Genomic DNA, 72,089 nt, shown 5'->3' on the forward strand with positions numbered 1-72,089 from the left:
CGGAAGAATAATAATAATAAATATAGCTGCAAGCAGCCATTACCGGGGCCAAGCACAATCAGATGACAAGACATGCCAACATGGCTGAAAGTGTCAGACCAACTGCAACAATGAGCAATTAAAGACATTAAAGAGTATTTTAGGCCAAATGCCTGAAAAATCATAGAAACAGTAAATAAAAATATGATTTAATGGATTATCACTTTCAACCAATAGGTGGCGCAGTTACAAACCTGATGTGATGCGGTCAGAGTGAAGTGACAATGACACATACAAAGTTTGGTGTCAATATGTCAAGGCATTGCAGAGATAAAGCCTGAATAGTGCCTTTGGCATCATGCCTCAACTTTGCTGCTGCGGTATACGACAACGGTTTCGTCAATCGACACGAAATCAATAACTTTTAGTCGGCACGGTCTGGAGATGATACGATTCGATTTTGGTGAAAATCGGACAAACGGTCTAGGAGGAGTTCGAAAAAGTAGGTTTTGACTGAACATCAAGATGGCGGACAGGAAGTTCGGCCAAATAAGGAAAACTTGGTATCTATGTTCTCGGCTTGACCCAAGGAATCTATTAAGACCAGTGGCATTTCAATAGACAGATTTATTCAAAAGTTATTAGCCTTTTTGGAAATTTTGTTATAACTTTTGACCACTAGGTGGCGCTGTTTCGAAATATTTTGAGTACCTTCAGGGGATGGTGCTGAAGGCACATTCTGAGTTTCGTAATATTACACCAATGCATTTGTTTAGTATAGCATTTTATTTCACAAAACTCTATTGAAATCAATGGGAATTTCATGTTTTGTTCTATTATAGCGCCACCAAGAGGCTCAGTCCCACCATTTTTTTTATGTGTCATCAGAGTGAGCCCGTACATATATGTGTCGATTTTGGTGCAAAAATCTCAATTTGCTTCGGAGTTATAGACATTTATATGAAAAAACACGTAAAAAATGACTGACACATGACTTTGATTGAATATTACTACCCCTAAACATCAATATTTTCGCATTTGGGCATTGGCGTATAGCTATCGACCTATGTTTCCAAACTTCTGACGGTGGTTTCGTCTCAATCGGACAAACGGTTTCGAAGATATAGCCTAATGTTTTTTAAGCGCTAAATCACAATGCTACACAAACCGTTAGGCGAAACCTAACATGTTTGGTATCGTTGGACTCGGCAACGATTCAGGAGTCCAATGAGATGAGTTTCGTGAAAATAAGTCGATCACACCCAAAGTTATAAGCATTTGAAAAAAAAAATTCACCACTAGGTGGCGCTGTTTCGAAACTTCTCAGACTCCTTCAGGACATCGTGCTGATGACCCATACCAAGTTTCGTAACAATCCGTTCATGCGTTGTTAAAATACAGCATTTTAGCACAAAATTCAAAATGGCCGACAGTCAAATTGGCCGATATGGCAAAATTGGATATCAGTCGACTCGGCATGACGCCCTGAATCTATCAAGACCAATTTTATGATTTTTGGACAAACTGTTCAGAAGTTATAAGCAAAAATTGCCATTTTTCATATCTCCGGACCTGTAGGTGGCGCTGTGCCGAAACGCAGCATGTAGCCTCAGGTCATGCTTGTGAGTACATGTACCAAGTTTGGTCTGAATACGATAAACCGTTGCGGAGATACAGCCTTACGACTGTTTTTGCAAGCGCTACGTAAAATTTGTTCGAGCGTTTATCGAAAACGGTTTGACGAATCAACAAGATTTTAATAACTTTTTGTCACCACTGCCTGAAGATGATCCGATTCAATTTTCGTGCAAATCGGACAAACCGTCTAGGACGAGTTCGAAAAAGTACCTTTTTAGGAAAATTCAAAATGGCGGCCATGTTTTTATGACGGAAAATGACGATATAGGGTGCAATCGAATCGTCATGAGCTCAGGAATCAGAGGAAAAAAGGATTTTGCTGATTGGCCTTACGGTTCAAAAGTTATTAGCAAAGTAAAAGTGAAACTTTGGACAGGTGGTGGCGCTAGAGGGAATGACTTAGACACACCAAAATTGGTGTACTTAATGTTGGAACTGTCCTCTATCAGAATGTCAAACCAAAACAACTTTCCCGCAATCGGTTCTATGGGCTGCCATAGACTCCCAGAGCGGAAGAAGAAGAAGAAGAATAATAATAAATATAGCTGCAAGCAGCAATTACCGGGGCCAAGCAGAATAAGACGACAAGACATTTCGACATGTTTGAAAGTGTCAGACCAACTGCAACAATGAGCAATTAAAGACATTTAAAGAGGATTTTAGGCAAAATGGCTGAAAAATCATAGAAACAATAATTAAAAATATGATGTAATGGATTATCACTTTCGACCAATAGGTGGTGCAGTTACAAAACTGATGTGATGTGGTCAGAGTGAAGTGACAATGACACATGCAAAGTTTGGTGTCAATATGTCAAGGCATTGCAGACATAAAGCCTGAATAATGCTTTTAGCATCATGCCTCAAATTTGCTGCTGCGCTATACGAAAACGGTTTCGTCAATCGACACGAAATCCATAACTTTCAGTCGGCACGGTCTGGAGATGATATGATTCGATTTTGGTGAAAATCGGACAAACGGTGTAGGAGGAGTTCGAAAAAGTAGGTTTTTAATGAAAATAGCATTTTATTTCACAAAACTGTATTGAAGTCAATGGGAATTTTATGTTTTGTTCTATTATAGCGCCACCAAGAGGCTCAGTCTCACAATTTTTTTTACGTGTCCTCAGAGTGAGCCCATACATATGTGTGTCAGTTTTGGTGAAAAAATCTCAATTTGCTTCAGAGTTATAGGCATTTATATGAAAAAACACGTAAAAAATGACTGACACATGACTTTGTTTGGAATTTACTACCCCTAAACATCAATATTTTCGCATTTGGGCATTTGCGTGTCGCTATCGACCTATGTTTCCAAACTTCTGACGGTGGTTTCGTCTCGATCGGACTAGCGGTTTCGAAGATATAGCCAAATGTTTTTTAAGCGCTAAATCACAACGCTACACAAACCGTAAGGCAAAACCTAGCATGTTTGGTATCGTAGGACTCGGCAAGGTTTCAGGAGTCTAATTAGATGAGTCTCGTGAAAATAAGTTGACCACACCCAAAGTTATAAGCATTTGAAAAAAAAAATTCACCACTAGGTGGCGCTGTTTCGAAACTTCTCACGCTCCTTCAGGACAACGTGCTGATGACCCATACCAAGTTTCGTAACAATTCGTTCATGCATTCTTAAAATACAGTATTTTAGCACAAAATTCAAAATGGCCGACAGTCAAAAGGGCCGATATGGTAAAACTGGATATCATACGAATCGGCATATTGCCCTGAATGTAACGATACCAATTTTATGATTTTTGGACAAACTGTTCATAAGTTATAAGCAAAAATAGCCATTTTTCATATCTCCGGACCAGTAGGTGGCGCTGCGCCGAAACGCAGCATGTAGCCTCAGGTCATGCTTGTGAGTACATGTACCAAGTTTGGTCTGAATACGATAAACCGTTGCGGAGATACAGCCTTACGACTGTTTTTGCTAGAGCTACGTAAAATGTATTCGTGCGTTTATCGAAAACGGTTTGACGAATCAATTTGAATTCCATAACTTTTGGTCAACACTGCCTGAAGATGATCTGGTTCAATTTTCGTGCAAATCGGACAAACCGTCTAGGACGAGTTCGAAAAAGTAGCTTTTTCAGAAAATTAAAAATGGCGGCCATATTTATATGACGGAAAATGACATCATAGGGTGCAATCGAATCGGCATGAGCTCAGAAATAAGAGGAAAAAAGAATTTTGTTGATTGGCCTTACGGTTCAAAAGTTATTAGCAAAATAAAAGTGAAACTTTGGACAGGTGGTGGCGCTAGAGGGAATGACTTAGAAACACAAAAATTGGTGTATTTAATGTTGGGACTGTCCTCTATCAGAATGTCAAACCAAAACAACTTTCCCGCAATCGGTTCTATGGGCTGCCATAGACGCCCAGTCGGAAGAAGAATAATAATAATAATAATAAGAACCGGAACAAACACAATAGGTGCCTCCGCACCTTCGGTGCTTGGCCCCTAAATATAGCTGCAAGCAGCCATTACCGGGGCCAAGCAGAATAAGACGACAAGACATGGCTGAAGGTGTCAGATCAACTGCAACAATGAGCAATTACAGACATTTAAAGAGGATTTTAGACGAAATGGCTGAAAAATCATAGAAACAGTAATTAAAAATATAATTTAATTGATTATCACTTTCGACAAGTAGGTGGCGCAGTTACAAAACTGATGTGGTCAGAGTGAAGTGACACTGTCACATACAAAGTTTGTTGTCAATATGTCAAGGCATTGCAGAGATAAAGCCTGAATAGTGCTATTGGCATCATGCCTCAACTTTGCTGCTGCGCTATACGAAAATGGTTTCGTCTATCGACAAGAAATCCATAACTTTTAGTCGGCACGGTCTGGAGATGATACGATTAGATTTTGGTGAAAATCGGACAAACGGTCTAGGAGGAGTTTGAAAAAGTAGGTTTTGACTGAAAATCAAGATGGCGGACAGGAAGTTTGGCCAAATAAGGAATACTTGGTATCTATGTTCTCGGCTTGACCCAAGGAATCTATTAAGCATTTCAATAGCCAGATGTATTCAAAAGTTATTAGCCTTTTTGGAAATGTATTATAAGTTTTGACCACTAGGTGGCGCTGTTTCGAAATATTTTGAATACCTTTAGGGGATGGTGCTGATGGCACATTCTGAGTTTTGTAATATTACACCAATGCATTTGTTTAGTATAGCATTTTATTTCACAAAACTGTATTGAAGTCAATGGGAATTTCATGTTTTGTTCTATTATAGCGCCACCAAGAGGCTCAGTCCCACCATTTTTTTTATGTGTCCTCAGAGTGAGCCCATACATATGTGTGTCGATTTTGGTGAAAATATCTCAATTCGCTTCAGAGTTATAGACATTTATATGAAAAAACACGTAAAAAATGACTGACACATGACTTTGATTGGAATTTACTACCCCTAAACATCAATATTTTCGCATTTGGGCATTGGTGTATAGCTATCGACCTATGTTTCCAAACTTCTGACGGTGGTTTCGTCTCGATCGGACAAACGGTTTCGAAGATATAGCCAAATGTTTTTTAAGCGCTAAATCACAACGCTACACAAACCATAAGGCGAAACCTAGCATGTTTGGTATCGTTGGACTCGGCAAGGATTCAGGAGTCTAATGAGATGAGTTTGGTGAAAATAAGTCGACCACACCCAAAGTTATAAGCATTTGAAAAAAAAAAATCAACACTAGGTGGCGCTGTTTCGAAACTTCTCACGCTCCTTCAGAACATCGTGCTGATGACCCATACCAAGTTTCGTAACAATCCGTTCATGCGTTCTTAAAATACAGTATTTTAGCACAAAATTCAAAATGGCCGACAGTCAAAATGGCCGATATGGTAAAATTTGATATCAGTCGACTCGGCATGTTGCCCTGAATCTAACGAGACCAATTTTATGATTTTTGGACAAACTGTTCAGAAGTTATAAGCAAAAATAGCCATTTTTCATATCTCCGGACCAGTAGGTGGCGCTGCGCCGAAACGCAGCATGTTGCCTCAGGTCATGCTTGTGATGACATGTACCAAGTTTGGTCTGAATCCGATAAAGCGTTGCGGAGATACAGCCCTACGACTGTTTTCGCAAGCGCTACGTAAAATTTGTTCGTGCGCTTATTGAAAACGGTTTGACGAATCAATTTGAATTCCATAACTTTTTGTCAGCACTGCCTGAAGATGATCTGGTTCAATTTTCGTGCAAATCGGACAAACCGTCTAGGACGAGTTCGAAAAAGTAGCTTTTTCAGCACATTCAAAATGTCGGCCATATTTTTAAGCCGGAAAATGACGTCATAGGGTGCAATCGAATCGGCATGAGCTCAGGAATCAGAGGAAAAAAGAATTTTGTTGATTGGCCTTACGCTTCAAAAGTTATTAGCAAAATAAAAGTGAAACTTTGGACAGGTGGTGGCGCTAGAGGGAATGACTTAGAAACACAAAAATTGGTGTATTTAATGTTGGGACTGTCCTCTATCAGAATGTCAAACCAAAACAACTTTCCCGCAATCGGTTCTATGGGCTGCCATAGACGCCCAGTCGGAAGAAGAATAATAATAATAAATATAGCTGCAAGCAGCAATTATCGGGGCCAAGCGCAAGCAGATGACAGGATATGCCAACATGGCTGAAGGTGTCAGACCAACTGCAACAATGAGCAATAAAAGACATTTAGAGAGGATTTTAGGCGAAATGGCTGAAAAATCATATAAAAAGTAATTCAGAATATGATTTAATGGATTATCACTTTCGACCAATAGGTGGAGCAGTTACAAAACTGATGTGATGTGGTCAGAGTGAAGTGACAATGACATATACAAAGTTTGGTGTCAATATTTCAAGGGATTTCAGAGATAAAGCCTGAATAGTGATTTTGGCATCATGCCTCAACTTTGCTGCTGCGCTATACAAAAACGGTTTCGTCTATCGACACGAAATCCATAACTTTTAGTCGGCACAGTCTGGAGATGATACGATTCGATTTTGGTGAAAATCGGACAAACGGTCTAGGAGGAGTTCGAAAAAGTAGGTTTTGAATGAAAATCAAGATGGCGGACAGGAAGTTTGGCCAAATAAGGAAAACTTGGTATCTATGTTCTCGGCTTGACCCAGGGAATCTATTAAGACCAGTGGCATTTCAATAGCCAGATTTATTCAAAAGTTATTAGCCTTTTTGGAAATTTTGTTATAACTTTTGACCACTAGGTGGCGCTGTCTCGAAATATTTTGGGTACCTTCAGGGGATGGAGCTGATGGCACATTCTGAGTTTCGTAATATTACACCAATGCATTTGTTTAGTATAGCATTTTATTTCACAAAACTGTATTGAAGTCAATGGGAATTTCATGTTTTGTTCTGTTATAGCGCCACCAAGAGGCTCAGTCACACCATTTTTTTTTATGTGCCCTCAGAGTGAGCCCATACATATGTGTGTCAATTTTGGTGAAGATATCTCAATTCGCTTCGGAGTTATAGACATTTATATGAAAAAACACGTAAAAAATGACTGACACATGACTTTGATTGGAATTTACTACCCCTAAACATCAATATTTTTGCATTTGGGCATTGGCGTATAGCTATCGACCTATGTTTCCAAACTTCTGACGGTGGTTTCGTCTCGATCGGACTAGCGGTTTCGAAGATATAGCCAAATGTTTTTTAAGCGCTAAATCACAACGCTACACAAACCGTAAGACGAAACCTAGCATGTTTGGTATCGTGGGACTCGGCAACGATTCAGGACTCTAATGAGATGAGTCTCGTGAAAATAAGTCGACCACACCCAAAGTTATAAGCATTTGGGGAAAAAAATTCACCACTAGGTGGCGCTGTTTCGAAACTTCTCAGGTTCCTTCAGGACATCGTGATGATGACCAATACCAAGTTTCGTAACAATTCGTTCATGCGTTCATAAAATACAGCATTTTAGCACAAAATTCAAAATGGCTGACAGTCAAAATGGCCGATATGGTCAAATTGGATATCAGTCGAATCGGCATGTTGCCCTGAATCTAACGAGACCAATTTTATGATTTTTGGACAAACTGTTCAAAAGCTATAAGCAAAAATAGCCATTTTCCATATCTCCGGATCAGTAGGTGGCGCTACGCCGAAACACAGCATGTAGCCTCAGGTCATGCCTGTGATGACATGTACCAAGTTTGGTCTGAATACGATAAACTGTTGCGGAGATAGAGCCCTACGACTGTTTTTGCAGGCGCTACGTAAAATTAGTTTGAGTGTTTTTCGAAAACGGTTTAACGAATCAATTTGAATTCCATAACTTTTGGTCAGCACTGCCTGAAGATGATCTGGTTCAATTTTCGTGCAAATCGGACAAACCATCTAGGACGAGTTCGAAAAAGTAGCTTTTAAGGACAATTCAAAATGGCGGCCATATTGTAATGACGAAAATGACGTCATAGGGTGCAATCGAATTGGCATGAGCTCAGGAATAAGAGAAAAAAAGAATTTTGTTGATTGGACTTACGGGTCAAAAGTTATTAGCAAAATAAAAGTGAAACTTTGGACAGGTGGTGGCGCTAGAGGGAATGACTTAGACACACCAAAATTGGTGTATTTAATGTTGGGACTGTCCTCTATCAGAATGTCAAACCATTACAACTTTCCCGCAATCGGTTCTATGGGCTGCCATAGACTCCCAGTCGGAAGAAACGGAAGAATAATAATAATAATAGGAACGGGAACAGATACAATAGGTGCCTACGCACCTTCGGTGCTTGGCCCCTAAATATAGCTGCAAGCAGCAATTATCGGGGCCAAGCGCAAGCAGATGACAGGATATGCCAACATGGCTGAAGTTGTCAGACCAACTGGAACAATGAGCAGTTAAAGACATTTAAAGAGGATTTTAGATGAAATGGCTGAAAAATCATATAAAAAGTCATTTAAAATATGATTTAATGGATTATCACTTTCGACCAATAGGTGGCGCAGTTACAAAACTGATGTGATGTGGTCAGAGTGAAGTGACAATGACACATACAAAGTTTGGTGTCAATATGTCAAGGCATTGCAGAGATAAAGCCTGAATAGTGCTTTTAGCATCATGCCTCAACTTTGCTGCTACGCTATACGAAAACGGTTTCGTCTATTGACACGAAATCCATAACTTTTATTCAGCATAGTCTGGAGATGATACGATTCGATTTTGGTGAAAATTGGACAAACGGTCTAGGAGGAGTTCGAAAAAGTAGGTTTTGACTGAAAATCAAGATGGCGGACAGGAAGTTTGGCCAAATAAGGAAAACTTGGTATCTATGTTCTCGGCTTGACCGAAGGAATCTATTAAGACCAGTGGCATTTCAAAAGCCAGATTTATTCAAAATTTATTAGCCTTTTTGGAAATTTTGTCATAACATTTGATCACTAGGTGGCGCTCTCTCGAAATATTTTGGGTACCTTCAGGGGATGGTGCTGATGGCACATTCTGAGTTTCGTAATATTACACCAATGCATTTGTTTACTATAGCATTTTAATTCACAAAACTGTATTGAAGTCAATGGGAATTTCATGTTTTGTTCTGTTATATCGCCACCAAGAGGCTCAGTCCCACCATTTTTTTAATGTGTCCTCAGAGTGAGCCCATGCATATTTGTGTCAATTTTGGTGAAAATATCTCAATTCGCTTCGGAGTTATAGACATTTTTATGAAAAAACACGTAAAAAATGACTGACACATGACTTTGATTGGATTTTACTACCCCTAAACATCAATATTTTCGCATTTGGGCATTAGCGTATAGCTATCGACCTATGTTTCCAAACTTGTGAAGGTGGTTTCGTCTCGATCGGACAAGCGGTTTCAAAGATATAGCCAAATGTTTTTTAAGCGCTAAATCACAACGCTACACAAACCATAAGGCGAAACCTAACATGTTTGGTATCGTTGGACTCGGCAACGATTCAGGAGTCTAAAGAGATGAGTCCTGTGAAAATAAGTTGACCACACCCAAAGTTAGAAGCATTTGGAAGTATTTGGGGAAAAAAATTCACCACTAGATGGCACTGTTTCGAAACTTCTCAGGCTCCTTCAGGACATCATGCTGATGACCCATACCGAGTTTCGTAACGATACGTTCATGCATTCCTAAAATACAGCATTTTAGCACATAATTCAAAATGGCCGACAGCCAAAATGGCTGATCGGGGAAAATTGGATATCAGTCGACTCAGCATGACGCCCTGAATCTAACGAGACCACTTTTATGATTTTTGGACAAACTGTTCAGAAGTTATAAGCAAAAATAGCAATTTTTCATATCTCCGGACCAGTAGGTGGCGCTGCGCCGAAACGCAGCATGTAGCCTCAGGTCATGCTTGTGATGACATGTACCAAGTTTGGTCTGAATATGATAAAGTGTTGAGGAGATACTGGCTTGTGTCTATTTTCGCAAGCGCTACATAAAATTTGTTTGCGCGGTATTCGAGAACGGTTCGACGAATCAACACGAATTCCATAACTTTTTGTCGGCATGGTCTGAAGATGATCTGATTCAATTTTCGTGGAAATTGGAGCAACGGCCTAGGAGGAGTTCGAAAAAGTAGCTTTTTCGGAAAATTCAAAATGGCGGAAAAATTTTAATGACGGAAAATGACGTCATAGGGTGCAATCGAATCGACATGAGCTCAGGAATCAGAGGAAAAAAGAATTTTGTTTCTAGCCCTTGTGGTTCAAAAGTTATTAGCAGAAACATGAGTGAAACTTTGGACAGTTGGTGGCGCTAGAGGGAATGACTTAGACACACCAAAATTGGTGTATTTAATGTTGGGACTGTCCTCTATCAGAATGTCAAACCATTACAACTTTCCCGCAATCGGTTCTATGGGCTGCCATAGACTCCCAGTCGGAACAATGAAGAATAATAATAATAAATATAGCTGCAAGCAGCAATTATCGGGGCCAAGCGCAAGCAGATGACAGGATATGCCAACATGGCTGAAGGTGTCAGACCAACTGCAACAATGAGCAATTAAAGACATTTAGAGAGGATTTTAGGCGAAATGGCTGAAAAATCATATAAAAAGTAATTCAGAATATGATTTAATGGATTATCACTTTCGACCAATAGGTGGAGCAGTTACAAAACTGATGTGATGTGGTCAGAGTGAAGTGACAATGACACATACAAAGTTTGGTGTCAATATTTCAAGGGATTGCAGAGATAAAGCCTGAATAGTGCTTTTGGCATCATGCCTCAACTTTGCTGCTGCGCTATACGAAAACGGTTTCGTCTATCGACACGAAATCCATAACTTTTAGTCGGCACAGTCTGGAGATGATACGATTCGATTTTGGTGAAAATCGGACAAACGGTCTAGGAGGAGTTCGAAAAAGTAGGTTTTGAATGAAAATCAAGATGGCGGACAGGAAGTTTGGCCAAATAAGGAAAACTTGGTATCTATGTTCTCAGCTTGACCCAGGGAATCTATTAAGACCAGTGGTATTTCAATAGCCAGATTTATTCAAAAGTTATTAGCCTTTTTGGAAATTTTGTTATAACTTTTGACCACTAGGTGGCGCTGTCTCGAAATATTTTGGGTACCTTTAGGGGATGGAGCTGATGGCACATTCTGAGTTTCGTAATATTACACCAATGCATTTGTTTAGTATAGCATTTTATTTCACAAAACTGTATTGAAGTCAATGGGAATTTCATGTTTTGTTCTGTTATAGCGCCACCAAGAGGCTCAGTCACCCCATTTTTTTAATGTGTCCTCAGAGTGAGCCCATGCATATTTGTGTCAATTTTGGTGAAAATATCTCAATTCGCTTCGGAGTTATAGACATTTATATGAAAAAACACGTAAAAAATGACTGACACATGACTTTGTTTGGAATTTACTACCCCTAAACATCAATATTTTCGCATTTGGGCATTGGTGTATAGCTATCGACCTATGTTTCCAAACTTCTGAAGGTGGTTTCGTCTCGATCGGACAAGCGGTTTCAAAGATATAGCCAAATGTTTTTTAAGCGCTAAATCACAACGCTACACAAACCATAAGGCGAAACCTAGCATGTTTGGTATCTTGGGACTCGGCAATGATTCAGGAGTCTAATGAGATGAGTTTCGTGAAAATAAGTCGATCACAACCAAAGTTATAAGCATTTGGAAAAAAAATGTCACCACTAGGTGGCGCTGTTTCGAAACTTCTCACGCTTCTTCAGGACATCGTGCTGATGACCCATACCAAGTTTCGTAACAATTCGTTCATGCGTTCTTAAAATACAGCATTTTAGCACATAATTCAAAATGGCCGACAGTCAAAATGGCCGAAATGGTAAAATTGGATATCAGTCGACTCGGCATGTTGCCCTGAATCTAACAAGACCAATTTTATGATTTTTGGACAAACTGTTCAGAAGTTATAAGCAAAAATAGCCATTTTTCATATCTCTGGACCAGTAGGTGGCGCTGCGCCGAAACACAGCATGTAGCCTCAGTTCATGCTTGTGATGACATGTACCAATTTTGGTCTGAATCCGATAAAGCGTTGCGGAGATACAGCCCTACGACTGTTTTCGCAAGCGCTACGTAAAATTTGTTCGAGCGTTATTCGAAAACGGTTTGACGAATCAATTTGAATTCCATAACTTTTTATCAGCACTACCTGAAGATGATCTGGTTCAATTTTCGTGCAAATCGGACAAACCGTCTAGGACGAGTTCGAAAAAGTAGCTTTTTCAGGTCATTCAAAATGGCGGCCATATTTATATGCCGGAAAATGACATCATAGGGTGCACTCGAATCGACAAGAGCTCAGGAATCAGAGGAAAAAAGAATTTTGTTGATTGGCCTTACTGTTCAAAAGTTATTAGCAAAATAAAAGTGAAATTTTGGACAGGTGGTGGCGCTAGAGGGAATGACTTAGAAACACCAAAATTGGTGTATTTAATGTTGGGACTGTCCTCTATCAGAATGTCAAATCAAAACAACTTTCCCGCAATCGGTTCTATGGGCTGCCATAGACGCCCAGTCGGAAGAAACGGAAGAATAATAATAATAAGAACGGGAACAGATACAATAGGTGCCTACGCACCTTCGGTGCTTGGCCCCTAATAATAAGAACGCGAACGAAAACAATAGGTGCCTCCGCACCTTCGGTGCTTGGCCCCTAATAATAATAATAAGAACCGGAACAAACACAATAGGTGCCTCCGCACCTTCGGTGCTTGGCCCCTAATAAGAACCGGAACAAACACAATAGGTGCCTCCGCACCTTCGGTGCTTGGCCCCTAAATATAGCTGCAAGCAGCAATTATCGGGGCCAAGCACAATCAGACGACAAGACATGCCAACATGTCTGAAAGTGTCAGACCAACTGCAACAATGAGCAATTAAAGACATTTAAAGAGGATTTTAGACAAAATGGCTGAAAAATCATAGAAACAGTCAATAAAAATATGATTTAATGCATTATCACTTTCGACCAATAGGTGGCGCAGTTACAAAACTGATGTGATGTGGTCAGAGTGAAGTGACAATGACACATACAAAGTTTGGTGTCAATATGTCAAGGCATTGCAGAGATAAAGCCTGAATAGTGCTATTAGCATCATGCCTCAACTTTGCTGCTGCGCTATACGAAAACGGTTTGGTCTATCCACACGAAATCCATAACTTTTAGTCGGCACGGTCTGGAGATGATACGATTCGATTTTGGTGAAAATCGGACAAACGGTCTAGGAGGAGTTCGAAAAAGTAGGTTTTGAATGAAAATCAAGATGGCGGACAGTAAGTTTGGCCAAATAAGGTAAACTTGGTATCTATGTTCTCGGCTTGACCCAAGGAATCTATTAAGACCAGTGGCATTTCAGTAGCCAGATGTATTCAAAAGTTATTAGCCTTTTTGGAAATATATTATAAGTTTTGACCACTAGGTGGCGCTGTTTCGAAATATTTTGAATACCTTTAGGGGATGGTGCTGATGGCACATTCTGAGTTTTGTAATATTACACCAATGCATTTGTTTAGTATAGCATTTTATTTCACAAAACTGTATTGAAGTCAATGGGAATTTCATGTTTTGTTCTATTATAGCGCCACCAAGAGGCTCAGTCCCACCATTTTTTTTATGTGTCCTCAGAGTGAGCCCATACATATGTGTGTCGATTTTGGTGAAAATATCTCAATTCGCTTCAGAGTTATAGACATTTATATGAAAAAACACGTAAAAAATGACTGACACATGACTTTGATTGGAAATTACTACCCCTAAACATCAATATTTTCGCATTTGGGCATTGGCGTATAGCTATCGACCTATGTTTTCAAACTTCTGACGGTGGTTTCGTCTCGATCGGACAAACGGTTTCGAAGATATAGCCAAATGTTTTTTAAGCGCTAAATCACAACGCTACACAAACCATAAGGCGAAACCTAGCATGTTTGGTATCGTTGGACTCGGCAAGGATTCAGGAGTCTAATGAGACGAGTTTGGTGAAAATAAGTCGACCACACCCAAAGTTATAAGCATTTGAAAAAAAAAAATCACCACTAGGTGGCGCTGTTTCGAAACTTCTCACGCTCCTTCAGAACATCGTGCTGATGACCCATACCAAGTTTCGTAACAATCCGTTCATGCGTTCTTAAAATACAGTATTTTAGCACAAAATTCAAAATGGCCGACAGTCAAAATGGCCGATATGGTAAAATTTGATATCAGTCGACTCGGCATGTTGCCCTGAATCTAACGAGACCAATTTTATGATTTTTGGACAAACTGTTCAGAAGTTATAAGCAAAAATAGCCATTTTTCATATCTCCGGACCAGTAGGTGGCGCTGCGCCGAAACGCAGCATGTTGCCTCAGGTCATGCTTGTGATGACATGTACCAAGTTTGGTCTGAATCCGATAAAGCGTTGCGGAGATATAGCCCTACGACTGTTTTCGCAAGCGCTACGTAAAATTTGTTCGTGCGCTTATTGAAAACGGTTTGACGAATCAATTTGAATTCCATAACTTTTTGTCAGCACTGCCTGAAGATGATCTGGTTCAATTTTCGTGCAAATCGGACAAACCGTCTAGGACGAGTTCGAAAAAGTAGCTTTTTCAGCACATTCAAAATGGCGGCCATATTTTTAAGCCGGAAAATGACGTCATAGGGTGCAATCGAATCGGCATGAGCTCAGGAATCGGAGGAAAAAAGAATTTTGTTGATTGGCCTTACGCTTCAAAAGTTATTAGCAAAATAAAAGTGAAACTTTGGACAGGTGGTGGCGCTAGAGGGAATGACTTAGAAACACAAAAATTGGTGTATTTAATGTTGGGACTGTCCTCTATCAGAATGTCAAATCAAAACAACTTTCCCGCAATCGGTTCTATGGGCTGCCATAGACGCCCAGTCGGAAGAAACGGAAGAATAATAATAATAAGAACGGGAACAGATACAATAGGTGCCTACGCACCTTCGGTGCTTGGCCCCTAATAATAAGAACGCGAACGAAAACAATAGGTGCCTCCGCACCTTCGGTGCTTGGCCCCTAATAATAATAATAAGAACCGGAACAAACACAATAGGTGCCTCCGCACCTTCGGTGCTTGGCCCCTAATAAGAACCGGAACAAACACAATAGGTGCCTCCGCACCTTCGGTGCTTGGCCCCTAAATATAGCTGCAAGCAGCAATTATCGGGGCCAAGCACAATCAGACGACAAGACATGCCAACATGTCTGAAAGTGTCAGACCAACTGCAACAATGAGCAATTAAAGACATTTAAAGAGGATTTTAGACAAAATGGCTGAAAAATCATAGAAACAGTCAATAAAAATATGATTTAATGCATTATCACTTTCGACCAATAGGTGGCGCAGTTACAAAACTGATGTGATGTGGTCAGAGTGAAGTGACAATGACACATACAAAGTTTGGTGTCAATATGTCAAGGCATTGCAGAGATAAAGCCTGAATAGTGCTATTAGCATCATGCCTCAACTTTGCTGCTGCGCTATACGAAAACGGTTTGGTCTATCCACACGAAATCCATAACTTTTAGTCGGCACGGTCTGGAGATGATACGATTCGATTTTGGTGAAAATCGGACAAACGGTCTAGGAGGAGTTCGAAAAAGTAGGTTTTGAATGAAAATCAAGATGGCGGACAGGAAGTTTGGCCAAATAAGGTAAACTTGGTATCTATGTTCTCGGCTTGACCCAAGGAATCTATTAAGACCAGTGGCATTTCAGTAGCCAGATGTATTCAAAAGTTATTAGCCTTTTTGGAAATATATTATAAGTTTTGACCACTAGGTGGCGCTGTTTCGAAATATTTTGAATACCTTTAGGGGATGGTGCTGATGGCACATTCTGAGTTTTGTAATATTACACCAATGCATTTGTTTAGTATAGCATTTTATTTCACAAAACTGTATTGAAGTCAATGGGAATTTCATGTTTTGTTCTATTATAGCGCCACCAAGAGGCTCAGTCCCACCATTTTTTTTATGTGTCCTCAGAGTGAGCCCATACATATGTGTGTCGATTTTGGTGAAAATATCTCAATTCGCTTCAGAGTTATAGACATTTATATGAAAAAACACGTAAAAAATGACTGACACATGACTTTGATTGGAAATTACTACCCCTAAACATCAATATTTTCGCATTTGGGCATTGGCGTATAGCTATCGACCTATGTTTTCAAACTTCTGACGGTGGTTTCGTCTCGATCGGACAAACGGTTTCGAAGATATAGCCAAATGTTTTTTAAGCGCTAAATCACAACGCTACACAAACCATAAGGCGAAACCTAGCATGTTTGGTATCGTTGGACTCGGCAAGGATTCAGGAGTCTAATGAGACGAGTTTGGTGAAAATAAGTCGACCACACCCAAAGTTATAAGCATTTGAAAAAAAAAAATCACCACTAGGTGGCGCTGTTTCGAAACTTCTCACGCTCCTTCAGAACATCGTGCTGATGACCCATACCAAGTTTCGTAACAATCCGTTCATGCGTTCTTAAAATACAGTATTTTAGCACAAAATTCAAAATGGCCGACAGTCAAAATGGCCGATATGGTAAAATTTGATATCAGTCGACTCGGCATGTTGCCCTGAATCTAACGAGACCAATTTTATGATTTTTGGACAAACTGTTCAGAAGTTATAAGCAAAAATAGCCATTTTTCATATCTCCGGACCAGTAGGTGGCGCTGCGCCGAAACGCAGCATGTTGCCTCAGGTCATGCTTGTGATGACATGTACCAAGTTTGGTCTGAATCCGATAAAGCGTTGCGGAGATATAGCCCTACGACTGTTTTCGCAAGCGCTACGTAAAATTTGTTCGTGCGCTTATTGAAAACGGTTTGACGAATCAATTTGAATTCCATAACTTTTTGTCAGCACTGCCTGAAGATGATCTGGTTCAATTTTCGTGCAAATCGGACAAACCGTCTAGGACGAGTTCGAAAAAGTAGCTTTTTCAGCACATTCAAAATGGCGGCCATATTTTTAAGCCGGAAAATGACGTCATAGGGTGCAATCGAATCGGCATGAGCTCAGGAATCGGAGGAAAAAAGAATTTTGTTGATTGGCCTTACGCTTCAAAAGTTATTAGCAAAATAAAAGTGAAACTTTGGACAGGTGGTGGCGCTAGAGGGAATGACTTAGAAACACAAAAATTGGTGTATTTAATGTTGGGACTGTCCTCTATCAGAATGTCAAACCAAAACAACTTTCCCGCAATCGGTTCTATGGGCTGCCATAGACGCCCAGTCGGAAGAATAATAATAATAATAAATATAGCTGCAAGCAGCCATTACCGGGGCCAAGCAGAATAAGACGACAAGACAAGCCAACATGTCTGAAAGTGTCAGACCAACTGCAACAATGAGCAATTAAAGACATTTAAAGAGGATTTTAGGCAAAATGCCTGAAAAATCATAGAAACAATAATTAAAAATATGATTTGATGGATTATCACTTTCGACCAATAGGTGGCGCAGTTACAAAACTGATGTGATGTGGTCAGAGTGAAGTGACAATGACACATACAAAGATTGGTGTCAATATATCAAAGCATTGCAGAGATAAAGCCTTAATTATTGCTATTAGCATCATGCCTCAACTTTGCTGCTGCGCTATACGAAAACGGTTTCGTCTATCGACACGAAATCCATAACTTTTAGTCGGCACGGTCTGGAGATGATACGATTCGATTTTGGTGAAAATCGGACAAACGGTCTAGGAGGAGTTCGAAAAAGTAGGTTTTGACTGAAAATCAAGATGGCGGACAGGAAGTTTGGCCAAATAAGGAAAACTTGGTATCTATGTTCTCGGCTTGACCCAAGGAATCTATTAAGACCCGTGGCATTTCAATAGCCAGATTTATTCAAACGTTATTAGCCTTTTTGGAAATTTTGTTATAACTTTTGACCACTAGGTGGCGCTGTCTTGAAATATTTTGGTTGCCTTCAGGGGATGGTGCTGATGACACAATCTGAGTTTCGTAATATTACACCAATGCATTTGTTTAGTATAGCATTTTATTTCAAAAAACTGTATTGAAGTCAATGGGAATTTCATATTTTGTTCAATTATAGCGCCACCAAGAGGCTCAGTCCCACAATTTTTTTTACGTGTCCTCAGAGTGAGCCCATACATATGTGTGTCAATTTTGGTGAAAATATCTCAATTCACTTCGGAGTTATAGACATTTATATGAAAAAACACGAAAAAAATGACTGACACATGACTTTGATTGGAAATTAGTACCCCTAAACATCAATATTTTCGCATTTGGGCATTGGCGTATAGCTATCGACCTATGTTTCCAAACTTCTGACGGTGGTTTCGTCTCGATCGGACTAGCGGTTTCAAAGATATAGCCAAATGTTTTTTAAGCGCTAAATCACAACGCTACACAAACCGTAAGGCGAAACCTAGCATGTTTGGTATCGTAGGACTCGGCAACGATTCAGGAGTCTAAAAAGATGAGTTTCGTGAAAATAAGTTGACCACACCCAAAGTTATAAGCATTTGAAAAAAAAAATTCACCACTAGGTGGCGCTGTTTCGAAACTTCTCAGGCTCATTCAGGGCATTGTGCTGATGACCCATACCACGTTTCGTAACAATCCGTTCATGCGGTCATAAAATACAGAATTTTAGCACAAAATTCAAAATGGCCGACAGCCAAAATGACCGATATGGTCAAATTGGACATCAGTCGACTCGGCATGTTGCCCTGAATCTAACGAGACCAATTTTATGATTTTTGGACAAACTGTTCAGAAGTTATAAGCAAAAATAGCCATTTTTCATATCTCCGGACCAGTAGGTGGCGCTGCGCCGAAACGCAGCATGTAGCCTCAGGTCATGCTTGTGAGTACATGTACCAAGTTTGGTCTGAATACGATAAACCTTTGCGGAGATACAGCCTTACGACTGTTTTTGCTAGCGCTACGTAAAATGTATTCGTGCGTTTATCGAAAACGGTTTGACGAATCAATTTGAATTCCATAACTTTTGGTCAACACTGCCTGAAGATGATCTGGTTCAATTTTCGTGCAAATCGGACAAACCGTCTAGGACGAGTTCGAAAAAGTAGCTTTTTCAGAAAATTAAAAATGGCGGCCATATTTATATGACGGAAAATGACGTCATACGGTGCAATCGAATCGGCATGAGCTCAGAAATAAGAGGAAAAAAGAATTTTGTTGATTGGCCTTACGGTTCAAAAGTTATTAGCAAAATAAAAGTGAAACTTTGGACAGGTGGTGGCGCTAGAGGGAATGACTTAGAAACACAAAAATTGGTGTATTTAATGTTGGGACTGTCCTCTATCAGAATGTCAAACCAAAACAACTTTCCCGCAATCGGTTCTATGGGCTGCCATAGACGCCCAGTCGGAAGAAGAATAATAATAAATATAGCTGCAAGCAGCAATTATCGGGGCCAAGCGCAAGCAGATGACAGGATATGCCAACATGGCTGAAGGTGTCAGACCAACTGCAACAATGAGCAATTAAAGACATTTAGAGAGGATTTTAGGCGAAATGGCTGAAAAATCATATAAAAAGTAATTCAGAATATGATTTAATGGATTATCACTTTCGACCAATAGGTGGAACAGTTACAAAACTGATGTGATGTGGTCAGAGTGAAGTGACAATGACACATTCAAATTTTGGTGTCAATATTTCAAGGGATTGCAGAGATAACGCCTGAATAGTGCTTTTGGCATCATGCCTCAACTTTACTGCTGCGCTATACGAAAACGGTTTCGTCAATCGACACGAAATCCATAACTTTTAGTTGGCACCGTCTGGAGATGATACGATTTGATTTTGGTGAAAATCGGACAAACGGTCTAGGAGGAGTTCGAAAAAGTAGGTTTTGAATGAAAATCAAGATGGCGGACAGGAAGTTTGGCCAAATAAGGAAAACTTGGTATCTATGTTCTCGGCTTGACCCAGGGAATCTATTAAGACCAGTGGCATTTCAATAGCCTGATGTATTCAAAAGTTAATAGCCTTTTTGTAAATTTTGTTATAACTTTTGACCACTAGGTGGCGCTGTTTCGAAATATTTTGAATACCTTTAGGGGATGGTGCTGATGGCACATTCTGAGTTTTGTAATATTACACCAATGCATTTGTTTAGTATAGCATTTTATTTCACAAAACTGTATTGAAGTCAATGGGAATTTCATGTTTTGTTCTATTATAGCGCCACCAAGAGGCTCAGTCCCACCATTTTTTTTATGTGTCCTCAGAGTGAGCCCATACATATGTGTGTCGATTTTGGTGAAAATATCTCAATTGGCTTCAGAGTTATAGACATTTATATGAAAAAACACGTAAAAAATGACTGACACATGACTTTGATTGGAATTTACTACCCCTAAACATCAATATTTTCGCATTTGGGCATTGGCGTAAAGCTATCGACCTATGTTTCCAAACTTCTGACGGTGGTTTCGTCTCGATCGGACAAACGGTTTCGAAGATATAGCCAAATGTTTTTTAAGCGCTAAATCACAACGCTACACAAACCATAAGGCGAAACCTAGCATGTTTGGTATCGTTGGACTCGGCAAGGATTCAGGAGTCTAATGAGATGAGTTTGGTGAAAATAAGTCGACCACACCCAAAGTTATAAGCATTTGAAAAAAAAAAATCACCACTAGGTGGCGCTGTTTCGAAACTTCTCACGCTCCTTCAGAACATCGTGCTGATGACCCATACCAAGTTTCGTAACAATCCGTTCATGCGTTCTTAAAATACAGTATTTTAGCACAAAATTCAAAATGGCCGACAGTCAAAATGGCCGATATGGTAAAATTTGATATCAGTCGACTCGGCATGTTGCCCTGAATCGAACGAGACCAATTTTATGATTTTTGGACAAACTGTTCAGAAGTTATAAGCAAAAATAGCCATTTTTCATATCTCCGGACCAGTAGGTGGCGCTGCGCCGAAACGCAGCATGTTGCCTCAGGTCATGCTTGTGATGACATGTCCCAAGTTTGGTCTGAATCCGATAAAGCGTTGCGGAGATACAGCCCTACGACTGTTTTCGCAAGCGCTACGTAAAATTTGTTCGTGCGCTTATTGAAAACGGTTTGACGAATCAATTTGAATTCCATAACTTTTTGTCAGCACTGCCTGAAGATGATCTGGTTCAATTTTCGCGCAAATCGGACAAACCGTCTAGGACGAGTTCGAAAAAGTAGCTTTTTCAGCACATTCAAAATGGCGGCCATATTTTTAAGCCGGAAAATGACGTCATAGGGTGCAATCGAATCGGCATGAGCTCAGGAATCAGAGGAAAAAAGAATTTTGTTGATTGGCCTTACGGTTCAAAAGTTATTAGCAAAATAAAAGTGAAACTTTGGACAGGTGGTGGCGCTAGAGGGAATGACTTAGAAACACAAAAATTGGTGTATTTAATGTTGGGACTGTCCTCTATCAGAATGTCAAACCAAAACAACTTTCCCGCAATCGGTTCTATGGGCTGCCATAGACGCCCAGTCGGAAGAATAATAATAATAATAATAATAAATATAGCTGCAAGCAGCAATTATCGGGGCCAAGCGCAAGCAGATGACAGGATATGCCAACATGGCTGAAGGTGTCAGACCAACTGCAACAATGAGCAATTAAAGACATTTAGAGAGGATTTTTGGCGAAATGGCTGAAAAATCATATAAAAAGTAATTCAGAATATGATTTAATGGATTATCACTTTCGACCAATAGGTGGAGCAATTACAAAACTGATGTGATGTGGTCAGAGTGAAGTGACAATGACACATACAAAGTTTGGTGTCAATATTTCAAGGGATTGCAGAGATAAAGCCTGAATAGTGCTTTTGGCATCATGCCTCAACTTTGCTGCTGCGCTATACGAAAACGGTTTCGTCTATCGACACGAAATCCATAACTTTTAGTCGGCACAGTCTGGAGATGATACGATTCGATTTTGGTGAAAATCGGACAAACAGTCTACGAGGAGTTCGAAAAAGTAAGTTTTGAATGAAAATCAAGATGGCGGACAGGAAGTTTGGCCAAATAAGGAAAACTTGGTATCTATGTTCTCGGCTTGACCCAGGGAATCTATTAAGACCAGTGGCATTTCAATAGCCAGATTTATTCAAAAGTTATTAGCCTTTTTGGAAATTTTGTTATAACTTTTGACCACTAGGTGGCGCTGTCTCGAAATATTTTGGGTACCTTTAGGGGATGGAGCTGATGGCACATTCTGAGTTTCGTAATATTACACCAATGCATTTGTTTAGTATAGCATTTTATTTCACAAAACTGTATTGAAGTCAATGGGAATTTCATGTTTTGTTCTGTTATAGCGCCACCAAGAGGCTCAGTCACACCATTTTTTTAATGTGTCCTCAGAGTGAGCCCATGCATATTTGTGTCAATTTTGGTGAAAATATCTCAATTCGCTTCGGAGTTATAGACATTTATATGAAAAAACACGTAAAAATTGACTGACACATGACTTTGATTGGATTTTACTACCCCTAAACATCAATATTTTCGCATTTGGGCATTGGCGTATAGCTATCGACCTATGTTTCCAAACTTCTGAAGGTGGTTTCGTCTCGATCGGACAAGCGGTTTCAAAGATATAGCCAAATGTTTTTTAAGCGCTAAATCACAACGCTACACAAACCATAAGGCGAAACCTAACATGTTTGGTATCGTTGGACTCGGCAACGATTCAGGACTCTAATGAGATGAGTCTCGTGAAAATAAGTCGACCACACCCAAAGTTATAAGCATTTGGGGAAAAAAATTCACCACTAGGTGGCGCTGTTTCGAAACTTCTCAGGTTCCTTCAGGACATCGTGATGATGACCAATACCAAGTTTCGTAACAATTCGTTCATGCGTTCATAAAATACAGCATTTTAGCACAAAATTCAAAATGGCTGACAGTCAAAATGGCCGATATGGTCAAATTGGATATCAGTCGAATCGACATGTTGCCCTGAATCTAACGAGACCAATTTTATGATTTTTGGACAAACTGTTCAAAAGCTATAAGCAAAAATAGCCATTTTCCATATCTCCGGACCAGTAGGTGGCGCTGCGCCGAAACACAGCATGTAGCCTCAGGTCATGCCTGTGATGACATGTACCAAGTTTGGTCTGAATACAATAAACCGTTGCGGAGATAGAGCCCTACGACTGTTTTTGCAGGCGCTACGTAAAATTAGTTCGAGCGTTTTTCGAAAACGGTTTAACGAATCAATTTGAATTCCATAACTTTTGGTCAGCACTGCCTGTAGATGATCTGGTTCAATTTTCGTGCAAATCGGACAAACCATCTAGGACGAGTTCGAAAAAGTAGCTTTTACGGACAATTCAAAATGGCGGCCATATTGTTATGACGAAAATGACGTCATAGGGTGCAATCGAATTGGCATGAGCTCGGGAATAAGAGAAAAAAAGAATTTTGTTGATTGGACTTACGGTTCAAAAGTTATTAGCAAAATAAAAGTGAAATTTTGGACAGGTGGTGGCGCTAGAGGGAATGACTTAGACACACCAAAATTGGTGTATTTAATGTTGGGACTGTCCTCTACCAGAATGTCAAACCATTACAACTTTCCCGCAATCGGTTCTATGGGCTGCCATAGACTCCCAGTCGGAAGAAACGGAAGAATAATAATAATAATAGGAACGGGAACAGATACAATAGGTGCCTACGCACCTTCGGTGCTTGGCCCCTAATAATAATAAGAACGCGAACAAAAACAATAGGTGCCTCCGCACCTTCGGTGCTTGGCCCCTAATAAGAACCGGAACAAACACAATAGGTGCCTCCGCACCTTCGGTGCTTGGCCCCTAAATATAGCTGCAAGCAGCCATTACCGGGGCCAAGCAGAATAAGACGACAAGACATGCCAACATGTCTGAAAGTGTCAGACCAACTGCAACAATGAGCAATTAAAGACATTTAAAGAGGATTTTAGGCAAAATGCCTGAAAAATCATAGAAACAATAATTAAAAATATGATTTGATGGATTATCACTTTCGACCAATAGGTGGCGCAGTTACAAAACTGATGTGATGTGGTCAGAGTGAAGTGACAATGACACATACAAAGATTGGTGTCAATATATCAAGGCATTGCAGAGATAAAGCCTTAATTATTGCTATTAGCATCATGCCTCAACTTTGCACTGCGCTATACGAAAACGGTTTCGTCTATCGACACGAAATCCATAACTTTTAGTCGGCACGGTCTGGAGATGATACGATTCGATTTTGGTGAAAATCGGACAAACGGTCTAGGAGGAGTTCGAAAAAGTAGGTTTTGAATGAAAATCAAGATGGCGGACAGGAAGTTTGGCCAAATAAGGAAAACTTGGTATCTATGTTCTCGGCTTGACCCAAGGAATCTATTAAGACCCGTGGCATTTCAATAGCCAGATTTATTCAAAAGTTATTAGCCTTTTTGGAAATTTTGTTATAACTTTTGACCACTAGGTGGCGCTGTCTTGAAATATTTTGGTTGCCTTCAGGGGATGGTGCTGATGACACAATCTGAGTTTCGTAATATTACACCAATGCATTTGTTTAGTATAGCATTTTATTTCACAAAACTGTATTGAAGTCAATGGGAATTTCATATTTTGTTCAATTATAGCGCCACCAAGAGGCTCAGTCCCATAATTTTTTTTACGTGTCCTCAGAGTGAGCCCATACATATGTGTGTCAATTTTGGTGAAAATATCTCAATTCACTTCGGAGTTATAGACATTTATATGAAAAAACACGAAAAAAATGACTGACACATGACTTTGATTGGAAATTAGTACCCCTAAACATCAATATTTTCGCATTTGGGTATTAACGTTTAGTTAACAAGCTATGATTCCAAACTTCTGACGGTGGTTTCGTCTCGATCGGACAAACGGTTTCGAAGATATCGCCTAATGTTTTTTAAGTGCTAAATCACAACGCTACACAAACCGTAAGGCGAAACCTAGCATATTTGGTATCGTTGGACTTGGCAAGGATTCAGGAGTCTAATGAGATGAGTTTGGTGAAAATAAGTCGACCACACCCAAAGTTATAAGCATTTGAAAAATAAAATTCACCACTAGGTGGCGCTGTTTCGAAACTTCTCACGCTCCTTCAGAACATCGTGCTGATGACCCATACCGAGTTTCGTAACAATCCGTTCATGCGTTCTTAAAATACAGCATTTTAGCACAAAATTCAAAATGGCCGACAGTCAAAATGGCCGATATGGTAAAATTTTATATCAGTCGACTCGGCATGTTGCCCTGAATCTAACGAGACCAATTTTATGATTTTTGGACAAAATGTTCAGAAGTTATAAGCAAAAATAGCCATTTTTCATATCTCCGGACCAGTAGGTGGCGCTGCGCCGAAACGCAGCATGTAGCCTCAGGTCATGCTTGTGATGACATGTACCAATTTTGGTCTGAATATGATAAAGCGTTGCGGAGATACAGCCCTACGACTGTTTTCGCAAGCGCTACGTAAAATGTGTTCGAGCGTTATTCGAAAACGGTTTGACGAATCAATTTGAATTCCATAACTTTTTGTCAGCACTGCCTGAAGATGATCTGGTTCAATTTTCGTGCAAATCGGACAAACCGTCTAGGACGAGTTCGAAAAAGTAGCTTTTTCAGCCCACTAAAAATGGCGGCCATATTTATAAGCCGGAAAATGACGTCATAGGGTGCAATCGAATCGGCATGAGCTCGGGAATCAGAGGAAAAAATAATTTTGTTGATTGGCCGAACGGTTCAAAAGTTATTAGCAAAATAAAAGTGAAATTTTGGACAGGTGGTGGCGCTAGAGGGATTGGTTTTAAGACACCAAATTTGGTATGGTGACTTTTTGGACTGTCCTCTATCATTGTGCCAAATTTCATAACTTTCCCGCAATCGGTTCTATGGGCTGCCATAGACTCCCATGGCGGAAGAAGAATAATAATAATAAATATAGCTGCAAGCAGCAATTACCGGGGCCAAGCAGAATAAGACGACAAGACATTTCGACATGTTTGAAAGTGTCAGACCAACTGCAACAATGAGCAATTAAAGACATTTAAAGAGGATTTTAGGCAAAATGGCTGAAAAATCATAGAAACAATAATTAAAAATAATTTGTAATGGATTATCACTTTCAACCAATAGGTGGTGCAGTTTCAAAACTGATGTGATGTGGTCAGAGTGAAGTGACAATGACACATGCAAAGTTTGGTGTCAATATGTCAAGGCATTGCAGACATAAAGCCTGAATAATGCTTTTAGCATCATGCCTCAAATTTGCTGCTGCGCTATACGAAAACGGTTTCGTCAATTGACACGAAATCCATAACTTTTAGTCGGCACAGTCTGGAGATGATACAATTCGATTTTGGTGAAAATCGGACAAACGGTGTGGGAGGAGTTCGAAAAAGTAGATTTTGAATGAAAATAGCATTTTATATCACAAAACTGTATTGAAGTCAATGGGAATTTCATGTTTTGTTCTATTATAGCGCCACCAAGAGGCTCAGTCCCACAATTTTTTTTACGTGTCCTCAGAGTGAGCCCATACATATGTGTGTCAGTTTTGGTGAAAATATCTCAATTTGCTTTAGAGTTATAGACATTTATATGAAAAAACACGTAAAAAATGACTGACACAAGACTTTGTTTGAATTTTACTACCCCTAAACATCAATATTTTCGCATTTGGGCATTGGCGTATAGCTATCGACCTATGTTTCCAAACTTCTGACGGAGGTTTCGTCTCGATCGGACAATCGGTTTCGAAGATATAGCCAAATGTTTTTTAAGCGCTAAATCACAACGCTACACAAACCGTAAGGCGAAACCTAGCATGTTTGGTATCGTAGGACTCGGCAAGGTTTCAGGATACTAATTAGATGAGTCTCGTGAAAATAAGTCGACCACACCCAAAGTTATAAGCGTTTGAAAAAAAAAATTCACCACTAGGTGGCGCTGTTTCGAAACTTCTCAGGCTCATTCAGGGCATTGTGCTGATGACCCATACCACGTTTCGTAACAATCTGTTCATGCGTTCATAAAATACAGAATTTTAGCACAAAATTCAAAATGGCCGACAGCCAAAATGACCGATATGGTCAAATTGGATATCAGTCGACTCGGCATGTTGCCCTGAATCTAACGAGACCAATTGTATGATTTTTGGACAAACTGTTCAGAAGTTATAAGCAAAAATAGCCATTTTTCATAACTCCGGACCAGTAGGTGGCGCTGCGCCGAAACACAGCATGTAGCCTCAGGTCATGCTTGTGAGTACAAGTACCAAGTTTGGTCTGAATACGATAAACCGTTGCGGAGATACGGCCTTACGACTGTTTTTGCTAGCGCTACGTAAAATGTATTTGTGCGTTTATTGAAAACGGTTTGACGAATCCATTTGAATTCCATAACTTTTTGTCAGCACTACCTGAAGATGATCTGGTTCAATTTTCGTGCAAATCGGACAAACCGTCTAGGACGAGTTCGAAAAAGTAGCTTTTTTTGAAAATTCAAGATGGCGGCCATATTTTTATGACGTCAAATGACGTCATAGGGTGCAATCGAATCGCCATGAGCTCAGGAATCAGAGGAAAAAAGAATTTCGCTGATTGGCCTTACGGTTCAAAAGTTATTAGCAAAATAAAAGTGAAACTTTGGACAGGTGGTGGCGCTAGAGGGAATGACTTAGAAACACCAAAATTGGTGTATTTAATGTTGAGACGGTCCTCTATCAGAATGTCAAACCAAAACAACTTTCCCGCAATCGGTTCTATGGGCTGCCATAGACTCCCATGGCGGAAGAATAATAATAATAATAATAATAATAAATATAGCTGCAAGCAGCAATTACCGGGGCCAAGCAGAATAAGACGACAAGACATGCCGACATGTCTGAAAGTGTCAGACCAACTGCAACAATGAGCAATTAAAGACATTTAAAGAGGATTTTAGACGAAATGGCTGAAAAATCATAGAAACAGTAATTAAAAATATGATTTAATGGATTATCACTTTCGACAAATAGGTGGCGCAGTTACAAAACTGATGTGATGTGGTCAGAGTGAGGAGACAATGACACATACAAAGTTTGGTGTCAATATGTCAAGGCATTGCAGAGATAAAGCCTGAATAGTGCTATTAGCATCATGCCTCAAATTTGCTGCTGCGCTATACGAAAACGGTTTCGTCAATTGACACGAAATCCATAACTTTTAGTCGGCACAGTCTGGGGATGATACGATTCGATTTTGGTGAAAATCGGACAAACGGTGTGGGAGGAGTTCGAAAAAGTAGGTTTTGAATGAAAATAGCATTTTATCTCACAAAACTGTATTGAAGTCAATGGGAATTTCATGTTTTGTTCTATTATAGCGCCACCAAGAGGCTCAGTCCCACAATTTTTTTTACGTGTCCTCAGAGTGAGCCCATACATATGTGTGTCAGTTTTGGTGAAAATATCTCAATTTGCTTTAGAGTTATAAACATTTATATGAAAAAACACGTAAAAAATGACTGACACATGACTTTGTTTGAATTTTACTACCCCTAAACATCAATATTTTCGCATTTGGGCATTGGTGTATAGCTATCGACCTATGTTTCCAAACTTCTGACGGTGGTTTCGTCTCGATCGGACAAGCGGTTTCGAAGATATAGCCTAATGTTTTTTAAGCGCTAAATCACAACGCTACACAAACCGTAAGGCGAAACCTAGCATGTTTGGTATCGTAGGACTCGGCAAGGTTTCAGGAGTCTAATTAGATAAAGTCTCGTGAAAATAAGTCGACCGCACCCAAAGTTATAAGCATTTGAAAAAAAAAATTCCCCACTAGGTGGCGCTGTTTCGAAACTTCTCACACTCCTTCAGGACATCGTGCTGATGACCCATGCCAAGTTTCGTAACAATCCGTTCATGCGTTCATAAAATACAGCATTTTAGCACATAATTCAAAATGGCCGACAGTCAAAATGGCCGATATGGTAAAATTGGATATCAGTCGACTCGGCATGTCGCCCTGAATCTAACGAGACCAATTTTATGATTTTTGGACAAACTGTTCAGAAGTTATAAGCAAAAATAGCCATTTTTCATATCTCCGGACCAGTAGGTGGCGCTGCGCCGAAACGCAGCATGTAGCCTCAGGTCATGCTTGTGATGACATGTACCAAGTTTGGTCTGAATACGATAAACCGTTGCAGAGATACAGCCTTACGACTGTTTTTGCAGGCGCTACGTAAAATTTGTTCGTGCGTTTATTGAAAACGGTTTGACGAATCAATTTGAATTCCATAACTTTTGGTCAGCACTGCCTGAAGATGATCTGGTTCAATTTTCGTGCAAATCGGACAAACCGTCTAGGACGAGTTCGAAAAAGTAGGTTTTTCGAATGAATCAAAATGGCGGCCATATTTTTATTACAGAAAATGAAGTCATAGGATGCAATCGAATCGGCATGAGCTCAGGAATCAGAGGAAAAAATAATTTTGTTGATTGGCCTTACAGTTCAAAAGTTATTAGCAAAATAAAAGTGAAACTTTGGACAGGTGGTGGCGCTAGAGGGAATGACTTAGAAACACAAAAATTGGTGTATTTAATGTTGGGACTGTCCTCTATCAGAATGTCAAACCAAAACAACTTTCCCGCAATCGGTTCTATGGGCTGCCATAGACGCCCAGTCGGAAGAAGAATAATAATAATAATAAATATAGCTGCAAGCAGCAATTATCGGGGCCAAGCGCAAGCAGACGACAAGACATGCCAACATGTCTGAAAGTGTCAGACCAACTGCAACAATGAGCAATTAAAGACATTTAAAGAGGATTTTAGGCAAAATGCCTGAAAAATCATAGAAACAATAATTAAAAATATGATTTGATGGATTATCACTTTCGACCAATAGGTGGCGCAGTTACAAAACTGATGTGATGTGGTCAGAGTGAAGTGACAATGACACATACAAAGATTGGTGTCAATATATCAAGGCATTGCAGAGATAAAGCCTTAATTATTGCTATTAGCATCATGCCTCAACTTTGCTGCTGCGCTATACGAAAACGGTTTCGTCTATCGACACGAAATCCATAAGTTTTAGTCGGCACGGTCTGGAGATGATACGATTCGATTTTGGTGAAAATCGGACAAACGGTCTAGGAGGAGTTCGAAAAAGTAGGTTTTGACTGAAAATCAAGATGGCGGACAGGAAGTTTGGCCAAATAAGGAAAACTTGGTATCTATGTTCTCGGCTTGACCCAAGAAATCTATTAAGACCCGTGGCATTTCAATAGCCAGATTTATTCAAAAGTTATTAGCCTTTTTGGAAATTTTGTTATAACTTTTGACCACTAGGTGGCGCTGTCTTGAAATATTTTGGTTGCCTTCAGGGGATGGTTCTGATGACACAATCTGAATTTCGTAATATTACACCAATGCATTTGTTTAGTATAGCATTTTATTTCACAAAACTGTATTGAAGTCAATGGGAATTTCATATTTTGTTCAATTATAGCGCCACCAAGAGGCTCAGTCCCACAATTTTTTTTACGTGTCCTCAGAGTGAGCCCATACATATGTGTGTCAATTTTGGTGAAAATATCTCAATTCACTTCGGAGTTATAGACATTTATATGAAAAAACACGAAAAAAATGACTGACACATGACTTTGATTGGAAATTAGTACCCCTAAACATCAATATTTTCGCATTTGGGCATTGGCGTATAGCTATCGACCTATGTTTCCAAACTTCTGACGGTGGTTTCGTCTCGATCGGACTAGCAGTTTCGAAGATATAGCCAAATGTTTTTTAAGCGCTAAATCACAACGCTACACAAACCGTAAGGCGAAACCTAGCATGTTTGGTATCGTGGGACTCGGCAACGATTCAGGACTCTAATGAGATGAGTCTCGTGAAAATAAGTCGACCACTCCCAAAGTTATAAGCATTTGGGAAAAAAAATTCACCACTAGGTGGCGCTGTTTCGAAACTTCTCAGGTTCCTTCTGGACATCGTGATGATGACCAATCCCAAGTTTCATAACAATTCGTTCATGCGTTCATAAAATACAGCATTTTAGCACATAATTCAAAATGGCCGACAGCCAAAATGGCCGATATGGTAAAATTGGACATCAGTCGACTCGGCATGTTGCCCTGAATCTAACAAGACCAATTTTATGATTTTTGGACAAACTGTTCAGAAGTTATAAGCAAAAATAGCCATTTTTCATATCTCCGGACCAGTAGGTGGCGCTGCGCCGAAACGCAGCATGTAGCCTCAGGTCATGCTTGTGATGACATGTACCAATTTTGGTCTGAATCCGATAAAGCGTTGCGGAGATACAGCCCTACGACTGTTTTTGCAAGCGCTACATAAAATTTGTTCGAGCGTTATTCGAAAACGGTTTCACGAATCAATTTGAATTCCATAACTTTTTGTCAGCACTACCGGAAGATGATCTGGTTCAATTTTCGTGCAAATCGGACAAACCGTCTAGGACGAGTTCGAAAAAGTAGCTTTTTCAGCACATTCAAAATGGCGGCCATATTTATATGCCGGAAAATGACGTCATACGGTGCAATCGAATCGGCATGAGCTCAGGAATCAGAGAAAAAAAGATTTTTTTTGTTTGGCCTTACGCTTCAAAAGTTATTAGCAAAATAAAAGTGAAAGTTTGGACAGGTGGTGGCGCTAGAGGGAATGACTTAGAAACACCAAAATTGGTGTATTTAATGTTGGGACTGTCCTCTATCAGAATGTCAAACCAAAACAACTTTCCCGCAATCGGTTCTATGGGCTGCCATAGACTCCCAGTTGGAAGAAGGAAGAATAATAATAATAATAGGAACGGGAACGGATACAATAGGTGCCTACGCACCTTCGGTGCTTGGCCCCTAATAATAAGAACCGGAACAAACACAATAGGTGCCTCCGCACCTTCGGTGCTTGGCCCCTAATAAGAAACGGAACAGATACAATAGGTGCCTCCGCACCTTCGGTGCTTGGCCCCTAATAATAATAATAATAAGAACGCGAACAAAAACAATAGGTGGCTCCGCACCTTCGGTGCTTGGCCCCTAATAATAATAATAATAAGAACGCGAACAAAAACAATAGGTGCCTCCGCACCTTCGGTGCTTGGCCCCTAAATATAGCTGCAAGCAGCAATTACCGGGGCCAAGCGCAAGCAGATGACAGGATATGCCAACATGGCTGAAGGTGTCAGACCAACTGCAACAATCAGCAATTAAAGACATTTAAAGAAGATTTTAGGCGAAATGCCTGAAAAATCATATAAACAGTAATTAAAAATATGATTTAATAGATTATCACTTTTGACCAATAGGTGGCGCAGTCACAAAACTGATGTGATGTGGTCAGAGTGAAGTGACAATAAGACATTCAAAGTTTGGTGTCAATATGTCAAGGCATTGCAGAGATAAAGCCTGAATAGTCCTTTTGGCATCATGCCTCAACTTTGCTGCTGCGTTATACGAAAACGGTTTCGTCAATCGACACGAAATCCATAACTTTTAGTCGGCACGGTCTGGAGATGATACGATTTGATTTTGGTGAAAATCGGACAAACGGTCTAGGAGGAGTTCGAAAAAGTAGGTTTTGAATGAAAATCAAGATGGCGGACAGGAAGTTCGGCCAAATAAGGTAAATTTGGTATCTATGTTCTCGGTTTGACCCAAGGAATCTATTAAGACCAGTTGTATTACAATAAGCCAATTTATTCAAAAGTTATTATCAGTTTTCTAAATTTTGTTATAACTTTTGACCAATAGGTGGCGCTGTCTCGAAATATTTTGAGTACTTTCAGGGGATGGTGCTGATGGCACATTCTGAGTTTCGTAATATTACACCAATGCATTTGTTTAGTATAGCATTTTATTTCACAAAACTGTATTGAAGTCAATGGGAATTGCATGTTTTGTTCTATTATAGCGCCACCAAGAGGCTGAGTCCCACCATTTTTTTTACGTGTCCTCAGAGTGAGCCCATACATATGTGTGTCGATTTTGGTGAAAATATCTCAATTCGCTTCGGAGTTATAGACATTTATATGAAAAAACATGTAAAAAATTACTGACACATGACTTTGATTGGAATTTACTACCCCTAAACATCAATATTTTCGCATTTGGGCAATGGCGTATAGCTATCGACCTATGTTTCCAAACTTCTGACGGTGGTTTCGTCTCGATCGGACTAGCGGTTTCGAAGATATAGCCAGATGTTTTTTAAGCGCTAAATCACAACGCTACACAAACCGTAAGGTGAAACCTAGCATGTTTGGTATCGTAGGACTCGGCAAGGTTTCAGGAGTCAAATTTGATGAGTCTCGTGAAAATAAGTCGACCAGACCCAAAGTTATAAGCATTTGAAAAAAAAAATTCAACACTAGGTGGCGCTGTTCCGAAACTTCTCAGGCTCCTTCAGGACATCGTGCTGATGACCCATACCAAGTTTCGTAACAATCCGTTCATGCGTTCTTAAAATACAGCATTTTAGCACATAATTCAAAATGGCCGACAGACAAAATGGCCGATATGGTAAAATTCGATATCCGTCGACTCGGCATGTTGCCCTGAATCTAAAAAGACTAATTTTATGATTTTTGGACAAACTGTTCAGAAGTTATAAGCAAAAATAGCCATTTTTCATATCTCCGGACCAGTAGGTGGCGCTGCGCCGAAACGCAGCATGTAGCCTCAGGTCATGCTTGTGAGTACATGTACCAACTTTGGTCTGAATACGATAAACCTTTGCGGAGATACAGCCTTACGACTGTTTTTGCTAGCGCTACGTAAAATGTATTCGTGCGTTTTTCGAAAACGGTTTGACGAATCAATTTGAATTCCATAACTTTTGGTCAACACTGCCTGAAGATGATCTGGTTCAATTTTCGTGCAAATCGGACAAACCGTCTAGGACGAGTTCGAAAAAGTAGCTTTTTCAGAAAATTAAAAATGGCGGCCATATTTATATGACGGAAAATGACGTCATAGGGTGCAATCGAATCGGCATGAGCTCAGAAATAAGAGGAAAAAAGAATTTTGTTGATTGGCCTTACGGTTCAAAAGTTATTAGCAAAATAAAAGTGAAACTTTGGACAGGTGGTGGCGCTAGAGGGAATGACTTAGAAACACAAAAATTGGTGTATTTAATGTTGGGACTGTCCTCTATCAGAATGTCAAACCAAAACAACTTTCCCGCAATCGGTTCTATGGGCTGCCATAGACGCCCAGTCGGAAGAATAATAATAATAATAATAATAAATATAGCTGCAAGCAGCAATTATCGGGGCCAAGCGCAAGCAGATGACAGGATATGCCAACATGGCTGAAGGTGTCAGACCATCTGCAACAATGAGCAATTAAATACATTTAAAGAGGATTTTAGGCGAAATGGCTGAAAAATCATATAAAAAGTCATTCAAAATATGATTTAATGGATTATCACTTTCGACCAATAGGTGGCGCAGTTACAAATGTGATGTGATGTGGTCAGAGTGAAGTGACAATGAGACATACAAAGTTTGGTGTCAATATGTCAAGGCATTGCAGAGATAAAGCCTGAATAGTGCTTTTAGCATCATGCCTCAACTTTGCTGCTACGCTATATGAAAACGGTTTCGTCTATTGACACGAAATCCATAACTTTTATTCAGCATAGTCTGGAGATGATACGATTCGATTTTGGTGAAAATCGGACAAACGGTCTAGGAGGAGTTCGAAAAAGTAGGTTTTGAATGAAAATCAAGATGGCGGACAGGAAGTTTGGCCAAATAAGGAAAACTTGGTATCTATGTTCTCGGCTTGACCCAAGGAATCTATTAAGACCAGTGGCATTTCAGTAGCCAGATTTATTCAAAAGTTATTAGCCTTTTTGGAAATGTTGTTATAACTTTTGACCACTAGGTGGCACTGTCTTGAAATATTTTGGGTACCTTCAGGGAATGGTGCTGATGGCACATTTTGAGTTTCGTAATATTACACCAATGCATTTGTTTAGTATAGCATTTTATTTCACAAAACTGTATTGAAGTCAATGGGAATTTCATGTTTTGTTCTATTATAGCGCTACCAAGAGGCTGAGTCCCACCATTTTTTTTACATGTCCTCAGAGTGAGCTCGTACATATGTGTGTCGATTTTGGTGAAAATATATCAATTCGCTTCGGAGTTATAGACATTTATATGAAAAAACACGTAAAAAATGACTGACACATGACTTTGATTGGAATTTACTACCCCTAAACATCAATATTTTCGCATTTGGGCATTGGCGTATAGCTATCGACCTATGTTTCCAAACTTCTGAAGGTGGTTTCGTCTCGATCGGACTAGCGGTTTCGAAGATATAGCCAAATGTTTTTTAAGCGCTAAATCACAACGCTACACAAACCGTAAGGCAAAACCTAGCATGTTTGGTATCGTGGGACTCGGCAACGATTCAGGACTCTAATGAGATGAGTCTCGTGAAAATAAGTCGACCACACCCAAAGTTATAAGCATTTGGAAGCATTTGGGAAAAAAAATTCACCACTAGGTGGCACTGTTTCGAAACTTCTCAGGCTCCTTCAGGGCATCGTGCTGATGATCCATTCCGAGTTTTGTAACGATACGTTCACGCGTTCATAAAATACAGCATTTTAGCACATAATTCAAAATGGCCGACAGCCAAAATGGCTGATCGGGGAAAATTGGATATCAGTCGACTCAGCATGATGCCCTGAATCTAACGAGACCACTTTTATGATTTTTGGACAAACCATTCAGAAGTTATAAGCAAAAATAGCCATTTTTCATATCTCCGGACCAGTAGGTGGCACTGTGCCGAAACGCAGCATGTTGCCTCAGGTCATGCTTGTGATGAGATGTACCAAGTTTGGTCTTAATATGATAAAGTGTTGAGGAGATACTGGCTTGTGTCTGTTTTCGCAAGCGCTACGTAAAATTTGTTTGCGCGGTATTCGAGAACGGTTTGATGAATCAACACGAATTCCATAACTTTTTGTCGGCATGGTCTGAAGATGATCTGATTCAATTTTCGTGGAAATTGGAGCAACGGCCTAGGAGGAGTTTGAAAAAGTAGTTTTTTCGGAAAATTCAAAATGGCGGAAAAATTATTATGACGAAAAATGACGTCATAGGGTGCAATCGAATCGCCCTGAGCTCAGAAATCAGAGGAAAAAATAATTTTGTTTCTAGCCCTTGTGGTTCAAAAGTTATTAGCATAAACATGAGTGAAACTTTGGACAGTTGGTGGCGCTAGAGGGAATGACTTAGACACACCAAAATTGGTGTATTTAATGTTGGGACTGTCCTCTATCAGAATGTCAAACCATTACAACTTTCCCGCGATCGGTTCTATGGGCTGCCATAGACTCCCAGTCGGAAGAAGGAAGAATAATAATAAATATAGCTGCAAGCAGCAATTATCGGGGCCAAGCGCAAGCAGATGACAGGATATTCCAACATGGCTGAAGGTGTCAGACCAACTGCAACAATGAGCAATTAAAGACATTTAAAGAGGAGTTTAGGCGAAATGGCTGAAAAATCATATAAAAAGTAATTCAGAATATGATTTAATGGATTATCACTTTCGACCAATAGGTGGAGCAGTTACAAAACTGATGTGATGTGGTCAGAGTGAAGTGACAATGACACATACAAAGTTTGGTGTCAATATTTCAAGGGATTGCAGAGATAAAGCCTGAATAGTGCTTTTGGCATCATGCCTCAAATTTGCTGCTGCGCTATACGAAAACGGTTTCGTCTATCGACACGAAATCCATAACTTTTAGTCGGCACAGTCTGGAGATGGTACGATTCGATTTTGGTGAAAATCGGACAAACGGTCTAGGAGGAGTTCGAAAAAGTAGGTTTTGAATGAAAATCAAGATGGCGGACAGGAAGTCTGGCCAAATAAGGAAAACTTGGTATCTATGTTCTCGGCTTGACCCAGGGAATCTATGAAGACCAGTGGCATTTCAATAGCCAGATTTATTCAAAAGTTATTAGCCTTTTTGGAAATTTTGTTATAACTTTTGACTACTAGGTGGCACTGTCTCGAAATATTTTGGGTACCTTCAGGGGATGGTGCTGATGGCACATTTTGAGTTTTGTAATATTACACCAATGCATTTGTTTAGTATAGCATTTTATTTCACAAAACTGTATTGAAGTCAATGAGAATTTCATGTTTTGTTCTATTATAGCGCCACCAAGAAGCTGAGTCCCACCATTTTTTTTACATGTCCTCAGAGTGAGCTCATACATATGTGTGTCGATTTTGGTGAAAATATCTCAATTCGCTTCGGAGTTATAGACATTTATATGAAAAAACACGTAAAAAATGACTGACACATGACTTTGATTGGAATTTACTACCCCTAAACATCAATATTTTTGCATTTGGGCATTGGCGTATAGCTATCGACCTATGTTTCCAAACTTCTGACGGTGGTTTCGTCTCGATCGGACTAGCGGTTTCGAAGATATAGCCAAATGTTTTTTAAGCGCTAAATCACAACGCTACACAAACCGTAAGGCGAAACCTAGCATGTTTGGTATCGTGGGACTCGGCAACGATTCAGGACTCTAATGAGATGAGTCTCGTGAAAATAAGTCGACCACACCCAAAGTTATAAGCATTTGGAAGCATTTGGGAAAAAAAAATTCACCACTAGGTGGCACTGTTTCGAAACTTCTCAGGCTCCTTCAGGGCATCGTGCTGATGATCCATTCCGAGTTTTGTAACGATACGTTCACTCGTTCATAAAATACAGCATTTTAGCACATAATTCAAAATGGCCGACAGCCAAAATGGCTGATCGGGGAAAATTGGATATCAGTCGACTCAGCATGACGCCCTGAATCTAACGAGACCACTTTTATGATTTTTGGACAAACCATTCAGAAGTTATAAGCAAAAATAGCAATTTTTCATATCTCCGGACCAGTAGGTGGCACTGCGCCGAAACGCAGCATGTTGCCTCAGGTCATGCTTGTGATGAGATGTACCAAGTTTGGTCTGAATATGATAAAGTGTTGAGGAGATACTGGCTTGTGTCTGTTTTTGCAAGCGCTACGTAAAATTTGTTTGCGCGGTATTCGAGAACGGTTTGATGAATCAACACGAATTCCATAACTTTTTTTCGGCATGGTCTGAAGATGATCTGATTCAATTTTCGTGGAAATTGGACCAACGGCCTAGGAGGAGTTCGAAAAAGTAGGTTTTTCGGAAAATTCAAAATGGCGGAAATGTTTTTATGACAAAAAATGACGTCATAGGGTGCAATCGAATCGCCATGAGCTCACGAATCAGAGGAAAAAAGAATTTTGTTTCTAGCCCTTGTGGTTCAAAAGTTATTAGCAGAAACATGAGTGAAAATTTGGACAGTTGGTGGCGCTAGAGGGAATGACTTAGACACACCAAAATTGGTGTATTTAATGTTGGGACTGTCCTCTATCAGAATGTCAAACCATTACAACTTTCCCGCAATCGGTTCTATGGGCTGCCATAGACTCCCAGTCGGAACAATGAAGAATAATAATAATAATAATAATAATAATAAGAACGCGAACGAAAACAATAGGTGCCTCCGCACCTTCGGTGCTTGGCCCCTAATAATAATAATAAGAACGGGAACGAAAACAATAGGTGCCTCCGCACCTTCGGTGCTTGGCCCCTAATAAGAACCGGAACAAACACAATAGGTGCCTCCGCACCTTCGGTGCTTGGCCCCTAATAAGAACGCGAACGAAAACAATAGGTGCCTCCGCACCTTCGGTGCTTGGCCCCTAATAAGAACGGGAACAGATACAATAGGTGCCTACGCACCTTCGGTGCTTGGCCCCTAAATATAGCTGCAAGCAGCAATTATCGGGGCCAAGCACAATCAGACGACAAGACATGCCAACATGTCTGAAAGTGTCAGACCAACTGCAACAATGAGCAATTAAAGACATTTAAAGAGGATTTTAGACGAAATGGCTGAAAAATCATAGAAACAGTCAATAAAAATATGATTTAATGCATTATCACTTTCGACCAATAGGTGGCGCAGTTACAAAACTGATGTGATGTGGTCAGAGTGAAGTGACAATGACACATACAAAGTTTGGTGTCAATATTTCAAGGGATTGCAGAGATAAAGCCTGAATAGTGCTTTTGGCATCATGCCTCAACTTTGCTGCTGCGCTATACGAAAACGGTTTCGTCTATCGACACGAAATCCATAACTTTTAGTCGGCACAGTCTGGAGATGATACGATTCGATTTTGGTGAAAATCGGACAAACAGTCTAGGAGGAGTTCGAAAAAGTAGGTTTTGAATGAAAATCAAGATGGCGGACAGGAAGTTTGGCCAAATAAGGAAAACTTGGTATCTATGTTCTCAGCTTGACCCAGGGAATCTATTAAGACCAGTGGTATTTCAATAGCCAGATTTATTCAAAAGTTATTAGCCTTTTTGGAAATTTTGTTATAACTTTTGACCACTAGGTGGCGCTGTCTCGAAATATTTTGGGTACCTTTAGGGGATGGAGCTGATGGCACATTCTGAGTTTCGTAATATTACACCAATGCATTTGTTTAGTATAGCATTTTATTTCACAAAACTGTATTGAAGTCAATGGGAATTTCATGTTTTGTTCTGTTATAGCGCCACCAAGAGGCTCAGTCACACCATTTTTTTAATGTGTCCTCAGAGTGAGCCCATGCATATTTGTGTCAATTTTGGTGAAAATATCTCAATTCGCTTCGGAGTTATAGACATTTATATGAAAAAACACGTAAAAAATGACTGACACATGACTTTGTTTGGAATTTACTACCCCTAAACATCAATATTTTCACATTTGGGCATTGGCGTATAGCTATCGACCTATGTTTCCAAACTTCTGAAGGTGGTTTCGTCTCGATCGGACAAGCGGTTTCAAAGATATAGCCAAATGTTTTTTAAGCGCTAAATCACAACGCTACACAAACCATAAGGCGAAACCTAGCATGTTTGGTATCTTGGGACTCGGCAATGATTCAGGAGTCTAATGAGATGAGTTTCGTGAAAATAAGTCGATCACAACCAAAGTTATAAGCATTTGGAAAAAAAATGTCACCACTAGGTGGCGCTGTTTCGAAACTTCTCACGCTTCTTCAGGACATCGTGCTGATGACCCATACCAAGTTTCGTAACAATTCGTTCATGCGTTCTTAAAATACAGCATTTTAGCACATAATTCAAAATGGCCGACAGTCAAAATGGCCGAAATGGTAAAATTGGATATCAGTCGACTCGGCATGTTGCCCTGAATCTAACAAGACCAATTTTATGATTTTTGGACAAACTGTTCAGAAGTTATAAGCAAAAATAGCCATTTTTCATATCTCTGGACCAGTAGGTGGCGCTGCACCGAAACACAGCATGTAGCCTCAGTTCATGCTTGTGATGACATGTACCAATTTTGGTCTGAATCCGATAAAGCGTTGCGGAGATACAGCCCTACGACTGTTTTCGCAAGCGCTACGTAAAATTTGTTCGAGCGTTATTCGAAAACGGTTTGACGAATCAATTTGAATTCCATAACTTTTCATCAGCACTACCTGAAGATGATCTGGTTCAATTTTCGTGCAAATCGGACAAACCGTCTAGGACGAGTTCGAAAAAGTAGCTTTTTCAGGTCATTCAAAATGGCGGCCATATTTATATACCGGAAAATGACATCATAGGGTGCACTCGAATCGACAAGAGCTCAGGAATCAGAGGAAAAAAGAATTTTGTTGATTGGCCTTACTGTTCAAAAGTTATTAGCAAAATAAAAGTGAAATTTTGGACAGGTGGTGGCGCTAGAGGGAATGACTTAGAAACACCAAAATTGGTGTATTTAATGTTGGGACTGTCCTCTATCAGAATGTCAAATCAAAACAACTTTCCCGCAATCGGTTCTATGGGCTGCCATAGACGCCCAGTCGGAAGAAACGGAAGAATAATAATAATAAGAACGGGAACAGATACAATAGGTGCCTACGCACCTTCGGTGCTTGGCCCCTAATAATAAATATAGCTGCAAGCAGCCATTACCGGGGCCAAGCACAATCAGATGACAATACATGCCAACATTGCTGAAAGTGTCAGACCAACTGCAACAATGAGCAATTAAAGACATTAAAGAGGATTTTAGGCCAAATGCCTGAAAAATCATAGAAACAGTAAATAAAAATATGATTTAATGGATTATCACTTTCGACCAATAGGTGGCGCAGTTACAAACCTGATGTGATGCGGTCAGAGTGAAGTGACAAAGACACATACAAAGTTTGGTGTCAATATGTCAAGGCATTGCAGAGATAAAGCCTGAATAGTGCCTTTGGCATCATGCCTCAACTTTGCTGCTGCGGTATACGAAAACGGTTTCGTCAATCGACACGAAATCCAAAAATTTTAGTCGGTACGATCTGGAGATGATACGATTCGATTTTGGTGAAAATCGGACAAACGGTCTAGGAGGAGTTCGAAAAAGTAGTTTTTGAATAAAAATCAAGATAGCGGACAGGAAAATAGGCCAAATAAGAAAAACTTGGTATCTATGTTCTCGGCTTGACCCAAGGAATGTAAGAAGACCAATGGCATTTCAAAAGGCAGATGTTATCAAAAGTTATTAGCCTTTTTGTAAATTTTGTTATAACTTTTGACCACAAGGTGGCGCTGTCGCGAAATATTTTGGGTACCTTCAGGGTATGGTGCTGATGGCACATACTGAGTTTCATAATATTAAGCCAATGCATTTGTTTAGTATAGCATTTTATTTCACAAAACTGTATTGAAGTCTATGGGAATTTCATGTTTTGTTCTATTATAGCGCCACCAAAAGGCTCAGTCCCACCATTTTTTTTACATGTCCTCAGAGTGAGCCCATAGATATGTGTGTCAATTTTGGTGAAAATATCTCAATTCGCGTCGGAGTTAGAGACATTTATATGAAAAAACATGAAAAAAATGACTGACACATGACTTTGATTGGAAATTACTACCCCTAAACATCAATATTTTTGCATTTGGGAATTTGCATATAGCTATCGACCTATGTTTCCAAACTTCTGAAGGTGGTTTCGTCTCGATCGGACTAGCGGTTTCAAAGATATAGCCAAATGTTTTTTAAGCGCTAAATCACAACGCTACACAAACCATAAGGCGAAACCTAGCATGTTTGGTATCGTAGGACTCGGCAACGATTCAGGAGTCTAATGACATGAGTTTCGTGAAAATAAGTCGACCACAACCAAAGTTATAAGCATTTGGAAAAAAAAATCACCACTAGGTGGCGCTGTTTCGAAACTTCTCAGGCTCCTTCAAGGCATCGTGCTGATGACCCATGCCAAGTTTCGTAACAATCCGTTCATGTGTTGTTAAAATACAGCATTTTAGCACAAAATTCAAAATGGCCGACAGCCACAATGGCCGATATGGTAAAATTTGATATCAGTCGACTCGACATGTTGCCCTGAATCTAACGAGATCAATTTTTTGATTTTTGGATAAACTGTTCAAAAGTTATTAGCAAAAATAGCCATTTTTCATATCTCCGGACCAGTAGGTGGCGCTGCGCCGAAACACAGCATGTAGCCTCAGGTCATGCTTGTGATGACATGTACCAAGTTTGGTCTGAATACGATAAAGCGTTGCGGAGATACAGCCTTACGACTATTTTTGCAAGCGCTTCATAAAATTTGTTCGAGCGTTTATCAAAACGGTTTGACGAATCAACTTTCTTTTAATAACTTTTGGTCAGCACTGCCTGAAGATGATCTGGTTCAATTTTCGTGCAAATCGGACAAACCGTCTAGGACGAGTTCGAAAAAGTAGCTTTTTAGGAAAATTCAAAATGGCGGCCATGGTTTTATGAGGGAAAATTACGTCATAGGGTGCAATCGAATTGTCATCAGCTCAGGAATCAGAGGAAACAGGAAATTTGTTGATTGGCCTTACGGTTCAAAAGTTATTAGCAAAATAAAAGTGAAATTTTGGACAGGTGGTGGCGCTAGAGGGAATAACTTAGACACACCAAAATTGGTGTACTTCATGTTGGGACTGTACTCTATCAGAATGTCAAACCAAAACAACTTTCCCGCAATCGGTTCTATGGGCTGCCATAGACTCCCAGTCGGAAGCGGAAGAATAATAATAATAATAAGAACCGGAACAAACACAATAGGTGCCTCCGCACCTTCGGTGCTTGGCCCCTAATAATAAGAACGGGAACGAAAACAATAGGTGCCTCCGCACCTTCGGTGCTTGGCCCCTAATAATAATAATAATAAGAACGCGAACAAAAACAATAGGTGCCTCCGCACCTTCGGTGCTTGGCCCCTAAATATAGCTGCAAGCAGCAATTATCGGGGCCAAGCGCAAGCAGATGACAGGATATGCCAACATGGCTGAAGGTGTCAGACCAACTGGAACAATGAGCAATTAAATACATTTAAAGAGGATTTTAGATGAAATGGCTGAAAAATCATATAAAAAATCATTTAAAATATGATTTAATGGATTATCACTTTCGACCAATAGGTGGCGCAGTTACAAAACTGATGTGATGTGGTCAGAGTGAAGTGACAATGACACATACAAAGTTTGGTGTCAATATGTCAAGGCGTTGCAGAGATAAAGCCTGAATAGTGCTTTTAGCATCATGCCTCAACTTTGCTGCTACGCTATACGAAAACGGTTTCGTCTATTGACACGAAATCCATAACTTTTAGTCAGCACACTCTGGAGATGATACGATTCGATTTTGGTGAAAATCGGACAAACACTCTAGGAGGAGTTCGAAAAAGTAGGTTTTGAATGAAAATAGCATTTTATTTCACAAAACTCTATTGAAGTCAATGGGAATTTCATGTTTTGTTCTATTATAGCGCCACCAAGAGGTTCAGTCCCACAATTTTTTTACGTGTCCTCAGAGTGAGCCCATACATATGTGTGTCAGTTTTGGTGAAAATATCTCAATTCGCTTCAGAGTTATAGGCATTTATATGAAAAAACACGTAAAAAATGACTGACACATGACTTTGTTTGGAATTTACTACCCCTAAACATCAATATTTTCGCATTTGGGCATTGGCGTTTAGCTATCGACCTATGTTTCCAAACTTCTGACGGTGGTTTCGTCTCGATCGGACTAGCGGTTTCGAAGATATAGCCAAATGTTTTTTAAGCGCTAAATCACAACGCTACACAAACCGTAAGGCAAAACCTAGCATGTTTGGTATCATAGGACTCGGCAATGATTCAGGAGTCTAAAAAGATGAGTTTCGTGAAAATAAGTTGACCACACCCAAAGTTATAAGCATTTGAAAAAAAAAATTCACCACTAGGTGGCGCTGTTTCGAAACTTCTCACGCTCCTTCAGGACATCGGGCTGATGACCCATACCAAGTTCCGTAACAATCCGTTCATGCGTTCTTAAAATACAGCATTTTAGCACAAAATTCAAAATGGCCGACAGCCAAAATGGCCGATATGGTAATATTGGATATCAGTGGACTCGGCATGTTACCCTGAATCTAACGAGACCAATTTTATGATTTTTGGACAAACTGTTCAGAAGTTATAAGCAAAAATAGCCATTTTTCATATCTCCGGACCAGTAGGTGGCGCTGCGCCGAAACACAGCATGTAGCCTCAGGTCATGCTTGTGATGACATGTACCAACTTTGGTCTGAATCTGATAAAGCGTTGCGGAGATACGGCTTTACATCTGTTTTTGCAAGCGCTACGTAAAATTTATTCGTGGGTTTATCGAAAACTGTTAAGCGAATCAACTTGAATTCCATAACTTTTTGTCAGCATGGTCTGTAGATGATCTGGTTCAATTTTCGTGCAAATCGGACAAACCGTCTAGGACGAGTTCGAAAAAGTAGCTTTTTAGATAAATTCATAATGGCGGCCATATTGTTATGAAGGAAATGACGTCATAGGGTGCAATCGAATTGGCATGAGCTCAGAAATCAGAGAGAAAAAGAATTTTGTTGATTGGCCTTACGGTTCAAAAGTTATTAGCAAAATAAAAGTGAAACTTTGGACAGGTGGTGGCGCTAGAGGGAATGACTTAGACACACCAAAATTGGTGTATTTAATGTTGGGACTGTCCTCTATCAGAATGTCAAACCAAAACAACTTTCCCGCATTCGGTTCTATGGGCTGCCATAGACTCCCAGTTGGAAGAAGGAAGAATAATAATAAATATAGCTGCAAGCAGCCATTACCGGGGCCAAGCAGAATAAGACGACAAGACATGGCTGAAGGTGTCAGATCAACTGCAACAATGAGCAATTACAGACATTTAAAGAGGATTTTAGACGAAATGGCTGAAAAATCATAGAAACAGTAATTAAAAATATAATTTAATTGATTATCACTTTCGACAAGTAGGTGGCGCAGTTACAAAACTGATGTGGTCAGAGTGAAGTGACAATGTCACATACAAAGTTTGTTGTCAATATGTCAAGGCATTGCAGAGATAAAGCCTGAATAGTGCTATTGGCATCATGCCTCAACTTTGCTGCTGCGCTATACGAAAATGGTTTCGTCTATCGACAAGAAATCCATAACTTTTAGTCGGCACGGTCTGGAGATGATACGATTAGATTTTGGTGAAAATCGGACAAACGGTCTAGGAGGAGTTTGAAAAAGTAGGTTTTGACTGAAAATCAACATGGCGGACAGGAAGTTTGGCCAAATAAGGAAAACTTGGTATCTATGTTCTCGGCTTGACCCAAGGAATCTATTAAGCATTTCAATAGCCAGATTTATTCAAAAGTTATTAGCCTTTTTGGAAATTTTGTTACAACTTTTGACCACTAGGTGGCGCTGTCTCGAAATATTTTGGGTACCTTCAGGGGATGGTGCTGATGACACAATCTGAGTTTCGTAATATTAAACCAATGCATTTGTTTAGTATAGCATTTTATTTCACAAAATTGTATGGAAGTCAATGGGAATTTCATGTTTTGTTCTATTATAGCGCCACCAAGAGGCTCAGTCCCACCATTTTTTGTATGTGTCCTCAGAGTGAGCCCATACATATGTGTGTCGATTTTGGTGAAAATATCTCAATTATCTTCGGAGTTATAGACATTTATATGAAAAAACACGTAAAAAATGACTGACACATGACTTTAATTGGAATTTACTACCTCTAGACATCAATATTTTCGCATTTGGGCATTGGCGTATAGCTATCGACCTATGTTTCCAAACTTCTGAAGGTGGTTTCGTCTCGATCGGACTAGCGGTTTCGAAGATATAGCCAAATGTTTTTTAAGCGCTAAATCACAACGCTACACAAACCGTAAGGCAAAACCTAGCATGTTTGGTATCGTGGGACTCAGCAACGATTCAGGACTCTAATGAGATGAGTCTCGTGAAAATAAGTCGACCACACCCAAAGTTATAAGCATTTGGAAGCATTTGGGGAAAAAAATTCACCACTAGGTGGCACTGTTTCGAAACTTCTCAGGCTCCTTCAGGGCATCGTGCTGATGATCCATTCCGAGTTTTGTAACGATACGTTCACGCGTTCATAAAATACAGCATTTTAGCACATAATTCAAAATGGCCGACAGCCAAAATGGCTGATCGGGGAAAATTGGATATCAGTCGACTCAGCATGATGCCCTGAATCTAACGAGACCACTTTTATGATTTTTGGACAAACCATTCAGAAGTTATAAGCAAAAATAGCCATTTTTCATATCTCCGGACCAGTAGGTGGCACTGTGCCGAAACGCAGCATGTTGCCTCAGGTCATGCTTGTGATGAGATGTACCAAGTTTGGTCTTAATATGATAAAGTGTTGAGGAGATACTGGCTTGTGTCTGTTTTCGCAAGCGCTACGTAAAATTTGTTTGCGCGGTATTCGAGAACGGTTTGATGAATCAACACGAATTCCATAACTTTTTGTCGGCATGGTCTGATGATGATCTGATTCAATTTTCGTGGAAATTGGAGCAACGGCCTAGGAGGAGTTTGAAAAAGTAGGTTTTTCGGAAAATTCAAAATGGCGGAAAAATTATTATGACGAAAAATGACGTCATAGGGTGCAATCGAATCACCCTGAGCTCAGAAATCAGAGGAAAAAAGAATTTTGTTTCTAGCCCTTGTGGTTCAAAAGTTATTAGCAGAAACATGAGTGAAACTTTGGACAGTTGGTGGCGCTAGAGGGAATGACTTAGACACACCAAAATTGGTGTATTTAATGTTGGGACTGTCCTCTATCAGAATGTCAAACCATTACAACTTTCCCGCAATCGGTTCTATGGGCTGCCATAGACTCCCAGTCGGAACAATGAAGAATAATAATAATAAATATAGCTGCAAGCAGCCATTACCGGGGCCAAGCACAATCAGATGACAAGACATGCCAACATTGCTGAAAGTGTCAGACCAACTGCAACAATGAGCAATTAAAGACATTAAAGAGTATTTTAGGCCAAATGCCTGAAAAATCATAGAAACAGTAAATAAAAATATGATTTAATGGATTATCACTTTCAACCAATAGGTGGCGCAGTTACAAACCTGATGTGATGCGGTCAGAGTGAAGTGACAATGACACATACAAAGTTTGGTGTCAATATGTCAAGGCATTGCAGAGATAAAGCCTGAATAGTGCCTTTGGCATCATGCCTCAACTTTGCTGCTGCGGTATACGACAACGGTTTCGTCAATCGACACGAAATCAATAACTTTTAGTCGGCACGGTCTGGAGATGATACGATTCGATTTTGGTGAAAATCGGACAAACGGTGTAGGAGGAGTTCGAAAAAGTAGGTTTTGAATAAAAATCAAGATGGCGCACAGGAAAATAGGCCAAATAAGGAAAACTTGGTATCTATGTTCTCGGCTTGATCCAAGGAATGTAAGAAGACCAATGGTATTTCAAAAGGCAGATGTTATCAAAAGTAATTAGCCTTTTTGTAAATTTTGTTATAACTTTTGACCACAAGGTGGCGCTGTCTCGAAATATTTTGGGTACCTTCAGGGTATGGTGCTGATGGCACATACTGAGTTTCATAATATTAAACCAATGCATTTGTTTAGTATAGCATTTTATTTCACAAAACTGTATTGAAGTCTATGGGAATTTCATGTTTTGTTCTATTATAGCGCCACCAAGAGGCTCAGTCAAACCATTTTTTTTACATGTCCTCAGAGTGAGCCCATACATATGTGTGTCAATTTTGGTGAAAATATCTCAATTCGCGTCGGAGTTATAGACATTTATATGAAAAAACACGAAAAAAATGACTGACACATGACTTTGATTGGAAATTACTACCCCTAAACATCAATATTTTCGCATTTGGGCATTGGCATATAGCTATCGACCTATGTTTCCAAACTTCTGACGGTGGTTTCGTCTCGATCGGACTAGCGGTTTCAAAGATATAGCCAAATGTTTTTTAAGCGCTAAATCACAACGCTACACAAACCATAAGGCGAAACCTAGCATGTTTGGTATCGTAGGACTCGGCAACGATTCAGGAGTCTAATGACAAGAGTTTCGTGAAAATAAGTCAACCACAACTAAAGTTATAAGCATTTGGAAAAAAAAATTCACCACTAGGTGGCGCTGTTTCGAAACTTCTCAGGCTCCTTCAGGGCATCGTGCTGATGACCCATGCCAATTTTCGTAACAATCCGTTCATGCGTTGTTAAAATACAGCATTTTAGCACAAAATTCAAAATGGCCGACAGCCACAATGGCCGATATGGTAAAATTGGATATCAGTCGACTCGGCATGTTGCCCTGAATCTAACGAGATCAATTTTATGATTTTTGGATAAACTGTTCAAAAGTTATAAGCAAAAATAGCCATTTTTCATATCTCCGGACCAGTAGGTGGCGCTGAGCCGAAACGCAGCATGTAGCCTCAGGTCATGCTTGTGATGACATGTACCAAGTTTGGTCTGAATACAATAAACCGTTGCGGAGATACAGCCTTATGACTGTTTTTGCAAGCGCTACCTAAAATTTTTTCGAGCGTTTATCAAAAACGGTTTGACGAATCAACTTTCTTTTAATAACTTTTTGTCAGCAATGCCTGAAGATGATCTGGTTACATTTTTGTGCAAATCGGACAAACCGTCTAGGACGAGATCGAAAAAGTAGCTTTTTTGGAAAATTCAAAATGGCGGCCATGTTTTATGACGGAAAATGACGTCATAGGTTGCAGTCAAATCGGCATGAGCTCAGGAATCAGAGGAAAAAAGAATTTTGTTGATTGGCCTTACGGTTCAAAAGTTATTAGCAAAACAAAAGTGAAACTTTGGACAGGTGGTGGCGCTAGAGGGAATGACTTAGACACACCAAAATTGGTGTATTTAATGTTGGGACTGTCCTCTATCAGAATGTCAAACCAAAACAACTTTCCCGCAATCGGTTCTATGGGCTGCCATAGACTCCCATGGCGGAAGAATAATAATAATAATAAGAAATGGAACAGATACAATAGGTGCCTCCGCACCTTCGGTGCTTGGCCCCTAATAATAATAATAAATATAGCTGCAAGCAGCCATTACCGGGGCCAAGCAGAATAAGATGACAAGACATGGCTGAAGGTGTCAGATCAACTGCAACAATGAGCAATTACAGACATTTAAAGAGGATTTTAGATGAAATGGCTGAAAAATCATAGAAACAGTAATTAAAAATATAATTTAATTGATTATCACTTTCGACAAGTAGGTGGCGCAGTTACAAAACTGATGTGGTCACAGTGAAGTGACAATGTCACATACAAAGTTTGTTGTCAATATGTCAAGGCATTGCAGAGATAAAGCCTGAATAGTGCTATTGGCATCATGCCTCAACTTTGCTGCTGCGCTATACGAAAATGGTTTCGTCTATCGACAAGAAATCCATAACTTTTAGTCGGCACGGTCTGGAGATGATACGATTAGATTTTGGTGAAAATCGGACAAACGGTCTAGGAGGAGTTTGAAAAAGTAGGTTTTGACTGAAAATCAAGATGGCGGACAGGAAGTTTGGCCAAATAAGGAAAACTTGGTATCTATGTTCTCGGCTTGACCCAAGGAATCTATTAAGCATTTCAATAGCCAGATTTATTCAAAAGTTATTAGCCTTTTTGGAAATTTTGTTACAACTTTTGACCACTAGGTGGCGCTGTCTCGAAATATTTTGGGTACCTTCAGGGGATGGTGCTGATGACACAATCTGAGTTTCGTAATATTAAACCAATGCATTTGTTTAGTATAGCATTTTATTTCACAAAATTGTATGGAAGTCAATGGGAATTTCATGTTTTGTTCTATTATAGCGCCACCAAGAGGCTCAGTCCCACCATTTTTTGTATGTGTCCTCAGAGTGAGCCCATACATTTGTGTGTCGATTTTGGTGAAAATATCTCAATTATCTTCGGAGTTATAGACATTTATATGAAAAACACGTAAAAAATGACTGACACATGACTTTAATTGGAATTTACTACCTCTAGATATCAATATTTTCGCATTTGGGTTTTAACGTTTAGTTAACAAGCTATGATTCCAAACTTCTGACGGTGGTTTCGTCTCGATCGGACAAACGGTTTCGAAGATATCGCCTAATGTTTTTTAAGTGCTAAATCACAACGCTACACAAACCGTAAGGCGAAACCTAGCATATTTGGTATCGTTGGACTCGGCAAGGATTCAGGAGTCTAATGAGATGAGTTTGGTGAAAATAAGTCGACCACACCCAAAGTTATAAGCATTTGAAAAATAAAATTCACCACTAGGTGGCGCTGTTTCGAAACTTCTCACGCTCCTTCAGAACATCGTGCTGATGACCCATACCGAGTTTCGTAACAATCCGTTCATGCGTTCTTAAAATACAGCATTTTAGCACAAAATTCAAAATGGCCGAAAGTCAAAATGGCCGATATGGTAAAATTTTATATCAGTCGACTCGGCATGTTGCCCTGAATCTAACGAGACCAATTTTATGATTTTTGGACAAAATGTTCAGAAGTTATAAGCAAAAATAGCCATTTTTCATATCTCCGGACCAGTAGGTGGCGCTGCGCCGAAACGCAGCATGTAGCCTCAGGTCATGCTTGTGATGACATGTACCAATTTTGGTCTGAATCCGATAAAGCGTTGCGGAGATACAGCCCTACGACTGTTTTCACAAGCGCTACGTAAAATGTGTTCGAGCGTTATTCGAAAACGGTTTGACGAATCAATTTGAATTCCATAACTTTTTGTCAGCACTGCCTGAAGATGATCTGGTTCAATTTTCGTGCAAATCGGACAAACCGTCTAGGACGAGTTCGAAAAAGTAGCTTTTTCAGCCCATTAAAAATGGCGGCCATATTTATAAGCCGGAAAATGACGTCATAGGGTGCAATCGAATCGGCATGAGCTCGGGAATCAGAGGAAAAAAGAATTTTGTTGATTGGCCAAACGGCTCAAAAGTTATTAGCAAAATAAAAGTGAAATTTTGGACAGGTGGTGGCGCTAGAGGGATTGGTTTTAAGACACCAAATTTGGTATGGTGACTTTTTGGACTGTCCTCTATCATTGTGCCAAATTTCATAACTTTCCCGCAATCGGTTCTATGGGCTGCCATAGACTCCCATGGCGGAAGAAGAATAATAATAATAAATATAGCTGCAAGCAGCAATTATCGGGGCCAAGCACAATCAGACGACAAGACATGCCAACATGTCTGAAAGTGTCAGACCAACTGCAACAATGAGCAATTAAAGACATTTAAAGAGGATTTTAGACGAAATGGCTGAAAAATCATAGAAACAGTAATTAAAAATATAATTTAATTGATTATCACTTTCGACAAGTAGGTGGCGCAATTACAAAACTGATGTGGTCAGAGTGAAGTGACAATGTCACATACAAAGTTTGTTGTCAATATGTCAAGGCATTGCAGAGATAAAGCCTGAATAGTGCTATTGGCATCATGCCTCAACTTTGCTGCTGCGCTATACGTAAATGGTTTCGTCTATCGACAAGAAATCCATAACTTTTAGTCGGCACGGTCTGGAGATGATACGATTAGATTTTGGTGAAAATCGGACAAACGGTCTAGGAGGAGTTTGAAAAAGTAGGTTTTGACTGAAAATCAAGATGGCGGACAGGAAGTTTGGCCAAATAAGGAAAACTTGGTATCTATGTTCTCGGCTTGACCCAAGGAATCTATTAAGCATTTCAATAGCCAGATTTATTCAAAATTGATTAGCCTTTTTGGAAATTTTGTTACAACTTTTGACCACTAGGTGGCGCTGTCTCGAAATATTTTGGGTACCTTCAGGGGATGGTGCTGATGACACAATCTGAGTTTCGTAATATTAAACCAATGCATTTGTTTAGTATAGCATTTTATTTCACAAAATTGTATGGAAGTCAATGGGAATTTCATGTTTTGTTCTATTATAGCGCCACCAAGAGGCTCAGTCCCACCATTTTTTGTATGTGTCCTCAGAGTGAGCCCATACATATGTGTGTCGATTTTGGTGAAAATATCTCAATTATCTTCGGAGTTATAGACATTTATATGAAAAAACACGTAAAAAATGACTGACACATGACTTTAATTGGAATTTACTACCTCTAGACATCAATATTTTCGCATTTGGGTTTTGACTTTTAGTTAACAAGCTATGATTCCAAACTTCTGACGGTGGTTTCGTCTCGATCGGACAAACGGTTTCGAAGATATCGCCTAATGTTTTTTAAGTGCTAAATCACAACGCTACACAAACCGTAAGGCGAAACCTAGCATATTTGGTATCGTTGGACTCGGCAAGGATTCAGGAGTCTAATGAGATGAGTTTGGTGAAAATAAGTCGACCACACCCAAAGTTATAAGCATTTGAAAAATAAAATTCACCACTAGGTGGCGCTGTTTCGAAACTTCTCACGCTCCTTCAGAACATCGTGCTGATGACCCATGCCGAGTTTCGTAACAATCCGTTCATGCGTTCTTAAAATACAGCATTTTAGCACAAAATTCAAAATGGCCGAAAGTCAAAATGGCCGATATGGTAAAATTTTATATCAGTCGACTCGGCATGTTGCCCTGAATCTAACGAGACCAATTTTATGATTTTTGGACAAAATGTTCAGAAGTTATAAGCAAAAATAGCCATTTTTCATATCTCCGGACCAGTAGGTGGCGTTGCGCCGAAACGCAGCATGTAGCCTCAGGTCATGCTTGTGATGACATGTACAGATTTTGGTCTGAATCCGATAAAGCGTTGCGGAGATACAGCCCTACGACTGTTTTCGCAAGCGCTACGTAAAATGTGTTCGAGCGTTATTCGAAAACGGTTTGACGAATCAATTTGAATTCCATAACTTTTTGTCAGCACTGCCTGAAGATGATCTGGTTCAATTTTCGTGCAAATTGGACAAACCGTCTAGGACGAGTTCGAAAAAGTAGCTTTTTCAGCCCATTAAAATTGGCGGCCATATTTATAAGCCGGAAAATGACGTCATAGGGTGCAATCGAATCGGCATGAGCTCGGGAATCAGAGGAAAAAAGAATTTTGTTGATTGGCCAAACGGTTCAAAAGTTATTAGCAAAATAATAGTGAAATTTTGGACAGGTGGTGGCGCTAGAGGGATTGGTTTTAAGACACCAAATTTGGTATGGTGACTTTTCGGACTGTCCTCTATCATTGTGCCAAATTTCATAACTTTCCCGCAATCGGTTCTATGGGCTGCCATAGACTCCCATGGCGGAAGAAGAATAATAATAATAAATATAGCTGCAAGCAGCAATTATCGGGGCCAAGCGCAAGCAGATGACAGGATATGCCAACATGGCTGAAGGTGTCAGACCAACTGCAACAATGAGAAATTAAAGACATTTAGAGAGGATTTTAGGCGAAATGGCTGAAAAATCATATATAAAGTCATTCAAAATATGATTTAATGGATTATCACTTTCAACCAATAGGTGGCGCAGTTAGAAAACTGATGTGATGTGGTCAGAGTGAAGTGACAATGACACATACAAAGTTTGGTGTCAATATGTCAAGGCATTGCAGAGATAAAGCCTGAATAGTGCTTTTAGCATCATGCCTCATCTTTGCTGCTACGCTATACGAAAACAGTTTTGTCTATAGACACGAAATCAATAACTTTTAGTCAGCACAGTCTGGAGATGATACGATTCGATTTTGGTGAAAATCGGACAAACGGTCTAGGAGGAGTTCGAAAAAGTAGGTTTTGACTGAAAATCAAGATGGCGGACAGGAATCTAGGCCAAATAAGGAAAACTTGGTATCTATGTTCTCGGCTTGACCCAATGAATCTATTAAGACCAGTTGCATTACAATAGGCCAACTTATTCAAAAGTTATTAGCAGTTTTGTAAATTTTGTTATAACTTTTGACCACTAGGTGGCACTGTCTCGAAATATTTTGGATACCTTCAGGGGATGGTGCTGATGGCACATTATGAGTTTCCTAATATTACACCAATGCATTTGTTTAGTATAGCATTTTATTTCACAAAACTGTATTGAAGTCAATGGGAATTTCATGTTTTGTTCTATTATAGCGCCACCAAGAGGCTGAGTCCCACCATTTTTTTTACATGTCCTCAGAGTGAGCTCATACATATGTGTGTCGATTTTGGTGAAAATATCTCAATTCGCTTCGGAGTTATAGACATTTAAATGAAAAAACACATAAAAAATGACTGACACATGACTTTGATTGGAATTTACTACCCCTAAACATCAATATTTTCGCATTTGGGCATTGGCGTATAGCTATCGACCTATGTTTTCAAACTTCTGGCGGTGGTTTCGTCTCGATCGGACTAGCGGTTTCGAAGATATAGCCAAATGTTTTTTAAGCACTAAATCACAACGCTACACAAACCGTAAGGCAAAACCTAGCATGTTTGGTATCGTGGGACTCGGCAACGATTCAGGACTCTAATGAGATGAGTCTCGTGAAAATAAGTCGACCACACCCAAAGTTATAAGCATTTGAAAGCATTTGGTGAAAAAAATTCACCACTAGGTGGCACTGTTTCGAAACTTCTCAGGCTCCTTCAGGGCATCGTGCTGATGATCCATTCCAAGTTTTGTAACGATACGTTCACGCGCTCATAAAATACAGCATTTTAGCACATAATTCAAAATGGCCGACAGTCAAAATGGCTGATCGGGGAAAATTGGATATCAGTCGACTCAGCATGACGCCCTGAATCTAACGAGACCACTTTTATGATTTTTGGACAAACCATTCAGAAGTTATAAGCAAAAATAGCCATTTTTCATATCTCCGGACCAGTAGGTGGCACTGCGCCGAAACGCAGCATGCTGCCTCAGGTCATGCTTGTGATGAGATGTACCAAGTTTGGTCTGAATACGATAAACCGTTGCGGAGATACAGCCCTACGACTGTTTTCACAAGCGCTACGTAAAATTTGTTTGCGCGGTATTCGAGAACGGTTTGATGAATCAACACGAATTCCATAACTTTTTTTCGGCATGGTCTGAAGATGATCTGATTCAATTTTCGTGGAAATTGGACCAACGGCCTAGGAGGAGTTCGAAAAAGTAGGTTTTTCGGAAAATTCAAAATGGCGGAAAATTATTATGACGAAAAATTACGTCATAGGATGCAATCGAATCGCCATGAGCTCACGAATCAGAGGGAAAAAGAATTTTGTTTCTAGCCCTTGTGGTTCAAAAGTTATTAGCAGAAACATGAGTGAAAGTTTGGACAGTTGGTGGCGCTAGAGGGAATGACTTAGACACACCAAAATTGGTGTATTTAATGTTGGGACTGTCCTCTATCAGAATGTCAAACCATTACAACTTTCCCGCAATCGGTTCTATGGGCTGCCATAGACTCCCAGTCGGAACAATGAAGAATAATAATAATAAATATAGCTGCAAGCAGCCATTACCGGGGCCAAGCAGAATAAGACAACAAGACGTGTCAGACCAACTGCAACAATGAGAAATTAAAGACATTTAAAGAGGATTTTAGGCAAAATGCCTGAAAAATCATAGAAACAGTAATGAATAATATCATTTAATGGCTTATCACTTTTGACCAATAGGTGGCGCAGTTACAAAACTGATGTGATGTGGTCAGAGTGAAGTGACAATGACACATACAAAGTTTGGTGTCAATATGTCAAGGCATTGCAGAGATAAAGCCTGAATAGTCCTTTTGGCATCATGCCTTAAATTTGCTGCTGCGGTATAAGAAAATGGTTCCGTCAATCGACACGAAATCCATAACTTTTAGTCGGCACGGTCTGGAGATGATACGATTCGATTTTGGTGAAAATCGGACAAACGGTCTTGGAGGAGTTCGAAAAAGTAGGTTTTGAATGAAAATCAAGATGGCGGACAGGAAGTTAGGCCAAATAAGGTAAACTTGGTATCTATGTTCTCAGCTTGACCCAAGGAATCTACTAAGATGAGTTGCATTACAATAGGCCAATTTATTCAAAAGTTATTAGCAGTTTTGGAAATTTTGTTATAACTTTTGACCACTAGGTGGCGCTGTTTCTAAATATGTTGGGTACCTTCAGGGGATGGTGCAGATGGCACATTCTGAGTTTTGTAATATTACACCAATGCATTTGTTTAGTATAGCATTTTATTTCACAAAACTGTATTGAAGTCAATGGGAATTTCATGTTTTGTTCTATTATAGCGCCACCAAGAGGCTCAGTCACACAATTTTTTTTACGTGTCCTCAGAGTGAGCCGATACATATGTGTGTCAATTTTGGTGAAAATATCTCAATTCGCTTCAGAGTTATAGACATTTATATGAAAAAACACGTAAAAAATGACTGACACATGACTTTGATTGGAATTTACTACCCCTAAACATCAATATTTTCGCATTTGGGCATTGGCGTATAGCTATCGACCTATGTTTCCAAACTTCTGACGGTGGTTTCGTCTCGATCGGACAAACGGTTTCGAAGATATAGCCAAATGTTTTTTAAGCGCTAAATCACAACGCTACACAAACCGTAAGGCAAAACCTAGCATGTTTGGTATCGTAGGACTCGGCAAGGTTTCAGGAGTCTAATTAGATGAGTCTCGTGAAAATAAGTCGACCGCACCCAAAGTTAAAAGCATTTGAAAAAAAAAATTCACCACTAGGTGGCGCTGTTTCGAAACTTCTCACGCTCCTTCAGGATATCGTGCTGATGACCCATACCAAGTTTCGTAACAATCCGTTCATGCGTTCTTAAAATACAGCATTTTAGCACAAAATTCAAAATGGCCGACAGTCAAAATGTCCGATATGGTAAAATTGGATATCAGTCGACTCGGCATGTTGCCCTGAATCTAACGAGACCAATTTTATGATTTTTGGACAAACTGTTCAGAAGTTATAAGCAAAAATAGCCATTTTTCATATCTCCAGACCAGTAGGTGGCGCTGCGCCGAAACGCAGCATGTAGCCTCAAGTCATGCTTGTGAGTACATGTACCAAGTTTGGTCTGAATACGATAAACCGTTGCGGAGATACCGCCTTACGACTGTTTTTGCAGGCGCTACGTAAAATTTGTTCGAGCGTTTATCAAGAACGGTTTGACGAATCAATTTGAATTTCATAACTTTTGGTCAGCACTGCCTGAAGATGATCTGGTTCAATTTTTGTGCAAATCGGACAAACCGTCTAGGACGAGTTCGAAAAAGTAGGTTTTTAGAAAAATTCAAGATGGCGGCCATATTTTAATGACGTAAAATTACGTCATAGGGTGCAATCGAATTGCCATGAGCTCAGAAATCAGAGGAAACAAGAATTTAGCTGATTGGCCTTACGGTTCAAAAGTTATTAGCAAAATAAAAGTGAAATTTTGGACAGGTGGTGGCGCTAGAGGGAATGACTTAGAAACACCAAAATTGGTGTATTTAATGTTGGGACTGTCCTCTATCAGAATGTCAAACCAAAACAACTTTCCCGCGCTCGGTTCTATGGGCTGCCATAGACTCCCATGGCGGAAGAAGAATAATAATAATAATAAATATAGCTGCAAGCAGCAATTACCGGGGCCAAGCAGAATAAGACGACAAGACATTTCGACATGTTTGAAAGTGTCAGACCAACTGCAACAATGAGCAATTAAAGACATTTAAAGAGGATTTTAGGCAAAATGGCTGAAAAATCATAGAAACAATAATTAAAAATATGATGTAATGGATTATCACTTTCGACCAATAGGTGGTGCAGTTACAAAACTGATGTGATGTGGTCAGAGTGAAGTGACAATGACACATGCAAAGTTTGGTGTCAATATGTCAAGGCATTGCAGACATAAAGCCTGAATAATGCTTTTAGCATCATGCCTCAAATTTGCTGCTGCGCTATACGAAAACGGTTTCGTCAATCGACACGAAATCCATAACTTTCAGTCGGCACGGTCTGGAGATGATATGATTCGATTTTGGTGAAAATCGGACAAACGGTGTAGGAGGAGTTCGAAAAAGTAGGTTTTTAATGAAAATAGCATTTTATTTCACAAAACTGTATTGAAGTCAATGGGAATTTTATGTTTTGTTCTATTATAGCGCCACCAAGAGGCTCAGTCTCACAATTTTTTTTACGTGTCCTCAGAGTGAGCCCATACATATGTGTGTCAGTTTTGGTGAAAAAATCTCAATTTGCTTCAGAGTTATAGGCATTTATATGAAAAAACACGTAAAAAATGACTGACACATGACTTTGTTTGGAATTTACTACCCCTAAACATCAATATTTTCGCATTTGGGCATTGGCGTATAGCTATCGACCTATGTTTCCAAACTTCTGACGGTGGTTTCGTCTCGATCGGACTAGCGGTTTCGAAGATATAGCCAAATGTTTTTTAAGCGCTAAATCACAACGCTACACAAACCGTAAGGCAAAACCTAGCATGTTTGGTATCGTAGGACTCGGCAAGGTTTCAGGAGTCTAATGAGATGAGTCTCGTGAAAATAAGTTGACCACACCCAAAGTTATAAGCATTTGAAAAAAAAAATTCACCACTAGGTGGCGCTGTTTCGAAACTTCTCACGCTCCTTCAGGACAACGTGCTGATGACCCATACCAAGTTTCGTAACAATTCGTTCATGCATTCTTAAAATACAGTATTTTAGCACAAAATTCAAAATGGCCGACAGTCAAAAGGGCCGATATGGTAAAACTGGATATCATACGAATCGGCATATTGCCCTGAATGTAACGATACCAATTTTATGATTTTTGGACAAACTGTTCAGAAGTTATAAGCAAAAATAGCCATTTTTCATATCTCCGGACCAGTAGGTGGCGCTGCGCCGAAACGCAGCATGTTGCCTCAGGTCATGCTTGTGATGACATGTACCAAGTTTGGTCTGAATCCGATAAAGCGTTGCGGAGATACAGCCCTACGACTGTTTTCGCAAGCGCTACGTAAAATTTGTTCGTGCGCTTATTGAAAACGGTTTGACGAATCAATTTGAATTCCATAACTTTTTGTCAGCACTGCCTGAAGATGATCTGGTTCAATTTTCGTGCAAATCGGACAAACCGTCTAGGACGAGTTCGAAAAAGTAGCTTTTTCAGCACATTCAAAATGTCGGCCATATTTTTAAGCCGGAAAATGACGTCATAGGGTGCAATCGAATCGGCATGAGCTCAGGAATAACAGGAAAAAAGAATTTTGTTGATTGGCCTTACGGTTCAAAAGTTATTAGCAAAATAAAAGTGAAACTTTGGACAGGTGGTGGCGCTAGAGGGAATGACTTAGAAACACAAAAATTGGTGTATTTAATGTTGGGACTGTCCTCTATCAGAATGTCAAACCAAAACAACTTTCCCGCAATCGGTTCTATGGGCTGCCATAGACGCCCAGTCGGAAGAAGAATAATAATAAATATAGCTGCAAGCAGCAATTATCGGGGCCAAGCGCAAGCAGATGACAGGATATGCCAACATGGCTGAAGGTGTCAGACCAACTGCAACAATGAGAAATTAAAGACATTTAGAGAGGATTTTAGGCGAAATGGCTGAAAAATCATATATAAAGTCATTCAAAATATGATTTAATGGATTATCACTTTCAACCAATAGGTGGCGCAGTTAGAAAACTGATGTGATGTGGTCAGAGTGAAGTGACAATGACACATACAAAGTTTGGTGTCAATATGTCAAGGCATTGCAGAGATAAAGCCTGAATAGTGCTTTTAGCATCATGCCTCATCTTTGCTGCTACGCTATACGAAAACAGTTTCGTCTATAGACACGAAATCAATAACTTTTAGTCAGCACAGTCTGGAGATGATACGATTCGATTTTGGTGAAAATCGGACAAACGGTCTAGGAGGAGTTCGAAAAAGTAGGTTTTGACTGAAAATCAAGATGGCGGACAGGAATCTAGGCCAAATAAGGAAAACTTGGTATCTATGTTCTCGGCTTGACCCAATGAATCTATTAAGACCAGTTGCATTACAATAGGCCAACTTATTCAAAAGTTATTAGCAGTTTTGTAAATTTTGTTATAACTTTTGACCACTAGGTGGCACTGTCTCGAAATATTTTGGATACCTTCAGGGGATGGTGCTGATGGCACATTATGAGTTTCCTAATATTACACCAATGCATTTGTTTAGTATAGCATTTTATTTCACAAAACTGTATTGAAGTCAATGGGAATTTCATGTTTTGTTCTATTATAGCGCCACCAAGAGGCTGAGTCCCACCATTTTTTTTACATGTCCTCAGAGTGAGCTCATACATATGTGTGTCGATTTTGGTGAAAATATCTCAATTCGCTTCGGAGTTATAGACATTTAAATGAAAAAACACGTAAAAAATGACTGACACATGACTTTGATTGGAATTTACTACCCCTAAACATCAATATTTTCGCATTTGGGCATTAGTGTATAGCTATCGACCTATGTTTCCAAACTTCTGGCGGTGGTTTCGTCTCGATCGGACTAGCGGTTTCGAAGATATAGCCAAATGTTTTTTAAGCACTAAATCACAACGCTACACAAACCGTAAGGCAAAACCTAGCATGTTTGGTATCGTGGGACTCGGCAACGATTCAGGACTCTAATGAGATGAGTCTCGTGAAAATAAGTCGACCACACCCAAAGTTATAAGCATTTGAAAGCATTTGGTGAAAAAAATTCACCACTAGGTGGCACTGTTTCGAAACTTCTCAGGCTCCTTCAGGGCATCGTGCTGATGATCCATTCCAAGTTTTGTAACGATACGTTCACGCGCTCATAAAATACAGCATTTTAGCACATAATTCAAAATGGCCGACAGTCAAAATGGCTGATCGGGGAAAATTGGATATCAGTCGACTCAGCATGACGCCCTGAATCTAACGAGACCACTTTTATGATTTTTGGACAAACCATTCAGAAGTTATAAGCAAAAATAGCCATTTTTCATATCTCCGGACCAGTAGGTGGCACTGCGCCGAAACGCAGCATGCTGCCTCAGGTCATGCTTGTGATGAGATGTACCAAGTTTGGTCTGAATACGATAAACCGTTGCGGAGATACAGCCCTACGACTGTTTTCACAAGCGCTACGTAAAATTTGTTTGCGCGGTATTCGAGAACGGTTTGATGAATCAACACGAATTCCATAACTTTTTTTCGGCATGGTCTGAAGATGATCTGATTCAATTTTCGTGGAAATTGGACCAACGGCCTAGGAGGAGTTCGAAAAAGTAGGTTTTTCGGAAAATTCAAAATGGCGGAAAATTTTTATGACGAAAAATTACGTCATAGGGTGCAATCGAATCGCCATGAGCTCACGAATCAGAGGGAAAAAGAATTTTGTTTCTAGCCCTTGTGGTTCAAAAGTTATTAGCAGAAACATGAGTGAAAGTTTGGACAGTTGGTGGCGCTAGAGGGAATGACTTAGACACACCAAAATTGGTGTATTTAATGTTGGGCCTGTCCTCTATCAGAATGTCAAACCATTACAACTTTCCCGCAATCGGTTCTATGGGCTGCCATAGACTCCCAGTCGGAACAATGAAGAAGAATAATAATAATAATAATAATAATAAGAACGCGAACGAAAACAATAGGTGCCTCCGCACCTTCGGTGCTTGGCCCCTAATAATAATAAGAACGCGAACAAAAACAATAGGTGCCTCCGCACCTTCGGTGCTTGGCCCCTAAATATAGCTGCAAGCAGCAATTACCGGGGCCAAGCAGAATAAGACGACAAGACATGCCGACATGTCTGAAAGTGTCAGACCAACTGCAACAATGAGCAATTAAAGACATTTAAAGAGGATTTTAGACGAAATGGCTGAAAAATCATAGAAACAGTAATTAAAAATATGATTTAATGGATTATCACTTTCGACAAATAGGTGGCGCAGTTACAAAACTGATGTGATGTGGTCAGAGTGAGGAGACAATGACACATACAAAGTTTGGTGTCAATATGTCAAGGCATTGCAGAGATAAAGCCTGAATAGTGCTATTAGCATCATGCCTCAAATTTGCTGCTGCGCTATACGAAAACGGTTTCGTCAATTGACACGAAATCCATAACTTTTAGTCGGCACAGTCTGGGGATGATACGATTCGATTTTGGTGAAAATCGGACAAACGGTGTGGGAGGAGTTCGAAAAAGTAGGTTTTGAATGAAAATAGCATTTTATCTCACAAAACTGTATTGAAGTCAATGGGAATTTCATGTTTTGTTCTATTATAGCGCCACCAAGAGGCTCAGTCCCACAATTTTTTTTACGTGTCCTCAGAGTGAGCCCATACATATGTGTGTCAGTTTTGGTGAAAATATCTCAATTTGCTTTAGAGTTATAAACATTTATATGAAAAAACACGTAAAAAATGACTGACACATGACTTTGTTTGAATTTTACTACCCCTAAACATCAATATTTTCGCATTTGGGCATTGGCGTATAGCTATCGACCTATGTTTCCAAACTTCTGACGGTGGTTTCGTCTCGATCGGACAAGCGGTTTCGAAGATATAGCCTAATGTTTTTTAAGCGCTAAATCACAACGCTACACAAACCGTAAGGCGAAACCTAGCATGTTTGGTATCGTAGGACTCGGCAAGGTTTCAGGAGTCTAATTAGATGAGTCTCGTGAAAATAAGTCGACCGCACCCAAAGTTATAAGCATTTGAAAAAAAAAATTCCCCACTAGGTGGCGCTGTTTCGAAACTTCTCACACTCCTTCAGGACATCGTGCTGATGACCCATGCCAAGTTTCGTAACAATCCGTTCATGCGTTCATAAAATACAGCATTTTAGCACATAATTCAAAATGGCCGACAGTCAAAATGGCCGATATGGTAAAATTGGATATCAGTCGACTCGGGATGTCGCCCTGAATATAACGAGACCAATTTTATGATTTTTGGACAAACTGTTCAGAAGTTATAAGCAAAAATAGCCATTTTTCATATCTCCGGACCAGTAGGTGGCGCTGCGCCGAAACGCAGCATGTAGCCTCAGGTCATGCTTGTGATGACATGTACCAAGTTTGGTCTGAATACGATAAACCGTTGCAGAGATACAGCCTTACGACTGTTTTTGCAGGCGCTACGTAAAATTTGTTCGTGCGTTTATTGAAAACGGTTTGACGAATCAATTTGAATTCCATAACTTTTGGTCAGCACTGCCTGAAGATGATCTGGTTCAATTTTCGTGCAAATCGGACAAACCGTCTAGGACGAGTTCGAAAAAGTAGGTTTTTCGAATGAATCAAAATGGCGGCCATATTTTTATTACAGAAAATGAAGTCATAGGATGCAATCGAATCGGCATGAGCTCAGGAATCAGAGGAAAAAATAATTTTGTTGATTGGCCTTACAGTTCAAAAGTTATTAGCAAAATAAAAGTGAAACTTTGGACAGGTGGTGGCGCTAGAGGGAATGACTTAGAAACACCAAAATTGGTGTATTTAATGTTGGGACTGTGCTCTATCAGAATGTCAAACCAAAACAACTTTCCCGCAATCGGTTCTATGGGCTGCCATAGACTCCAAGAGCGGAAGAAGAAGAAGAAGAAGAAGAAATATAGCTGCAAGCAGCAATTACCGGGGCCAAGCAGAATAAGACGACAAGACATGCCAACATGTCTGAAAGTGTCAGACCAACTGCAACAATGAGCAATTAAAGACATTTAAAGAGGATTTTAGGCGAAATGGCTGAAAAATCATGTAAAAAGTGATTCAAAATATGATTTAATGGATTGTCACTTTTGACCAAAAGGTGGCGCTGTTACGAAATTGATGTGGTGTGGTCAGAGTAAGGAGACAGTGACACATACAAAGTTTTGTGTCAATATGTCGAGGCATTGCAGATATAAAGCCTGAATAGTCATTTTGGCATCATGCCTCAACTTTGCTGCTGTGCTATACGAAAACGGTTTCATCAATCGACACGAAATCCATAACTTTTTGTCGGCACAGTCTGGAGATGATACGATTCGATTTTGGTGAAAATCGGACAAACGGTCTAGGAGGAGTTCGAAAAAGTAGGTTTTGAATGAAAATCAAGATGGCGGACAGGAAGTTTGGCCAAATAAGGAAAACTTGGTATCTATGTTCTCGGCTTGACCCAAGGAATCTATTAAGACCAGTGGCATTTCAATAGCCACATGTATTCAAAAGTTATTAGCCTTTTTGGAAATTTTGTTATAACTTTTGACCACTAGGTGGCGCTGTTTTGAAATATTTTGGTTGCCTTCAGGGGATGGTGCTGAAGGAACATTCTGAGTTTCGTAATATTACACCAATGCATTTGTTTAGTATAGCATTTTATTTCACAAAACTGTATTGAAATCAATGGGAATTTCATGTTTTGTTCTATTATAGCGCCACCAAGAGGCTCAGTCCCACCATTTTTTTTATGTGTCATCAGAGTGAGCCCATACATATATGTGTCGATTTTGGTGCAAAAATCTCAATTTGCTTCGGAGTTATAGACATTTATATGTAAAAACACGTAAAAAATGACTGACACATGACTTTGATTGAATATTACTACCCCTAAACATCAATATTTTCGCATTTGGGCATTGGCGTATAGCTATCGACCTATGTTTCCAAACTTCTGACGGTGGTTTCGTCTCGATCGGACAAGCGGTTTCGAAGATATAGCCTAATGTTTTTTAAGCGCTAAATCACAACGCTACACAAACCGTAAGACGAAACCTAGCATGTTTGGTATCGTGGGACTCGGCAACGATTCAGGACTCTAATGAGATGAGTCTCGTGAAAATAAGTCGACCACACCCAAAGTTATAAGCATTTGGGAAAAAAAATTCACCACTAGGTGGCGCTGTTTCGAAACTTCTCAGGTTCCTTCAGGACATCGTGATGATGACCAATACCAAGTTTCGTAACAATTCGTTCATGCGTTCATAAAATACAGCATTTTAGCACAAAATTCAAAATGGCTGACAGTCAAAATGGCCGATATGGTCAAATTGGATATCAGTCGAATCGGCATGTTGCCCTGAATCTAACGAGACCAATTTTATGATTTTTGGACAAACTGTTCAAAAGCTATAAGCAAAAATAGCCATTTTCCATATCTCCGGACCAGTAGGTGGCGCTACGCCGAAACACAGCATGTAGCCTCAGGTCATGCCTGTGATGACATGTACCAAGTTTGGTCTGAATACGATAAACTGGTGCGGAGATAGAGCCCTACGACTGTTTTTGCAGGCGCTACGTAAAATTAGTTTGAGTGTTTTTCGAAAACGGTTTAACGAATCAATTTGAATTCCATAACTTTTGGTCAGCACTGCCTGAAGATGATCTGGTTCAATTTTCGTGCAAATCGGACAAACCATCTAGGACGAGTTCGAAAAAGTAGCTTTTAAGGACAATTCAAAATGGCGGCCATATTGTAATGACGAAAATGACGTCATAGGGTGCAATCGAATTGGCATGAGCTCAGGAATAAGAGAAAAAAAGAATTTTGTTGATTGGACTTACGGTTCAAAAGTTATTAGCAAAATAAAAGTGAAACTTTGGACAGGTGGTGGCGCTAGAGGGAATGACTTAGACACACCAAAATTGGTGTATTTAATGTTGGGACTGTCCTCTATCAGAATGTCAAACCATTACAACTTTCCCGCAATCGGTTCTATGGGCTGCCATAGACTCCCAGTCGGAAGAAACGGAAGAATAATAATAATAATAGGAACGGGAACAGATACAATAGGTGCCTACGCACCTTCGGTGCTTGGCCCCTAATAATAATAAGAACGCGAACGGATACAATAGGTGCCTCCGCACCTTCGGTGCTTGGCCCCTAAATATAGCTGCAAGCAGCCATTACCGGGGCCAAGCAGAATAAGACGACAAGACATGGCTGAAGGTGTCAGATCAACTGCAACAATGAGCAATTACAGACATTTAAAGAGGATTTTAGACGAAATGGCTGAAAAATCATAGAAACAGTAATTAAAAATATAATTTAATTGATTATCACTTTCGACAAGTAGGTGGCGCAGTTACAAAACTGATGTGGTCAGAGTGAAGTGACAATGTCACATACAAAGTTTGTTGTCAATATGTCAAGGCATTGCAGAGATAAAGCCTGAATAGTGCTATTGGCATCATGCCTCAACTTTGCTGCTGCGCTATACGAAAATGGTTTCGTCTATCGACAAGAAATCCATAACTTTTAGTTGGCATGGTCTGGAGATGATACGATTAGATTTTGGTGAAAATCTGACAAACGGTCTAGGAGGAGTTTGAAAAAGTAGGTTTTGACTGAAAATCAAGATGGCGGACAGGAAGTTTGGCCAAATAAGGAAAACTTGGTATCTATGTTCTCGGCTTGACCCAAGGAATCTATTAAGCATTTCAATAGCCAGATTTATTCAAAAGTTATTAGCCTTTTTGGAAATTTTGTTACAACTTTTGACCACTAGGTGGCGCTGTCTCGAAATATTTTGGGTACCTTCAGGGGATGGTGCTGATGACACAATCTAAGTTTCGTAATATTAAACCAATGCATTTGTTTAGTATAGCATTTTATTTCACAAAATTGTATGGAAGTCAATGGGAATTTCATGTTTTGTTCTATTATAGCGCCACCAAGAGGCTCAGTCCCACCATTTTTTGTATGTGTCCTCAGAGTGAGCCCATACATATGTGTGTCGATTTTGGTGAAAATATCTCAATTATCTTCGGAGTTATAGACATTTATATGAAAAAACACGTAAAAAATGACTGACACATGACTTTAATTGGAATTTACTACCTCTAGACATCAATATTTTCGCATTTGGGCTTAAACGTTTAGTTAACAAGCTATGATTCCAAACTTCTGACGGTGGTTTCGTCTCGATCGGACAAACGGTTTCGAAGATATCGCCTAATGTTTTTTAAGGGCTAAATCACAACGCTACACAAACCGTAAGGCGAAACCTAGCATATTTGGTATCGTTGGACTCGGCAAGGATTCAGGAGTCTAATGAGATGAGTTTGGTGAAAATAAGTCGACCACACCCAAAGTTATAAGCATTTGAAAAATAAAATTCACCACTAGGTGGCGCTGTTTCAAAACTTCTCACGCTCCTTCAGAACATCGTACTGATGACCCATACCGAGTTTCGTAACAATCCGTTCATGCGTTCTTAAAATACAGCATTTTAGCACAAAATTCAAAATGGCCGAAAGTCAAAACGGCCGATATGGTAAAATTTGATATCAGTCGACTCGGCATGTTGCCCTGAATCTAACGAGACCAATTTTATGATTTTTGGACAAAATGTTCAGAAGTTATAAGCAAAAATAGCCATTTTTCATATCTCCGGACCAGTAGGTGGCGCTGCGCCGAAACGCAGCATGTAGCCTCAGGTCATGCGTGTGATGACATGTACCAATTTTGGTCTGAATCCGATAAAGCGTTGCGGAGATACAGCCCTACGACTGTTTTCGCAAGCGCTACGTAAAATGTGTTCGAGCGTTATTCGAAAACGGTTTGACGAATCAATTTGAATTCCATAACTTTTTGTCAGCACTGCCTGAAGATGATCTGGTTCAATTTTCGTGCAAATCGGACAAACCGTCTAGGACGAGTTCGAAAAAGTAGCTTTTTCAGCCCATTAAAAATGGCGGCCATATTTATAAGCCGGAAAATGACGTCATAGGGTGAAATCGAATCGGCATGAGCTCGGGAATCAGAGGAAAAAAGAATTTTGTTGATTGGCCAAACGGTTCAAAAGTTATTAGCAAAATAAAAGTGAAATTTTGGACAGGTGGTGGCGCTAGAGGGATTGGTTTTAAGACACCAAATTTGGTATGGTGACTTTTTGGACTGTCCTCTATCATTGTGCCAAATTTCATAACTTTCCCGCAATCGGTTCTATGGGCTGCCATAGACTCCCATGGCGGAAGAAGAATAATAATAATAAATATAGCTGCAAGCAGCAATTATCGGGGCCAAGCGCAAGCAGATGACAGGATATGCCAACATGGCTGAAGGTGTCAGACCAACTGCAACAATGAGCAATTAAATACATTTAAAGAGGATTTTAGGCGAAATGGCTGAAAAATCATATAAAAAGTCATTCAAAATATGATTTAATGGATTATCACTTTCGACCAATAGGTGGCGCAGTTACAAACTGATGTGATGTGGTCAGAGTGAAGTAACAATGACACATACAAAGTTTGGTGTCAATATGTCAAGCCATTGCAGAGATAAAGCCTGAATAGTGCTTTTAGCATCATGCTTCAACTTTGCTTCTACGCTATACGAAAACGGTTTCGTCTATAGACACGAAATCCATAACTTTTAGTCAGCACACTCTGGAGATGATACGATTCGATTTTGGTGAAAATCGGACAAACGGTCTAGGAGGAGTTCGAAAAAGTAGGTTTTAACTGAAAATCAAGATGGCGGACAGGAAGCTAGGCCAAATAAGGAAACCTTGGTATCTATGTTCTCGGCTTGACCCAAGGAATCTATTAAGACCAGTTGCATTACAATAGGCCAATTTATTCAAAAGTTATTAGCAGTTTTGTAAATTTTGTTACAACTTTTGACCACTAGGTGGCACTGTCTCAAAATATTTTGGATACCTTCAGGGGATGGTGCTGATGGCACATTTTGAGTTTCGAAATATTAAACTAATGCATTTGTTTAGCATAGCATTTTATTTCACAAAACTGTATTGAAGTCAATGGGGATTTCATGTTTTGTTCTATTATAGCGCCACCAAGAGGCTGAGTCCCACCATTTTTTTTACATGTCCTCAGAGTGAGCCCATACATATGTGTGTCGATTTTGGTGAAGATATCTCAATTCGCTTCGGAGTTATAGACATTTATATGAAAAAACTCGTAAAAAATGACTGACACATGACTTTGATTGGAATTTACTACCCCTAAACATCAATATTTTTGCAATTGGGCATTGGCGTATAGCTATCGACCTATGTTTCCAAACTTCTGACGGTGGTTTCGTCTCGATCGGACTAGCGGTTTCAAAGATATAGCCAAATGTTTTTTAAGCGCTAAATCACAACGCTACACAAACCGTAAGGCGAAACCTAGCATGTTTGGTATCGTGGGACTCGGCAACGATTCAGGACTCTAGTGAGATGAGTCTCGTGAAAATACGTCGACCACACCCAAAGTTATAAGCATTTGGAAGCATTTGGGAAAAAAAATTCACCACTAGGTGGCACTGTTTCGAAACTTCTCAGGCTCCTTCAGGGCATCGTGCTGATGATCCATTCCGAGTTTTGTAACGATACGTTCACGCGTTCATAAAATACAGCATTTTAGCACATAATTCAAAATGGCCGACAGCCAAAATGGCTGATCGGGGAAAATTGGATATCAGTCGACTCAGCATGATGCCCTGAATCTAACGAGACCACTTTTATGATTTTTGGACAAACCATTCAGAAGTTATAAGCAAAAATAGCCATTTTTCATATCTCCGGACCAGTAGGTGGCACTGTGCCGAAACGCAGCATGTTGCCTCAGGTCATGCTTGTGATGAGATGTACCAAGTTTGGTCTTAATATGATAAAGTGTTGAGGAGATACTGGCTTGTGTCTGTTTTCGCAAGCGCTACGTAAAATTTGTTTGCGCGGTATTCGAGAACGGTTTGATGAATCAACACGAATTCCATAACTTTTTGTCGGCATGGTCTGAAGATGATCTGATTCAATTTTCGTGGAAATTGGAGCAACGGCCTAGGAGGAGTTTGAAAAAGTAGGTTTTTCGGAAAATTCAAAATGGCGGAAAAATTATTATGACGAAAAATAACGCCATAGGGTGCAATTGAATCGCCCTGAGCTCAGAAATCAGAGGAAAAAAGAATTTTGTTTCTAGCCCTTGTGGTTCAAAAGTTATTAGCATAAACATGAGTGAAACTTTGGACAGTTGGTGGCGCTAGAGGGAATGACTTAGACACACCAAAATTGGTGTATTTAATGTTGGGACTGTCCTCTATCAGAATGTCAAACCATTACAACTTTCCCGCGATCGGTTCTATGGGCTGCCATAGACTCCCAGTCGGAAGAAGGAAGAATAATAATAATAATAAATATAGCTGCAAGCAGCCATTACCGGGGCCAAGCAGAATAAGACGACAAGACATGCCAACATGTCTAAAAGTTTCAGACCAACTGCAACAATGAGCAATTAAATACATTTAAAGAGGATTTTAGATGAAATGGCTGAAAAATCATATAAAAAGTCATTTAAAATATGATTTAATGGATTATCACTTTCGACCAATAGGTGGAGCAGTTACAAAACTGATGTGATGTGGTCAGAGTGAAGTGACAATGACACATACAAAGTTTGGTGTCAATATTTCAAGGGATTTCAGAGATAAAGCCTGAATAGTGCTTTTGGCATCATGCCTCAACTTTGCTGCTGCGCTATACGAAAACAGTTTCGTCTATCGACACGAAATCCATAACTTTTAGTCGGCACAGTCTGGAGATGATACGATTCGATTTTGGTGAAAATCGGACAAACGGTCTAGGAGGAGTTCGAAAAAGTAGGTTTTGAATGAAAATCAAGATGGCGGACAGGAAGTTTGGCCAAATAAGGAAAACTTGGTATCTATGTTCTCGGCTTGACCCAGGGAATCTATTAAGACCAGTGGCATTTCAATAGCCAGATTTATTCAAAAGTTATTAGCCTTTTTGGAAATTTTGTTATAACTTTTGACCACTAGGTGGCGCTGTCTCGAAATCTTTTGGGTACCTTCAGGGGATGGAGCTGATGGCACATTCTGAGTTTCATAATATTACACCAATGCATTTGTTTAGTATAGCATTTTATTTCACAAAACTGTATTGAAGTCAATGGGAATTTCATGTTTTGTTCTGTTATAGCGCCACCAAGAGGCTCAGTCACACCATTTTTTGTATGTGTCCTCAGAGTGAGCCCATACATATGTGTGTCAATTTTGGTGAAGATATCTCAATTCGCTTCGGAGTTATAGACATTTATATGAAAGAACACGTAAAAAATGACTGACACATGACTTTGATTGGAATTTACTACCCCTAAACATCAATATTTTTGCATTTGGGCATTGGCGTATAGCTATCGACCTATGTTTCCAAACTTCTGACGGTGGTTTCGTCTTGATCGGACTATCGGTTTCGAAGATATAGCCAAATGTTTTTTAAGCGCTAAATCACAACGCTACACAAACCGTGAGGCAAAACCTAGCATGTTTGGTATCGTGGGACTCGGCAACGATTCAGGACCGTAATGAGATGAGTCTCGTGAAAATAAGTCGACCACACCCAAAGTTATAAGCATTTGGGAAAAAAAATTCACCACTAGGTGGCGCTGTTTCGAAAGTTCTCAGGTTCCTTCAGGACATCGTGATGATGACCAATACTAAGTTTCGTAACAATTCGTTCATGCGTTCATA

Source organism: Rutilus rutilus (assembly GCF_951802725.1).
Source record: "Rutilus rutilus genome assembly, chromosome: 16".
Taxonomy (NCBI): Eukaryota; Metazoa; Chordata; class Actinopteri; order Cypriniformes; family Leuciscidae; genus Rutilus; species Rutilus rutilus.